Source organism: Ornithorhynchus anatinus, chromosome 2 (genome assembly GCF_004115215.2).
Source record: "Ornithorhynchus anatinus isolate Pmale09 chromosome 2, mOrnAna1.pri.v4, whole genome shotgun sequence".
Classification (NCBI taxonomy): Eukaryota; Metazoa; Chordata; class Mammalia; order Monotremata; family Ornithorhynchidae; genus Ornithorhynchus; species Ornithorhynchus anatinus.
In genome coordinates, this window is record NC_041729.1 from 6,521,923 (window position 1) to 6,586,624 (window position 64,702).

The window sequence follows — 64,702 nt, forward strand, 5'->3', positions numbered from 1 at the left end:
CGCCCATCCCGCACGCTCCGCTCCTCTGCCGCCCACCTCCTCGCCGTCCCTCAGTCTCGCCCATCCCGCCGTCGACCCCCGGGCCATGTCCTCCCGCGGTCCCGGAACGCCCTCCCTCCTCACCTCCGCCAAACTGATTCTCTTCCCCTCTTCAAAACCCTACTTAAAACTCACCTCCTCCGAGAGACCTTCCCAGACTGAGCTCCCCTTCTCCCTCTACTCCCTCTACCACGCCCCCTTCACCTCTCCGCAGCTTAACCATCTTTTCCCCCCATCTCCCTCCGCTCCTCCCCCTCTCCCTTCCCATCCCCTCAGCACTGTACTAGTCTGCTCAACTGTATATATTTTCATTACCGTATTTATTTTGTTAATGAAATGTACATCGCCTCGATTCTGTTTAGTCGCCATTGTTTTTACGAGATGTTCTTCCCCTCGACTCTATTTATCGCCATCGTTCTCGTCTGTCCATCTCCCCCCGATTAGACCGTAAGCCCATCAAACGGCAGGGACCGTCTCTATCTGTTGCCGACTTGTTCATTCCAAGCGTTTAGTACAGTGCTCTGCACATAGTAAGCACTCAATAAATACTATTGAATGAATGAATATTGCTATTACTACTGTACTACTACATTACTCCTACTTTTATTGCTACGATGAGTCTACTACTACTTTATCACTACTTCTACTGCTCCTACTACTTCTGCTACTACTAAGATGCTACTATATTACCATTACTTTTATTGCTACTACTATTTCACACTGCTACTACTACTGTACTACTACATTACTCCTGCTTTTATTGCTACGACGAGTCTACTACTACTTTATCACTACTTCTACTGCTACTACTACTTCTGCTACTACTATCTTACCATTACTTCTATTGCTTCAACTACTTCTATTACACTACTATATTACTTTACTACTACATTATTCCTACTTCTATCCCTACTACTTCTACTTCTACTACTGCTATAACACTGTACTACTACATTACTCCTACTTTTATTGCTATTTCTAGTCTACCGCGACATTGCTACTACTTCTAGTGCTACTACTAGTTTTACTTCTACTACTGCTACCAATACTATATTATTACATTACTTCTATTTCTATTGCTACTACTACTACTTCACTACTTCTACTACTACTGTACTACTACATTACTCCTACTTTTATTGCTACGAGTCTACTACTACTTTATCACTACTTCTACTGCTCCTACTACTTCTGCTACTACACTACTGCTACGACTAAGATACTATTATATTACCATTTTTTCTATTGCTACTACTACTTCTACTACACTACTACTGCATTACCACATTACTACTACTTCTATCGCTACTACTACTTCTATTACACCACTGCTATAACTATTTTACTTCTACATTATTCCTACTTTTATTGCCATTACTAGTCTACCGCTACATTGCCACTACTTCTAGAGCTACTACTAGTTCTACTTCTACTACTGTTACCAATACTATATTATTACATTACTACTATTTTTATTGCTACTACTACTACTTCACTACTGCTACTACTACTGTTCTGCTACATTACTCCTACTTTTATCGCTACGACGAGTCTACTACTACTTTATCACTACTTCTACTGCTCCTACTACTTCTGCTACTACTAAGATGCTACTATATTACCATTACTTCTATTGCTACTACTACTTCTACTACACTACTACTCATGAGGGACAACCTGATGACCCTGTATCTCCCCCAGCACTTAGAACAGTGCTCTGCACATAGTAAGCGCTTAACAAATACCAACATTATTATTAGTAGTAGTGGTAGCAGCAATAAAAGTAGGAGTAATGTAGCAGTACAGTAGTAGTAGCAGTAGTGAAGTAGTAGTAATAGCAATAGAAATAGTAGTAATGTAGTAGTGGTAGCAGTAGTAGAAGTACTAGTAGAAACCGATTAGACTGTAAGCCCGTCAAACGGCAGGGACTGTCTCTATCTGTTGCCGACTTGTTCATCCCAAGCGCTTAGTACAGTGCTCTGCACATAGTAAGCGCTCAATAAATACTATTGAATGAAAGTAGAACTAGTAGTAGCCCTAGAAGTAGTGGCAATGTAGTGGTAGACTAGTAATAGCAATAAAAGGAAGAGTAATATAGTAGTACAGTAGCTATAGCAGTAGTGTAGTAGAAGTAGTAGTAGTGATAGAAGTAGGAGTAATGTAGTAGTACAGTAGTAATAATAATAATGTTGGTATTTGTTAAGCTCTGACTATGTAAAGAGCATTGTTCTAAGCGCCGGGGTAGATACAGAGTAATCAGGTTTAGTCTGTAATCAACAGTAGTAGTAGCAGTAGTGAAGTAGTAGTAATAGCAATAGAAATAGTAGTAATGTAGTAGTGGTAGCAGTTGTAGAAGTACTAGTAGAAACCGATTAGACTGTAAGCCCGTCAAACGGCAGGGACTGTCTCTATCTGTTGCCGACTTGTTCATCCCAAGCGCTTAGTACAGTGCTCTGCACATAGTAAGCGCTCAATAAATACTATTGAATGAAAGTAGAACTAGTAGTAGCCCTAGAAGTAGTGGCAATGTAGTGGTAGACTAGTAATAGCAATAAAAGGAAGAGTAATATAGTAGTACAGTAGCTATAGCAGTAGTGTAGTAGAAGTAGTAGTAGTGATAGAAGTAGGAGTAATGTAGTAGTACAGTAGTAATAATAATAATGTTGGTATTTGTTAAGCGCTGACTATGTAAAGAGCATTGTTCTAAGCGCCGGGGTAGATACAGAGTAATCAGGTTTAGTCTGTAATCAGTAATCAGTAATCAGGGGAGATCCAGGGTCATCAGGTTGTCCCACGTGAGGCTCACAGTTTGAATCCCCATTTTCCAGATGAGGCAACTGAGGCCCAGAGAAGTGAAGTGACTTGCCCACAGTCAGCTGACAAGCGGCGGAGCCGGGATTCGAACCCATGACCTCTGACTCCCAAGCCCGGGGTCTTTCCACTGAGCCACGCTGCTTCTCTATGCCATGCTGCTTCTCCACTACTTCTACTACTACATTATCACTACTTCTAGTGCTACTACTACTACTTCCACTGCTACTACATCACTATTACTTCAATTGCTACTACTAGTCTACTAGGATACTACTACATTTCTACTATTTCAATTGTTAATACGAGTCTGCTACTAACATCACCATTATTTCTATTACTACTACTACTACTACTTCTACTACTACATTACCGCTACCGCTAGAATACTACTACATTACTACTGCTTTTATTGTTACTACTAGTCTACTACTACATTACCACTACTTCTATCACTACTACTACTTCTACTACTACACTACTGCTACTACTCCTGTACTACGACATGACTCCTACTTTTATTGCTACGACTAGTCTACTACTACTTTATTACTGCTTCTACTGCTACTACTAACTTCTAGGTGCCTCAGTTTCCTCATCTGTCAAATGGGGATTAACTGTGAGCCTCACGTGGGACAACCTGATGACCCTGGATCTCCCCCAGCGCTTAGAACAGTGCTCTGCACATAGTAAGCGCTTAACAAATACCAACATCATTATTATCATTATTACTACTTCTACTACTACACTACTGCTACTACTAGCATAGCACTACATCACTACTACTTCTACCGCTACTACGACTACTGCTACAACACTACTAAGAGAAGTGGCGTGGCTCAGTAGAAAGAGCCCGGGCTTGGGAGTCAGAGGTCATGGGTTCGAATCCCGGCTCTGCCACTTGTCCCCTGTGTGACTTGGGGCAAGTCACTTCTCTGAGCCTCAGTTCCCTCATCTGGAAAATGGGGATGAAGACTGCAAGCCCCATGTGGGACAACCTGATCACCTTGTATCCCCTGCTGGGGAAGCAGCATGGCTCGGTGGAAAAGAGCTTGGGCTTCAGAGTCAGAGGTCATGAGTTCGACTCCCGGCTCTGCCACTTGTCAGCTGTATGACTGTGGGCAAGTCATGTAACTTCTCTCTGCCTCAGTTCCCTCATCTGTAAAATGGGGATTAACTGTGAGCCTCACGTGGGACAACCTGATTACCCTGTATCTACCCCAGCGCTTAGAACAGTGCTCTGCACATAGTAAGCGCTTAACAAATACCAACATTATTAATAACAGCAGTAGTGTAGTAGTGTAATGATATTAGTAGCAGTAGACGTAGAAAAGATAAGAGTAGCAATATTAGTAGTGTAGCAGTAATGCAGTAGCATCACCATAGTAGTGATAGTGGTGTAATAGTAGTAGTGCTCACAGTAGCAGTAGTAGTGATAGTAGTGAGAAGCAGCGTGGCTCAGTGGAAAGAGCACGGGCTTTGGAGTCAGGGCTCATGAGTTCGAATCCCAGCTCTGCCACTTTGTCGGCTGTGTGACTGTGGGCAAGTCACTTAACTTCTCTGGGCCTCAGTTCCCTCATCTGTAAAATGGGGATGAAGACTGTGAGCCCCACGTGGGACAACCTGATTCCCCTATGTCTACCCCAGCGCTTAGAACAATGCTCGGAACATAGTAAGCGCTTAACAAATACCAACATTATTATTATTATTATTATTATTAGTTCATTCATTCATTCAATCGTATTTATTGAGTGCTTACTATGTGCAGAGCATTCATTCATTCAATAATATTTATTGAGCGCTTACTATGTGCAGAGCTTTCATTCATTCAATCATATTTATTGAGCACTTACTATGTGTAAAGCACCGGACTAAGCGCTTGGAATGGACAATTCAGCAACAGAGAGAGACCATCCCTGCCCCACGATGGGCTCATAGTCTAAACGGGGCAGACGGACAGCAGAGCAAAAGAGAACAAAACATAACCAAGACACTATCATCAATATAAATAGGATCAAGGAGATGTACACATCATTAACAAAATAAATAGGGTGATGAATAATGTGTACAAATGAGCACAGTGCTGAGGGGAGGGGAAGGGGGAAGAGCAGGGGGTGGAGGGGAGTAGTGAATAGTAGACCGTGAGCTCGTCAATGGGCAGGGATGGTCTCTATCTGCTGCTGAATTGTACATTCCAAGCACTTAGGAATAATAATAATAATGTTGGTATTTGTTAAGCACTTACTATGTGCAGAGCACTGTTCTAAGCACTGGGGTAGATACAGGGTAGTCAGCTTGTCCCACATAAGGCTCACAGTCTTCATCTCCATTTTACAGATGAGGGAACTGAGGCCCAGAGAAGTGAAGTGACTTGCCCACAGTCACCCAGCTGACAAGTGGCAGAGCCGGGATTCGAACCCATGACCTCTGACTCCCAAGCCCTGGTCTTTCCACTGAGCCACACTGCTCTGCACATAGTATCATAAATATGATTGAATGAATAATACTAATAATAGCAATAACTGTAGTGTGACAGTAGTAGTAGTAATATAGTAGTAATAAGAGTAGTAGATTGGTACCAACTCTGCTGTATTGTACTCTTCCAAATGCTTAGTACAGACTTGACTGTGAGCTTGTTGTGGGCAGGGAATGTGTCTGTTGTTGTTTTGTCCTCTCCCAAGCGCTTCGTATACTGCTCTGCACCCAGTAATGATAATGATAATAATTGTGGTATTTGTTAAACGCTTACTATGTGCCAGTGCCAGGCACTGTACTAAGCGCTGGGGTGGATACAAGTGAATTGGGTTGGACACAGTCCCTGTCCCCCGTGGGGCTCACACCCTCAACCCCCATTTTACAGATGAGGGAACTGAGGCGCAGAGAAGCTAAGTGACTTGCTCAAGGTCACACAGCAGACCAGTGGCAGAGCCGGGATTAGAACCCATGACTTTCTGACTCCTAGGCCTGTGCTCTACCCACTGTGTCAAGCTGCTTCTCAGTAAGCACTCAATAAATATGAATGAATGAATGATTGAATCTACTGCTCCGCACCCAGTAAGCGCTCAATAAATGTGATTTTTTAAAGGGTATTTGTTAAGCACTTACTATGTACCAGACACTGCACTAAGCACTGGGTTAGGTACAGGTCTGGACACAGTCGATGTCCCCTATGGGGCTTAGGGTCTTAATTCCCATTTTACAGATGAGGTCACTGAGGCACAGAGAAGGGAAATGACTTGGTCAAGGTCACAGAGCAGGCAAATGGTGGGGCAGGGATTAGAACCCAGGTTCTTCTGACTTCCAGGCCCGGGCTCTGTTCACTAAGCTGTGCTGGAGGAGGGATGACTGCCAACTGTGTGGGCTGCAGAAATCCTGGAAATTCATTCATTCATTCGTAGTTACTGAGCGCTGACTATTTGCAGACCACTGTACTAAGCGCTGGGAATGTACAATTCAACAACAGATAAGAGACAATCCCTGCCCAAAGACGGGCTCCCAGTCTAAACGGGATGAGAAGCAGCGTGGCCTAGGGAAGAGAGCCTGGGCCTGGGAGTCAGAAGGATCTGGGTTCTGATCCTGGTTCCTCCCGCTTAACTGCTTGGGCAAGCCATTTAACTTCTCCCAGTCTTAGTTTCCTCATCAGTAAAATGGAGGTGAAGAAAGTGAATACCATGTGGGACAGGGACTGGGTCCAACCTGATTAGCTTGTCTCTATCCCAGTGCTTAGTACAGTGCCTGGCACAGAATTAGCACTTAACAAATACCATCAAAAATTAAAAATGAGGCCCAAGCCCAGGGTGAAGGAGAGGAGAAAAGAGAAAAGATGTAGACCGTGACCCAAGGAGAAAGGAGAAGAGGGATCTAGACTGGGTTGTTTTTGTCCAACTTGTCTTGTAGGTCACGCTGGACACAGTCCCTTTCCCATGTGGGGCTCACAGTCTCAAACCCCATTTTACAGAAGAGGTCACTGAGGCCCAGAGAATAATAATAATAATCATAATCATAATAGTAATGTTGGTTTTTGTTAAGCGCTTACTATATGCTGAGCACTTTTAAGCGCTGGATAATAATGACGATGGTATTTGTTGAGCGTTTCTTGTGTGCCAAGCACTGTTCTAAGTGCTGGGGGGGTGATATGAGGTAATAATAATAATAATGTTGGTATTTGTTAAGCACTTACTATGTGCAGAGCACTGTTCTAAGTGCTGGGGGAGATACGGGGTCATCAGGTGGTCCGACGTGAGGCTCACAGTTAATCCCCATTTTACAGTTGAGGTCACTGAGGCACAGAGAAGTGAAGTGACGTGCCCACAGTCACACGGCTGCCAAGTGGCAGAGCTGGGATTCGAACCCATGACCTCTGGCTCCCAGCCCAAGTTCTTTCCACTGAGCCTCGCATGACCTCTGACTTCCAAGCCCGTGGTCTTGCCACTGTGCCACGCTGTGGGACAGGGACTGGGTCCGACCTGATTAGCTTGTCTCTGCCCCAGCGCTTAGTACAGTGCCTGGCACATAGTAAACCCTTAACAAATACCATTAAAAAAAATAATAATGTTGGTATTTGTTAAGCGCTTACTATGTGCCGAGCACCGTTCTAAGCGCTGGGGGAGATACAGGGTCATCAGGTTGTCCCACGTGGGGCTCACAGTCTTTATCCCCATTTTACAGATGAGGTCACTGAGGCACAGAGAAGAGAAGTGACTTGCCCACAGTCACACAGCTGACAAGTGGCAGAGCTGGGAGAGCTGGAAAAAAAATGAGGCCCAAGTCCAGGGAGGGAGAAGTGCGTGGCCTCAAGGAAAGAACCGGGGCCCGAGAGTCAGAAGGACCTGGGTTCTAATCTCGTCTCTGGCACTTGCCTGCTCTGTGACGCTGGGGAAGTCACTTCATTTCTCTGGGCCTCAGTTCCCACATCTGCAAAATGGGGATAAAGACTGAGAACCTTGTGTGGGACAACCTGCTTAACTTGGCTCTACCTCAGCGCTCAGTTCAGTACCTGGCACATAGTAAGCACTTAGCAAATACCAAAAGAGAGAGAGAAAAGAGCAGAGATGTTGTAGACCCTGACCCAAGGAGGAAGGACGGGGGAGGACGGATCTAGAGTGTGTCCTTCCTCTCTCTTACTGGTGTTGGGGCCCCAAGGGAGTCAGTCCTCTGTTGAAGCTCCCGAACGGGAAGGTGCCAAGAGAAAACAGCTTCGCTCCAAGATGGAGCTTGGGGTGCCGGGGCCGAGTCACTCGTCTGCTTTCTCTCCCGAGTAATTAAGAGTGAAATCCTCCTCTGGGTGACCCCGCTGCTCTGGGCCCCGGCTCATTTACACATGAAAGGACCATGGAGGGCAGAGACTTTCTCCCTTTCACATTCACAATGAGACCCGGCCTAGAAATAAAACCTTCTGAGAAACTAGAGGGCTCAAAAATGTCTTTGTGTGGGAGAGAGTGTATGTGTGTGTGTCTGCCCGAGTGAGAATGTGTGAGTGTGTGTGTGTGTCTGAGGGATTGAGACTGTGCATTTGTGAGAAGAGTGTCTGTCTGAGAGTGTGTGCGGGTGTGCAGGGGGGAGAGGGATTTGAGGGAGTTGTGTGCGAGGAGAGGTTGAGTTTGAGGGTGTATGCGAAGTCAGGGTGATGGAATGAGAGAGTGAGACGTGGAAGGGTGGATAATTGTGTCTGTTGGGTGCGTGGTGCGTGCGTGGATCCTTCTGGGTGAGCGGGAGAGGGCCGTGTGTGAGGAGAGGGCTAGTCTGAGGGTGTATGCCAAGCGAGGGTGATGGAATGAGAGCAAGACGAGGAAGGGTCGATAACCCTCTGGGGGTGTGGGTTGTTTTTGTACATGAAGCGTGGGTGAGGTCGTTGGAGAATGTGTGTAGGCATGCGTGTGTGCGCGAGCGTACGTGTGCGCTCCTAAGCGTACCGGACGACAGGAGAAACGGGAATCAGTTTGTCGGAAGGGGCAGGTGTGGTAATTTTATGGTCCTGGGAGAGAACCAAAGAGGGGTTTTGTGTGTGGACGAAGTCGGGGGGGGGACGGGAGCGGGGTGGGGGTGGCGCTCAATACACGGCCAACGAGGACAAGGAGAGCCGTCGGTCTGCCGGCCGGCCGGAGTGACCGTCACAGAGCCGACCTTGTGCGGAGGCCGATCTCCCCGGGCGCTGATAAAATGTGTGCCGAAGCCAAGGTCTGGGCAGACCGGAGGGCACAGAGGGGCGGCCAGGTGCGGGGCGGATCTCGGGCGCCCGCAGGCCGGCCGGGGGTCCGAGGGCCTGAGGGACAATATGAGGAAGGGGTCGAGGGGTGGGGGAGAGGACACAGGTCAACCTGGGAGGGAATGCTTTTCCTCACAGAAGTCTGGAAGAATCTGCTCTGTGTCTGGGAATAATAATAAAAATGATACTTGTTAAGTGGTCACTACGCGCCAAGCACTGTTCTAAGCGCTGGCGTAGATACAAATTAATCAGGTTGGACACAGTCCCCGCCCCACAGTGGGCTCACACTCATAATCCCCATTACAGAGGAGGTAATTGAGGCACAGAGAAGTGAAGTGAGTTGCCCAAGGTCACACAGCAGACAAATGGTGGATCCGGGGTTAGGACCCATGACCCTCTGATTCCCAAGCCCACGCTCTATCCACTACACCATGCTGCTTAGGAAGCAAAAAACCCAGCTCAATAAAAATCGTGGAATCTGTTGAGTGCTTCCTATGGATCAAGTACTGTACAATGTCATATATTCTAAGCGCTTACTGAAAGCCCATCTCCTCCAAGAGATCTTCCCTGACTAAGCCCTCTTTTCTTTAATTCCCTTCTGCGTCGCCCTGACTTGCTCCCTTATTTCACGCCCCCTCCCAGCCCCATATCTGTAGATTATTTATTTATAATGGTGGTATTTGTTCAGTGCTTACTATGTGCCAAGCACTGTTCTAAGCACAAGGGGAGGATACAAGGTGATCGGGTTGTCCCACGTGGGGCTCACAGTTTTTAATCCCTATTTTACAGATGAGCACACCGAGGCCCAGAGAAGTGAAGTGACTTGCCCAAAGTCACACAGCTGGCAAGCAGCGGATCCGGGATTCGAACCCATGACTTCTGACTCCCAAGCCCGGGCTCTTTCCACTGAGCAATGCTGCTTCTCTATATTGATATCTGTCTCCCCCTCTAGACTGTAAGCTCACTGTGGTAAGGGAATGTGCCTGTTCTATTGTTCTATTATACTCTCCCCAGTACTTAGTTAAGATCTGGGTAGGGATTGTTTCTATCTGTTGCCGAATTGTTCATTCCAAGCGCTTAGTACAGTGCTCTGCACATAGTAAGCGCTTCATAAATACTACTACTGATTGAATCTCTGCACACAGTGAGCGCTCAATATAAACGACTGATTGATCGATTTTAGACACAAGATAATCAGGTAGGATTCGGTCCCTATCCCACACAGGGCTCACAGTCTAAGGGGGAAGAGGGAGCAGAAATTCATTCAATTCATTCAATAGTCTTTATTGAGCGCTTACTATGTGCAGAGCACTGTGCTAAGCGCTTGAAATGAACAAGTCGGCAACAGATAGAGACAGTCCCTGCCGTTTGATGGGCTTACAGTCTAATTTCATCCCCCTTTTACAGAAGAGAAACTGAAGCCCAGAGAAGTCAAGTGACTTACCGAAGGCCATACAACAGGCAAGTGGCAGAGCTGAGATTAGAAGGCAAGTCCCCCGACTTCCAGACAGACCCGTGCTCTTTTAATAATGATGACATTTAAGTGCTTACTATGTGCCAAGCACTGCTCTAAGCATTCATTCATTCATTCAATCGTATTTATTGAGGGCTTACTGTGTGTACTTGGGTAGGTACAAGGTAATCGGGTTGTCCCACGTGGGGCTCACAGTCTCAATCCTCGTTTTACAGATGAGGTCACTGAGGCACAGAGAAGTGACGTGACTTGCTCCAAGTCACCCAGCTGACACATGGCAGAGCCGGGATTAGGGATGAGGTCAGGGCTGAACCCCCAGATAATAATAATAATGTTGATATTTGTTAAGCTCTTACTATTGTGGAGCACTGTTCTAAGCGCTGGGGTAGATACAGGGTCATCAGGTTGTCCCCCAGGCTTTGGGGGAGCCGGCCTCTATCCCTAGGGCTCCCAGGGGCTGGGGGTGGTCAGAGAGGGCTGAACTCCCAGATAAAATAATAATGTTGGTATTTGTTAAGCGCTTACTGTTGTGGAGCACTGTTCTAAGCACTGGGGTAGATACAGGGTAATCAGGTTGTCCCACGTGGGGCTCACACTTTTAATCCCCAGATGAGGCAACTGAGGCATCGAGAAGTGAAGTGACTTGCCCAAAGTCACACAGCTGACAAGTGGCGGAGCCGGGATTAGAACCCACGACCTGTGACTCCCAAGCCTGGGCTCTTTCCATTGAGCCACCCCAGATCTTTTTGGGGGTTGATCTGGTCCTCTGTAAGGGGGCAGGGGGCTGGGGATTGCGGGCTGGGAAAAGATTGTGGGGTCCTCATTCCCTTGCACACACGTACACACATGTACACACTCACACACACACACACACACACACACATATATACCCCAACACACACACACACACACACACACATATATATATATATATATATATATACCCCAAGATGGGCCCTGTTCCAGTTCACGGTTCTTCCCTTCTGTTCTTGGCTTAAAACTGCAATTCTTCCAAGTCCTCAGTGGGGAGACACAGAGATAGACTAGGAGAAAGAGAGAGATGGGGATAGAGAGAGAGATAGAGAAGGAGACAGCGACGGAGAGGGAGAAACAGGGAGCGACAGAGAGACCGAGGGAGAGACAGAGATGGCGGGAAACAAGGAGAGTGAGAGAGACCAAAGGAGAAGCAGAGAGACAAGAGATAGAGAGAAACAAGGAGGGATAGAGAGACTGGGGGGAGAGGCAGAGATAAAGAGATAAAGAGAAACAGGGAGAGATAGAGAGACAGATGGAGAGGCAGAGAGACCGAGATAGAGAGAAACAGGCAATGAAACAGAGATGAGGAGAGAGAAAGAGAGATAGAGAGACAGGGAAAGAGGGAGACACACAACAGGCACTCAATAAATATCCATTCATTCAATCAATTGTATTGATTAAACACTTACTGTGGGCAGAGCACTGTACTAGGTACTTGGGAGAGGACAATACAACACTAAACATGATTGATTGAGAGGAGGAGACAGCGAGGGACAGAGGCAGAGAGAGAGAAAAAAACAGGGAGAGGGAGATAGGGAGATAGAGAGATTGTGAGCTTGTTATGGTCAGAGTGTTGCTGTGTTGTACTCTCCCAAGCACTTAGTTGAATGCTTTGCACATATTAAGCGTTCAATAAATACAATTGAATAAATGAATGAGAGAGGGAGTGAGAGAAACAGGGGCAGAGAGAGGGAAACAGAGGAAGAGATGGAGATTGAGGGAGAGAGACAGAGGGAGAGAGGGAGATTTAGGAGAAGAGAGGGAGACTTAGAGGGAGAGGGGGACAGAGAGAGGGAAAGACAGAGGGGCGAGACACGGAGAGGAGGCCTCGACAAGGAGCATGTTTTCCCTCCCTCCCGCCCCTCTTTTGTTCCTTTTCTAGACGGGCTGGTGGGCATCCTTGACAGGGGAGAAGGCCCGTCCCCGAGCGGGAGCTCCGGCCCCCTGGCCACCCCTGGCCACCCCAGGTCCCAGACCCCCAGACCCCCAGGACCCCCAGGCCAAGGAAGACCAGGCCCCAGGCCAAGGTGGAGCAGGCCCCAAGGGCAGGTGGGCGGCGCCACCCACTGGACGAGGCTGGCGCTGATGGGCACCTTGGCCCCGATGGGCACCTTGGCCCTCCCACCCACCGCCCCCCGACTCGGACCCCGCCTTAGGCCACCCCCTGCCAGAGACGCTCCATTTCTCCCTATGGCATTCGCTAAGCACGCACTGGGTGCCGAGTGCCGCACTAAGCGCTGGGGTCCATACGAGCTCATCGGGTTATTCACTCGTTCATTCAATAGTATTTATTGAGCGCTGACTATGTGCGGAGCACGCTTGGAATGGACAGTTCGGCAACAGATAGAGACCGTCCCTGCCCAATGACGGGCTCACGGTCTAATCGGGGGAGACGGAAGGACAAACAACAAGACAACATAATCATGATAAATAGAATCAAGAGGATGTACCCTTCATTAACAAAATAAATAGGGTAATAAAAATCTATACAAATGAGCACAGTGCCTGGGGAGGGGAAGGAGCAGAGGGAAAGGGGGTTTAGCTGAGGGGAGGTGAAGGGGCAAGGGAGAGGAGCGGAGGGCGGAGGGGGAGCAGAGAGGGAGCAGAGGGAACAGAGGGCAAAGGGGAAGCTCAGTCTGGGAAGGCCGCTTGGAGGAGGTGAGCTCTCAGGGTTAGACACCGTCCGCGCCCCATGTCAGGTTCACGGCCTCATCCCGGCTCCGCCACTTATCTGCCGGGTGACCTCGGGCTGGTCACTTCACTTCTCTGGGCCCAGTTATCTCATCTGGAAAAATGGGGATTAATAATTATAATGATGGCGTTTGTTAAGTGCTTACTGTGTGCAAAGCACTGTTCTAAGCACTGGGGAAGATATAAGGTGATGAGGTTGTCCCACATGGGGCTCACAGTCTTCACCCCCATTTTACAGATGGGGTAACTGAGGCACAGAGAAGTTAAGTGACTTGCCCACAGTCACACAGCTGACAAGTGGCAGAGCGGGGATTTGAACCCATAACCTCTGACTCCCCAACGGCTCTTTCCACGGAGCCACGCTGCTTCTCTGCTTCTCTAATTAAGACAGTGAGCCCCATGAGGGACAGGGAATATGCCCAAACCTGATTAGCTTGTACATAATACAGTGCTTAGAACAGTGCTTGGCATGTAGTAAGTGCTTAACAAATACCATCATTATCATTATTACTGTTATTATGATGATTGATTACTAATCCCCATTTTACAGATGTGGAAACGTGAGGCACAGAGAAGTCAAGTAACTTGCCCAAGGTGATTTAGCAGACAAGTGGCAGACCTGGGATTGGAACCCAGGTCCTTCTAATTCTCAGGCCCGTGCTCTATCCACTAAACCACCCTGCTTAATCAATCATATTTACTGAGTACTAACTGTATGCAGAGCACTAAACTGAGCACTCGGGAGAGGAGAAGCAGCGAGGCGCAGTGGAAAGAGCCTGGGCGGGGGAGTCAGAGGTCGTGGGTTCTAATCCCGGCTCTGCCACTTGTCTGCTGGGTGACCTAGGGCAAGTCACTTCACTTCTCTGGGGCCTCAGTGACCTCATCTGGAAAATGGGGATCAAGACTGCAAGCTCCATGGGGGACAACCTGATTACCTTGTAGCTACCCCAGTGCTTAGAACAGTGCTTGGCACATAGTAAGCGCTTAAAAAATACCGTCATTAGCACTTGGAAGAGTGCTTGGCACATAGTAAGCACTTAACAAATGCAGGCATTATTATTATTATTAGAATATGAATCACTAGACATGTACCCTGCCCACCACAAGCTTACAGGCTATAGTGGGAGACGGGCATTAAAAGAATAAATAAATGAGGGATATGGACATACCTACTGTGGGGTTGAGGGAGGGGTGAATAAAAGGAAAAAAATCCAAGTGAAGGGAGTGGGAGAAAAGGAAAAGAGGGCTTAGTCAGGGAAGGCTTCTTGGCCCGGAACCTCCTCCCTCCTCACAGCCGCCGAACTCGCTCTGTTCCCCCCTTCAAAGCCCTACTGAGAGCTCACCTCCTCCAGGAGGCCTTCCTGGACTGAGCCTTCCCTTTCCCTCTGCCCCTCCTCTCCTCCCCACTGCCCCTCCCTCTGCTCTACCCCCTTCCCCGCCCCCCAGCACTTGTGTATATTTGTATATATTTATTAATCTATTTATTTTATTAATGAAGTGTATATATCTTAATTCTGTTTATATATTTGGATGCCTGTCTACTTGTTTTGTTTTGTGGTCTGTCTCCCCCTTCTAGACTGTGAGCCCGTCATTGGGTAGGGATTGTGTCTATCTGGTGCCGAATTGTACTTTCCAAGCGCTTAGTACAGTGCTTTGCACACAGTAAGCGCTCAATCAATACGCTTGAATGAATGAATGGAGGAGGTGTGCCTACAAAAAGACTTCGAAGGTGGGGAGGGCCGTTGTTGGGCAGGGATTGTTATTATCTGTTGCCGAATTGTACTTTCCAAGCGCTTACTACAGAGCTCTGCACATGGTAAGTGCTCAATAAATATGACTGAATGAATGATGGAAAGAGACAGTGGAAAGAGTCTGGGCTTGGGAGTCAGAGGTTGTGGGTTCTAATCCCGGCTCCGCCGCTTGCCAGCTGGGTGACTGTGGGCAAGTCACTTCACTTCTCTGTGCCCCAGTGACCTCATCTGTAAAATGGGGATGAAAACTGTGAACCCCACATGGAACAACCTGATCACTTTGTATCCCCCAGTGCTTACAACAGTGCTTGGCACATAGTAAGTGCTTAACAAATACCACCATTATTATTATGATGGGCTGTTGGCTATGAAGAGGGAGGGAGTTCCAGGCCAGAGACAGGATAGGGTCAAGAGGTCGGCGGCGAGAGAGACGAGATGGAGGTACAGGGGGTAGATTGGCATTAGAGAAGCAGCGTGGCTCAGTGGAAAGAGCACGGGCTTTGGAGTCAGAGGTCACGAGTTCGAATCCCAGCTCTGCTACTTGTCAGCTGTGTGACTGTGGGCGAGTCACTTAACTTCTCGGTGCCTCAGTGACCTCATCTGTAAAATGGGGATTAAGACTGTGAGCCCTATGTGGGACAACCTGATTCCCCTGTATCTCCCCCAGCGCTTAGAACAGTGCTCTGCACATAGTAAGCGCTTAATAAATACCAACATTATTAGAGGAGCTTAATACATAGTATTTGCTGATCCCCATTCTGGCGCCCGAGCTGCAGAATTCATCCAATCGTATTTATTGAGTGCTTACTGTGTGCAGAGCACTGTACTAAGGGCTAATGAGAAGATGAGCAGAGTAGAAGGCTATGCTGGGGCCGGGGGCGGGGAGGGGTCATTCAGGACCAGGTTTTTCACCCTCTTTTCCTCAAAGCTCTCTATCACCTTTCTTGTCAGTCGGTCAGCCAGTCGATAGTATTTATTGAGCACTTACTGTGTGCAGAGCATTGTACTAAGTTCTCAGGAGAGTACCATATAGGGAAGCAGCATGGTCTAGTGGATAGAGCCCGGACCTGGGAGTCAGAAGGTCCTGGGTTCTGATCCCGGCTCCGCCACTTGTCAGCTGCGTGACCTTGGGCCACTCACTTAACTTCTCTGGGCCTCAGTGACCTCATCTGGAAAATGGGGATGAAGATTGGGAGCCCCACGTGGGACGACCTGATTATCTTGTATCTGCCCTAGCGCTTAGAACAGTGCTTCGCACAGAGTAAGCGCTTAAGAAATACCACCATTATTATTATCACAATATAACAATGAACAGACACACAATGAGCTTACAATCTAGAGGGGAATTTACAGTCTAACTGTGGTATTTTTTAGGTGCTTTCTATGTGGAAGGCACTGTATTAAGCGGTGGGGTGGATGCTGCATTGTACTTTCCAAGCGCTTAGCACAGTGCACTGTACACAGTAAGCGCTCAATAAATACAATTGAATGAATGAACGCATAAATACAAGCAAATCGGGTTGGAGGCAGTCCCCGTCCCACGTGTCCCCTTCCCACGTGGGGGTCACCGTCTCCATCCCCATTTTACAGATGAGGGAACCGAGGCCCAGAGAAGTGAAGGGACTGGTCCAAGGCCACCCAGCAGATGAGTGGCGGAACTGGGATTAGAACCCGTGACCCTCCGGGCCCCGGGCCCTCTCCGTTACGCCCTGCTGCCCCCCACACGTCCAGACCCGGTTGGGGTGCCGGAGGCCACCCGGCCAGAACGAGGTCCGAGAATCCCCGGGAACGGCGAAGGGCAGCCGGCACGACCGTCCACGGGAGGCGAAGGGGTTGGAGAGGTGGGAAGGGGAGGGCGAACGCGGCCAGCTGCCAGAAATGATGGCGTCAAACCCCAGCCCTGGCTCCGCTTGGCCTTGCGGATCTCCAAGGAAGATAAGCCAACTGGCTGCCCTGGGTTTGACCGCGAGGTCAGGGGACGGGGAAGGAACCACGTGCCCTCCCAGGGACGAGGAATTTTTCCCTTTTCCCTCTGCTCCCTCTCTGCCCCCCTTCACCTCCCCTCAGCTCCCTTTCCCCCCTTTCCCTCTGCTCCTCCCCCTCTCCCTTCCCCTCCCCTCAGCACTGTGCTCATTTGTATAGATTTTTATTACCCTGTTTATTTTATTAATGAGGTGTCCTTTTTATTACCCTATTGATTTTATTCATGAGGTGTCCACCCCCTTGATTCTAGTTATCGTTACTGAGTTTTTGATTGACGGATTCCTGCTAGGCGGTAAGCTTTTTGAGGGTCGGGATCGAGTCTACCGAGTAGTTAGTACAGTGCTCTGGGCAAGGTACACACTTCTTAGTGCTATTTATTGAGCACTTACTGTGTGCAGAGCACTGTACTAACCACTTGGGAGAGTCCAATGTAAAAGACATAATCCCCACCCACGATGAGTTTACGTCAATGGGCAGGGATTGTCTCTATCTGTTGCCGAATTGTCCATTCCAAGCGCTTAGTATGGTGCTCTGCACATAGTAAGCGCTCAATAAATACTATTGAATAAATGAACCAAGGCCTTCCCAAGGACGACTCCTCAGGGAAGAGAAGGGGCAGCCAGGCACGGCAGTTTGCTCCAAGTACCATCGGCCTAACGGCAATCGGTCAATCAACCCGTGGTATTTAACGAGAAGCGGCGCGGCTTCGTGGAAAGAGCCCGGGCTTGAGAGTCGGAGGACGCGGGTTCTAATCCCGGCTCCGCCACTTGTCTGCTGGGTGGCTTTGGGCAAACTTCTCTGGGCCTCGGTTGCCTCATTTGGAAAATGATGAAGAAGACTGTGAGCCCCAAATGGGACCACCTTGTATCTACCCCAGAGCTTAGAACGGTGCTTGGCACCACTGAGCGCTTACCCAATTCCATAATTATTATTATTTATGTCCATATCCCAAATGTATTTCTATTAATGTCTGTCTCCCCCTCTAGACTGTAAACTCACTGTAGGTGGGGATTATGTCTTTTACATCGGACTCTCCCAAACGGTTAGTACAGTGCTCTGCACACAGTAAGCGCTCAATAAATAGCACTGCCCAGAGCACTGTACTAAGTACTCAGTAGACTCGATCCCGACCCTCAAAAAGCTTACAGCCTAGCAGGAATCCATCAATCAAAAAGTGTCTCTTTTCCTTCAGCTGCTCTGAACTGGGGGAATGAATCTGTGGCTCTGGAAAGCTTGGGTTTCAATCAATCATATTTATTGGATTTGTGATCTTTGGATGTTTTATAGTCACCCCAGCCCCACAGCATTTATATACATATCTTTAAATTATACTTCATAAATTATTTTAGAAATTATTTTATAATTTTATAAATTATAAATTTATTCACCTTACTGCCTCCCCATTCATTCATTCATTCAATAGTATTTATTGAGCGCTTACTATGTGCGGAGCACTGTACTAAGCGCTTGGAATGAACAAGTCGGCAACAGATAGAGACAGTCCCTGCCGTTTGACGGGCTTACGGTCTAATCGGGGGAGACAATCTAGACTGTAATAGACCCCATCTAGACTGTAATAATAATGTTGGGATTTGTTAAGCACTTACTATGTGCAGAGCACTGTTCTAAGCGCTGGGGGAGATGCAGGGGAATCAGGTTGTCTCACATGAGGCTCACAGTCTTCATCCCCATTTTCCAGAGGAGGTAACTGAGGCACAAAGAAGTGAAGTGACTTACCCACAGTCACACAGCTAAGTGGCAGAGTGGGATTTGAACCCATGACCTCTGACTCCCAAGCCCAGACTCCTTCCACTGAGCCACGCTGCTTCTCTGTACTGTATAGATATACTGTATCTATACAGATACAGATATACTGTACTCTTCTCATGGGCAGAGAAAATGTCTGCTAAAGATGATGGTGGTATTTGTTACGCGCTTACTATGCGCCAAGCACTGATCCAAGCGCTGGGGTAGGTACAAGGTTATCAGGTTGTCCCACGGGAGGCTCACAGTCTATCTCCCCAGCACTTAGTACAGTGCTCCGCACAAAGTAAGTGCTCAGTAAATACCATTGATTGAGTATTGCGTGGCTCAGTGTCAAGAGCCCAGGCTTGGGAGTCAGAGGTCATGGGTTCTAATCCCGGCTCCGCCGCTTGTCAGCTGTGTGACTTTGGGCGAGTCATTTCACTTCTCTGGGCCTCAGTGACCTCATCTATTAAATGGGGATTAAGACTGTGAGCCCCACGGGGGACAACCTCATCACCTTGTATCCCCCCAGCACTTAGAACAGTGCTTTGCACATAGGAAGCGCTTAACAAATACCGTCATTATTATTATTATTGATTGAACACTTAACCGTTGCAGAGCACTGTATGAAGCACTTGAAAGTACAGTATAACCACATACCAGAGTTAGTAAGACACGTTCTTTGCCCACAGTGAGCAAGATTAAATGGGGATTAAATCCTACTCCCCCCAATTTAGATTTTGAGCCCCTTGTGGGACAGGGACTCTGTCCAACCTGATGATCGTCTAACCCAGTGCTTGGCACACAGTAAGGGCTTAATAAAAAACAAAATTATTATGACTACAACAGAGTCAGTAGACATTTCCTCCCCACAGGGAGTTAGATCTTACTTCTGCAGCACTGTGTGCGTATCCTTAGACTCTGCCATTTCCCCCCACCTATAATTTATTTTAATGTCACCCTCCCCGACTAGACAGACTGTAAGCTCCCCTTATATGGTACTCTACCAACTCTATTGCTCTGTATTCTCCCAAAGGCTTAGCTCAGGGCTATGCACACAGCGCTCGATAAATACTACCGATCGATCGATAAAAATCCATGGGCCTGGGGCTTAATGGGGCTTCATCGACCTGCAGATCCATAACTGGAACTCACGTTGTCTTTGAAATTCAGTCTGCGCTAGTCTGGAGGGCAGAGAGCCTATTTTCAGGATGTCGCTCTTTGAACCGCCAAATCCCAAATTATACACTTGTATTGTAATAATAATAATAATGTTGGTATTTGTTAAGCGCTTACTATGTGCCGAGCACTGTTCTAAGCGCTGGGGTAGACATAGGGGAATCAGGTTGTCCCAGGTGGGGCTCACAGTCTTAATCCCCATTTTACAGATGAGGGAACTGAGGCACAGAGAAGTTAAGTGACTTGCCCACAGTCACACAGCCGACAAGTGGCAGAGCTGGGATTCGAACTCATGAGCCCTGACTCCAAAGCCCGTGCTCTTTCCACTGAGCCACGCTGCTGCTTCTCCCAAGTGCTTAGTACAGTGGAAGTGCTCAATAAATGCCATCGGATGATTGACTGATAATAGTAGTGATAATATTGAGTGGCCACTGGATGCAAAGCACTGAACTAAGCCCACCTACTTTTTTATGTTATTTCTGCTTGTCTACAATTCATTCATCCAGTTGTATTTATGGAGCACTTACTGTGTGCAGAGCACTGTATCAAGTGCTTGGGAGAGTACGATATAACAGACACATTCCCTGCCCACAACAAGTTTACAGTCTAGAGGGGGAGGCGGACATTAATAGAAATAAATGACAGATCTGTACATACGTACTGTGGGGCTGGGAAGAGGGAGATGAATAATAATAATAATAATAATAATGTTGGTATTTGTTAAGCACTGACTTTGTGCAGAGCACTGTTCTAAGCACTGGGGTAGATACAGGGTAATCAGGTTGTCCCACGTGAGGCTCACAGTTAATCCCCATTTTAGAGATGAGGAAACTGAGGCACTGAGAAGTGAAGTGACGCCCACGGTCACACAGCTGACAAGTGGCAGAGCCAGGATTTGAACCCAACACCTCGGACTCCCAAGCCCAGGCTCTTTCCACTGTAAAGGGAGCCAGTCAGGGGGACGCAGAAGGGAGTGGGGGAAGAAGAGAGGAGAGTTTAGTCAGGGAAGGCCTCTTGGAGGAGACGGGCCTTCAGTTAGGCTTTGAAGAGGGGGAGAGTCATTGTCTTCTGTGTGACCTTGGGCAAGTCACTTCAATCATCCAATCGTATTTATTAGGCACTTGTTGTGTGCAGAGCACTGTACTAAGCATTTGGGAAAGTACACTACAGGAATAGAGTGACAGTCTCTGCCCACGACGAGCTCACAGTCCACAGGAGGGAGGGGGAAGCGAGAGAGACAGACATCAATACAAATAATAGAAATAAATAAAATGACAGATATGTACGTAAGTGCTGTGGGGCGGGGAGAGGGGGGAAGAGCAAAGGGAGCGAGTCAGGGCGACGCAGAAGGGAGGGGGAGATGAGGAAAAGCGGGGCTTAGTCTGGGAAGGCCTCTTGGAGGAGATGGGCCTTAACTTCTCTGTGCTTCAATGACCTCAGAGTTAAGACCGTACTATGCACCAGGCACAACGTGTGGGAGTAGATACAGAGAAGCAGCGTGGCTCAGTGGAAAGAGCACGGGCTTTGGAGTCAGGGCTCATGAGTTCGAATCCCAGCTCTGCCACTTGTCAGCTGTGTGACTTTGGGCGAGTCACTTAACTTCTCGGTGCCTCAGTTACCTCATCTGTAAAATGGGGATTAAGACTGTGAGCCCCACGTGGGACAACCTGATTCCCCTGTGTCTACCCCAGCGCTTAGAACAGTGCTCCGCACATAGTAAACGCTTAACAAATACCAACATTATTATTATTATACAAAGTCATCAGGTTGGCCACACTCCATGTGCCACATGGGGCTCCCAGGCTTCATCCCCATTTTACAGATGAGGTCACCGAAGCACAGAGGAGTTGACTTGCCCAAGGTCACCCAGCAGACAAGTGTCGGAGCGTGGCCTAGCCGATAGAGCCTGGGCTTGGGAGTCAGAAGGTCATGGGTTCTAATTCCGGATCCACCTCTTGTCTGCTGGGTGACCTCGGGCAAGTCACTTGGCTTCTCCGGGCCTCAGATCCCTCCTCTGCAAAATGGGGATTAAGACTGGGAGCCCCGTGTGGGACAGGGAAAGGGTCCCACCCGATTTGCTTGTATCCACCCCAGCGTTTAGAACAGTCCCTGGCACATTCATTCATTCAATTGTAGGTACTGAGCACTTACTGTGTGCCGAGCACTGTACTAAGCGCTTGGAAAGTGCAATTGGGCAACAGATAGAGACTATCTCTACCCAACAACGGGCTCACAGTCTAGAAGGGGGAAACAGACAACAAAACAAAACAAGTACACAGGCATCAATAGTGTCAAAATAAATAGAACCATAGCTAAATGCACATTATTAATAAATAGAGCAATAAATATGTAAAAATATACACAAGGTGCTCTGGGGAGGGGAAAAGGGTAGAGCAGAGGGAGGGAATAGGGACAATGGAGGGGGAGGAGGAGCAGAGATGCATAACAAATACCTTTACTAGTTACTAATAGTTATTAACAACTGATTATTTTGTTATTAATAACAAATAGCACAAAAATAAAATCCTATTTATCTAATTTTGATGCTGTTGATACCTGCCTACTAGTTTTGTTGTTTGTCTCCCCCCCACTTCTAGACTGTGAGCCCATCGTTGGGTAGGGATTGTCTCTGTTGCCGAATTGGACTTTCCAAGCGTGCTTAGTCTAGTGCTCTGCACACTGTAGGAGCTCAGTAAATACGACTGAATGAAGGAATGAAAATATAAAAGTCGCTCCAGCAGGAAGCAGTCTGGGCTGGGCAGTCAGAGGTCATGCGTTCGAATCCCCGCTCTGCCGCTTGTCAGCTGGGTGACTTTGGACAAGTCACTTCTCTTCTCTGGGTCTCAGTGACCTCATCTGGAAAATGGGGATAAAGTCTGTGAGCCCCACGGGAGACAATTTGATGACCTTCTATCCCCCTTGGCGCTTAGAACAGTGCTTTGTACATAGTAAGTGCTTAATAAATACCATCGTTATTATAATTATTGAGAAGCAGCGTGGCTCAGTGGAAAAGTGCCTGGGCTTGGGAGTCAGAGGTCACGGTTTCTAATGCCAACTCCGTGTGCCTTTGGGCCAGTCGCTTCACTTCTCTGTGCCTCAGTTACCTCATCTGAAAAATGGGGATAAATAATGTTGGTATTTGTTAAACGCTTACTATGTGCAGAGGACTGTTCTAAGCGCTGGGGTAGACACAGGGTCATCAGGTGGTCCCACGTGGGGCTCCCAGTCTTCATCCCCATTTGACAGATGAGGTCACTGAGGCCCAGAGAAGTGAAGTGACTTGCCCAAGGTCACCCAGCTGACAAGTGGCAGTCAGGATTCGAACCCATGACCTCTGACTCCCCCAGCCCGGGCTCTGGCCACGGAGCCACGCTGCTTCTCTAAAGACTGTGAGCTCCACGTGGGACCACCTTGATGACCTTAGAACAGCGCTTAGTACATAGTGAGCGCTTAACAAATAGCATCATCACTATTACTATTAGAGGCCCAGAACCCGCCCCTTCACGTGAGCAGCAAGGGGAAAAGTCTGGCGCATGCGCCGTAACAGCAGAGTCGTCAGCGGCCCCCTCCCAGCCCCTGCGCATGCGCAAGTGCCCGCCGGACACCCACCCCCCCCCCCCAGAGGAGGGAAGCCAGTGCGCATGTCCCAGGGGCAGGGAAGCCAATGCGCGTGTCCCAACTCGTCAGGGGCGGCCGCGCCCCGGGGGGGGGGGGGGGGGGAAGCCCGTGCGCATGTCCCGGGGGAGGGAAGTCAGTGCGCATGCCCGGGGAACGGCCCAATCGGAAGCCTCGGCCGGCGGGGCCCCGTCTCGTCACTTCCGCTTCCGGCCGCCCTCCTTAGCAGGAAGCCAAGATGGCGGCGGCGCTGTGCGGGCGGGGGTCGGTCCTGCTGGGCCGGGCCCGGGGCCCGCTGGGCCGCACCATGGCGAGCGGGGCCCACGGCGCCGACGGCTCAGGTACGGGGGCGGGGGGCGGGGCGGCCTCGCCTTCGCGGGACGCGGACAATCACCCCGTGACCTTGCCGGGGGGGAGGGAGGGGGGCCTTCGCTAGGCGTTTACTACGCGCCCGCTACTGCACTGAGCGCCGGGGCGCCAGCACCCAGGGCGGGCTGACCATGAGGGGGGAGGGGGGCGCGTAGTAAGCGCTTCCCGTGTGCCGTGCGTCTCCCCCAGCGCTTACAGCAGTGCTCGGCGCCTAGTAAGCGCTCAGCACAGTATCATCGTAATACCTAAGCACTGTCCTAAGCGCTGGGGGCGGTGCAAGGTCATCAGGTTGCCTCCCCTCCCCCCCCGTGGGGCGCACCGTCCTCACCCCCCCCATTTCCCAGAGAAGCGCAGTGACCCGCCCCAGGTCACGCGGCCGACCCGGTGGCGGGATTCGAACCCACCACCTCCCCCCTCCCCAGGTCTTGCCACCGAGCCCTCACGGCCTCCGCCGGGGCCGCATCGCATCTTCCAAGCGCTTCGTCCAGCGCTTTGCACGTAGTGAGCGCTCGATAAATACCGTCGAGCGAATCTTACGGGGGGGGAGACGAGACGGGGAGACTGAGGCCCAGAGGAGCGCGCCTTGCGGGCGGAGGATATCCCTGTTTGTGTGCTGTCCCGAGCGCTTAGTGCAGGGCTTTGCACGCAGAGCTTCACTAGGCGCGACCGGCCCAAGGTCATAGAGCGGACAAGCTCCCGAGCGCTTAGTCCGGGGCCCTGCCCGCCGGCACAGCGCCGTCAATACGATTGAGTGAACGAGGCGACTCAGCCAAGGTCACACAGACCAGTGGCGGCGACGGGATTAGAACCCACGACCCGCCGACGCCCAGGTTCGGGCTCCAGCCACAGCGCCCTGCTGCTGGGAAGGCTCCGGGTGGTCAGCCCTCCCTTTCCTCCAAGCCCTAATATATGTGTGTAGGTGCGTATATACACATATATAATGTGTGTGTCCTTTAATTTATTTATATTAATGCCTGTCGTTCCCCCACCCCGCCCCCCAGACTGAGCTCTTGGGCAGGGATTGTCTCTCTTTATTGCTGTATTACACTTTCCCAAACACTACAGTCCCTGCACACAGTAAGCGCTCAGTAAATATGATTGAATTGGAGCCCTCACAGTGGGCTGGCATCCCTCCCTGCACTACATTGTATTTAGGGTAATACACTCAAGTGTATTACACTTTCCCCGACGCTTACTACAGTCCCTGCACACAGTAAGCGCTCCGTAAATATGATTGGATTGAATGGGAGCCCTCACAGTGGGCTGGTATCCCTCCCTGCACTACAGTGTATTTAGTGTGATACACTAAAGTGTATTACACTTTCCCCGACGCTAACTACAGTCCCCGCACACAGTAAGCGCTCAGTAAATATGACTGGATTGAATGGGAGCCCTCCGAGTGGGCTGCCATTCCTCCCTGCCCCGGGGAGGGGAGTCCAGGGCGTCGATCACCCGGCCCCGTGTAGTCTCGCGGTGCCTTTGACCTCCGGACAGCCCCCCCTTCTTTCTGCTGACCCCCAAAAGGCCCTTCCTCTCCCCACCCCGCCTCAGTCTCCGCCCCTTCTCTGCAGCTCGCATGTGGAAGCTGCTCACGTATTTCGTCGCTCTCCCCGGGGTGGGGATCAGTATGCTGAATGCCTACCTGAAGGAGCAGCAGCACAGCGGGCACGAGAGGCCAGAGTTTATCCCCTACACCCATCTCCGCATCCGATCCAAGGTAAGGACCCCTCCCTACCCCGACAGCTTTGAGGTGAGCGCGGCCAAGAGAGGAGGTGGGATTGGCCAAGGGGAAATTCAGAATCTGCCTAATGCCCATTAATAATTGTAGTATTTGCTAAGCGCTTACTACGTGCCCAGCGCTGAGGTAGATGCAAGGTAATGCAGCCCCTGTCCCAAATAGAGCTCACGGTCTTAATCTCCGTTTTACAGATGAGGGGACTGAGGCACAGAGAAGCGAAGCGACTTGCCCAAGGTCACACAGCAGAGCAGGGGCCGGGGTGGAGGGGATTAGAACCCAGGTCCTTCTGACTCGCAGGCCCGTGCTCTCTCCACTGAGCCACGCTGCTTGGGTCTGGCCCTCTTGGGGACCGAGAAACACTCTCCTAACCCCAGGATACTTGAGCGTATCTAAAATGGTGAATAAAAGTGCCATTAATGGGGGCATTGGCTGCCTTCCTACTAAATTCTTGTGATAGAGCTCCCAACTTGTCTGCCTGGCAGTGGCAATAATTTACAGTAGCCGACTGTGGGTCAGCAGACGTCAGGGGTGTAAAGGAGACCCCGGGATTATTTAGTCCATCTACTTGAAAATGAAATCGATCGGTCTAAAGCGCAAAGACTTTTGTCGTTCACACCGGGGAGAAAAGCCAGTGCTTTTCTTGGCCTAGGAAGGTGCTCCTTTGTGTAGGTGACCCTGGGGCCAGTAGTCCAAACTGAAGGTTTCTCTCCAAAATCAGAATCTAACAGGCCTGAGTGACTTTGTCCCCGCCCACCGCACCCGTCTTTTGGAAGTTGAGATTCCAGATTGTGTCTTCCCTCCACAGCCCTTCCCGTGGGGAGATGGTAACCATACCCTCTTCCACAACCCTCATGTTAATCCTCTCCCAACTGGCTACGAGGATGAATAAAAACTTGGACCATCACCACGACCCCACGGACCACAGTGGTGTCTCGGACCATCGCTCTCCACCTGGACCAGAAGACTGTACGGGACCTTTACTTGGACCTAAAATGCTGAAAAATGCTATTCTCTGTTCTCCTTTGTGTGTGTGGCCGAGGTGGCCTAAATAAATCACTCTTACCATGGTGTGTGGTACGGTGTGTTGCAATTTAGGAAGCTCTTTTGGTGCCCAGTATCTGTTAAGCGCTTGCTATGTGCCAGACACTGAAGTAGATATGAGCTCATCGGGTTGGACCCAGTCCGTGTCCCACACAGGGCTCACGGTCCTAGTGCCCATTTGACAGATGAGGTCACTGAGGCACAGAGAAGTTAAATGACTTGCCCCGGGGTCATTTATTCTGTCGTATTTCTCAAGCGCTTAGTGTGTGCAGAGCACTGTACTAAGCACTTGGGAAGATCGCCCAGCAGACGAATGGCAGAGCCGCGATCGGAACCCGGGTCCTTCGGTCTCCCTGTCCCTTGCTCTAGCCTGTCTTTAAGCAGGGAGAAACTTGGAGATATCCTCTGGTGCTTCCAAGTTCATCTTGGGCAGCACCGCGGGGATGCTCCCAACAGGAACAAGTTCCAAGAGAAGCCTTTTTCACTGACCCCGGGAAACTGCATTGCTGTTTGAGGCCATTAGCCCATCCACTATTTGGTCTCTGACCACGGTAACGGAATGCTTAACATCCTTTGTAATGGTTAATGGAAGCCCATCCGATGTCCCCAACCTTCCTCTAGTAATCCAATATAATCAGCGTGATTGCAGAATTCGGTGCTCGCTGTGTACCCTGGTCTCCGTCTCAGCAGAGACTTTCCTTTGATCAGTTGTCCTGTGAACCATCTCACCTTTTGTGTTTAATCATATTTATTGAGTGCTTACTGTGTGCAGAGCACTGTACTAAGTGCTTGGGGGAGTACAACACACACTTAGACACATTCCCTGCCCACAACGAGCTTCCAGTCCAGAGGGGAACAAAGACATTAATATAAATTCTTCCAAGTGGGAAGGAGAGGCTACTAAGATTAGAAGTCTCTCTTAAGTTTGTAAATCGCTTTTTCATCTGCAGAAGGTCTTTTAACTACTGAATTCTGTCCTCACCATCCACTTTACAGATGGGATAACTGAGGTTCAAGATGATTTAAATCTAAGGTCACCAAACTGATCGGTGGCAGAACGGGAACAAGTCGATCAATCGACTATATTTATTGAGTGCTTACTGTGGGCACTGCACTGTCCTAGGTACTTGGGAAGGTACAGTCTAACAATATAAGAGATGTGTTCCTTGCCCACAGTGAGCTTCCAGTCTCCCAACCCTGCCTTCTCCGGAAGGCCTTGCAGCACAAAATACCCAATTAACATTATGAGTGAACTGACGGAAGCCAGTGAATTTCTGGTCACGAGTTCAAATGGGTCTGATACTCTTAAAATGAGATTTTCTTTGTCCAATACGATGAGGGGCTTTAACTGTTTACTGGGTACTAGGCCCTAGAGTAGCTTCAAGATAATCAGATTGGACATCGTCCAATCATGGGACCCACGGTCTAAGACAAAGGACAAGTATTTTATTCCCCATTTAGAGAAGAGGGAACTGAGGCCCAGAGAAGTTGTGACTTGCCCAAAATACAGCAGGCAAGTAAGTGGCAAAGCTGGGACTAGAACCCAGGTCTCCTGGCTCCCACATTCTTTCCTCTGGGACAGGCTGCCTTCATTTCCCGTCCAAGTTTTCGGATTTTAGGGGTCGAGAGGGTGAATGGAGAAGCAGCCACTCGATCGACGTGAAAATAATAATAATGTTGGTATTTGTTAAGCACTTACTATGTGCCGAGCACTGTTCTAAGCGCTGGGGTAGACATAGGGGAATCAGGTTGTCCCACGTGGGGCTCACAGTCTTAATCCCCATTTTACAGATGAGGGAACTGAGGCACAGAGAAGTTAAGTGACTCGCCCACAGTCACACAGCCGACAAGTGGCAGAGCTGGGATTCGAACTCATGAGCCCTGACTCCAAAGCCCATGCTCTTTCCACTGAGCCACGCTGCTTCTCCAGCAGACAAATAAGACATGTCTGCTCTCCCTGGAGCAACAAAGGCTGGTCAGGAAGAAACGGGGGACACTTTGGAAGGAAGAAGATAAATATGGCGAATACGGGGAGGTAAAGGAATATGATGCAACAAAGTGTAAATTGATGGTAAACCTCCCTCTAACAGTTGTTTAAGGTTAAACAGCTCGAGATCCCCAAAGATCCCACACAACTTTCCAGCACTCTCCGCTCTGGGCGATATTCTGGTGTGAATTCTCACTGAATCTCAACCTCGCCTTTAGGATGAGCTTGGTCACTTGGCTTCTGAGCTACGGTGAGTGTTTTACTTCTTACCTGGTCTTTACTGGGAATTAAAACAATGCTGGCTGTAAACTGCACCTTCCCAAGTCCTTAGTACAGTCCTCTTCACGCTGTAGGAGTTCAATAAATGCCATCGGTCGATTAAAAGAGAATCTGCAAGAAACAATAAGAATTTCTGATAGGAACTGCTTTGATCAGACCGAAGAGCGTTTTCCTGCTTACGACATATTTAACCAGGTAGGAAAGAGTCAAAGCGGTGACTTCAGAGGTCCAGAAGTGAAGCTGTCAATGAGGCCGAAACATCCCAGCCGAGGCCTAGTCCTTACCCACTGAAGTTTCCATAGCACCGCTACCAGCTCTGGGGGAGGAAATGTTATTTAAAAAGGATACCACTGGGACAGTTGGGTAGGAGCTTGTTTCTAGTGTGAGAAACACCATTACCAAATATTTGCATTTATCATATTGCAGCTTTACCCACCGCCACCTGTTTCTGTCCCGGGAGGCCTCATTTCAAACCCACACTTCAGGCCGGTCCCAGTTAAATCCCGTTTATTTTTCCGATCCCAGAGAAGGTTCCCTGCCTCCAAAGTTTTCATGGGGTGCGCTGAAAACGCCAGAGAGTGCATGTGTTTTCTGCATTGAGATTTCTTGAAAAGATCCATCAATTTTTCACCTTCTCATCCAACAACGCCATCTTACATCCTCCATTTCAGTCCTCCGCACCATCTAAGCACCACAGTATTCCTAACCCGCCCTCCTACAGCGCGTCCGTAACAGAGCTTTATACACTTACATCCTCTCTGTAATTTATTTCCGTCGGTCTTGCCTGCTACAGCATAAACTTCTTGAATGCAGGGATCGTTCTTCCTAAATCTACTGTCCTCTCCCAAAAGTACCGGGCTTGATCCGATCGCTTCTACCCCGGTGTTTAGCGTAGTGTTTGGCACATAGCCATCATAATGAAGTTCCAAGCACATAGGACAGGGCTCCACCCACAAGAGCTCACTGACTGATTGAATGCAACGCTCAGTTAACGCTCGGCTGTATTCGTTCAGTCATGCAAACGTATTTTTTGCGCGCTTACTGTGTGCAGAGCACTGGACTGCGTGCTTGGGAGAGGACAAGACAACAATAAATAGACACATTCTCTGCCCCCCAACAACCTTACAGTCTAGAGGGATTCTTCTAGATCCAGAAAGAGTCAACTATTTATTTCACTCCTGAAGGGGCCTAACACACATTTGCTCAGCTTCTGGGGTGGGACAAAATAATTCAACATCATCATCATCATAATTACGGTATTTTTTTAAGCGCTGGGGTGGATACGAGCAAATTGGGTTGAACACGGTCCCTGACCCCCGAGGGGTTCACAGTCCTCACCCCTATTTTACAGATGAGGGAACTGAGGCAGAGAGAAGTGAAGTGGCTTGCCCAAGGCCTCGCAGCGGACATGGGGCAGAGCTGGAATTAGAACCCGTGACCTTCTGACTCCCGAACCCGGGCTCTTTCCACTCAGCCATGCTGCTCTTCCTGTTTGTGTCATTTCAGGGACCGTGATCAGCATGAATAGTAATCAAATACTTAATCCAATAGATGTCAGCAACATGCTGCAATTTATTAATAATAATAATCATGGTATTTGTTAAGCACATACTATGTGCCACACTGAACACAGCTATTAAACTAACCTCTTCTCTCCCATCCTGTTCCCTTGACTCCACTAATTCGATGATATCACTGATATATCATTTGCTACTTCTGGAGTTCATTCACTCAGTCGTATTACTTGAGCGCTTCCTGTGTGCACAGCGCTGTGCTAAGCGCTTGGGAGAGGACAATACACAGACACATTCCCTGCCCACAGTGAGCGTAGAGTCTAGTTGAAAAGCTGTTTGCTTTGATTACAAAGAGTTACTCGTTAAAGCTATACGCCTCATTTGAGAAGCAGCGTGGTTCAGTGGAAAGAGCCCGGGCTTGGGAGTCAGGTCGTGGGTTCTAATCCTGCCTCCGCCACTCATCAGCTGTGTGACTCTGGGCAAGTCACTTCACTTCTCTGGGCCTCAGTTCCCTCATCTGGAAAATGGGGATTAAGACTGAGCCCCACATGTGACAACCTGATCACCTTGAATTTACCCCAGTGAGTCCTCGGACATTTCCCTTCGTAAGGGGTCTAAACCAGCCAGATTCCTGAGCAATTTAGACTGGCCAGACTCCCAAGGAATTAGGCGTGGTGGGTTCTAGCCAGTGGTCAACTTGGCAACTTCCCGGCTCACCCTACGGCCCCCGACCCCACAGCACTTAAACACGGAACCTTATACCCCGCTCCTTTCCCCATCTGTAATCTATTTTACTATCTGCCTCCTCCTCTACGGCTTAACCCCCTCCCCTCAGGGCAAGGATTACATCGATATCTCAACCGCACTGTACTCTCCCAAGGGCTCAGTACAGTGCTCGTCTCCCCCCTAGACTGTAAGCCCATTACACGCAGAGAACGTGTCCGCTAATTCTGTTACACCGAACTCTCCCAAGCGCTTCCAACAGTGCTCTGCACATTGTGAGCGCTCAGTAAGTACCACCGATCGACTATCGCACACAGGGCGTGCTCGACAAATACCGCTGATTGGCCTCCAAGAACAGAGGCCCCGGGGGTTGTGGGGTATTTCCGTTCGGAGCCGCCACGGGCGTTTCTAGAGTCCAACACTGCTCCCTCTTCCCCTTCTTTCTTTCCCCCCAGCTCCTCTCATTTTTTAAGTGTTTCCCCTTTGCCGAGCAGTGATATACAAAGATATTCGGATCAGTCAGTCCCTGTTCCCCGCCCCGTCATGGGATGTGTGATCGAAAAGGGAGGGGTCGAGGGGAGGAAACTGAGGCACAGAGCAGTTAAGCGACCTGGCAGAGCTGGACCCGGAATCTCTGTCCCCGCTCTTTGCCGTAGGCCATCCTGTCTCCCGCTGTTGGCCCGATGTCACTTACCAAGAGGATTCAGCGACCCGCGCGGCAAAGTAATCGCCGACCCCCTCGACTAAAAGCCGCCCTCGGTTGTTCTTAGACAAATTCACGAGGGGATATGCTACGGGAGAGAGTAGGGGGTGGGGGGCCAGTCGGGAAACCCTGCCATGGAAATAAATACATCCACGTGCTAAACCCAGCTCTACTACTGCTCTCGGGCTAGTGGTTCTTTCATCTTTCTCTGCCTTACTTAGAAAAGGGGGCCGTAATACTCCCTCCTACGTTTCGCTCAAGGACACGGTAGGGACCGCCTCGTCCGCCGAGTGCTCTGAGATCCTCCGAAAAGTCACCGACGAGAAACCAACAGCATCACCATTTATTCCATCTCCACGATTATAGAAGCAATAGGTCGTGACGGCCTGACAGGCCAGGCCGAGCAACCATCCCACCTCTTCTCTCTAATGCAGCGATACGAGACTCGTCCCACGACGGGTAAGGAATTCAAATCTAAATCCTTCCTCCTCGACCGACTGTAGCCAAGTTTTGGGGAGGCGCACAAGGCATCTTAATTCCAGTCCTCGGAACGAGACGACGTCAACTTCGGGCGGCCAGTGATTGCTGAGATTTTCTTGCACGGCTTCCAATCCTTCCGGGTCCGCATTCGTGGACGGTTCCTGAAAAGACGGGCGGCTCTCTTCCTTGAAGGCTGGGCCCTTTTTGACCGAGGCGGATCTTCGGCAGCAATAAACGGTATTCGGATCGATCGCTACGTTAAAATAAAAGCTGCGGCGTCCGAGGGCTGACACCGGGCCGTTACCTAAGGTCTGCTACCAGCTGCGGCCCAGAAAAATGGCCCTAGTGAGCCTCCCGTGAAATCCAATACTTAGGGACTCAAAGTCAAGTATCATCATCATTTATAAATAAACCGCTTTAGAAACCGATCGTAGACCAGATACCGTCATAATCTCCGGAGGTATTCTCCCCCGAGGTGCATAATCTAACACTCATTTGGTTCATAAGCTTTTTGATAAGATGCCTAACTACCCAAAGGTGTCGTACGAAAACAGATGCTAAAACGTCCCATGACCTTTTAGCCTGCAAGAAAGAAACGGCGCGGCGGTGGAACTAAAACCCTCATTTGGCAAAATAATGTCACATCAAATCACTCGCCACCTTCATCATTCCCATCAAGAGAAACCGGCCGCCTGATTTTGAAGTCCCAGAACGTTATCGTGCAGATTCTTGTCAAGGTAAAGAGGAGCTTTCCGATTTTTCTTTACTGTGGCCCATGAACTCCAGGCCTTCAATGGGAATCTCTTTCTCCTTTATTGCTTTCTGAGGGAGGAGGAAATACATTTTAACCAAGAGGCATGATGTTGAAACCCCGTCCTCAACGTGACGACGCAAAAGCATTGTCCAAACCACGTTTCCAAATAAGCCCCTGATCCCACAAGTTTGAAATTCACCCCCCTCCCGGCCCCACAGCACCCAAGTACATATCTGTAATTTAGATTAATGTCGGTCTCGCCTTCTAGACTGTGACCTCGTTGGGGGCAGGGAATGTGATTGTTAAATTGTTCTACTGTCCTCTCCCAAGGGCTCAGTACAGTGCTCCGCCGACAGCAGCGCTCAATAAATACAATCGACTGTTAGCATCTGTCTCCTCCTCTAAGCCCGTCATTGGGCAGGGATTGTCTCTATCTGTTGCCAAATTGTATATTCCAAGCGCTTAGTACAGTGCTCTGCGCATAGTAGGCGCTTGAATGAATTGATAAACTGTAAGCTCACTGTGGGCAGGGAACACGTCTACCAATTCGGTTGTGCTGTACTCTCCCGAGCGCTCAGTACAGTGTACTCCTTAGTAAGCACTCAATAAATACCCCTGACTGACGAATAACCAGGACACCAGAGAATGAAACGCAAGCACTTGGAAACGTCAGAAAGTAGGGGAGGCGAGGGGGAGACGGGCGGGAGTCCCAGAATGAAATACATCTTCTGCACCTTCTTAAGCTCCCTGAATTCAGAACTATCTGATAAGAATAGTTCCCAAAGGACAACACGGTCCTATACAAAAGGGAGTTAATCAATTAATCGTATTTATTGGGCCCTTACTGCGTGCAGAGCACAGTCCCATATGCCCCCGCCCCCCAGCACTTAGAACAGTGCTTGGCACATAGTCAGTGCTTAACAAATACCATTATTATTATTACTGAAAATGGTTTTGATGAAACCCTGAGCTTCAGCGGTACTGAGAGGGAAGGCTGCAGCGAGAGCTCTCCCCGTCCTCCCCTGGGGTCGGGAAGAGAGGAGGAGAAAGAGAGGAAGAGAAGGATGAAGAAGGAGCACGGCGTGATGGATAAAAACCCGGGCCTGGGAGTCAGAAGGTCACGGATTCTAATCCCGGCTCCGTCCCTCGTCGGCTGCGTGACCTTGGCCAAGTCTGAAGCTCAAACCAAAAAAAAATGTTATATGGGTGAAAGTCTGATTTGGGGAAATTTATGCAGTGGAGAAAGCCCGGGCTTGGGAGTCAGAGGTCATGGGTTCGAATCCCAGCTCTGCCACTTGTCAGCTGTGTGACTGTGGGCAAGTCACGTCACTTCTCTGGGCCTCAGTTCCCTCCTCTGGAAAATGGGGATGAAGACTGGGAGCCTCACAGGGGACAACCCGATGACCCTGGATCTCCCCCAGTGCTGAGTACAGTGCTCTGCACATAGTAAGCGCTTAACAAATACCAACATTGTTATTTCACTTCTCCAGGCCTCAGTTGTATAATGGAGAGCTTAAGACTGTGAGCTCCCTGTGGGACGTCTCCACCCGGATGTCTGCCCGTCACCTAAAACTCAACATGAGCAAGACTGAGCTCCTCATCTTCCCTCCCGAGCCCGGTCCTCTCCCTGACTTCCCTATCACCGTGGACGGTACGACCGTCCTTCCCGTCTCTCGGGCCCGCGACCTCGGTGTCATCCTCGCCTCGGCTCTCTGGTTCGCCCCACACATCCGACCAAACCGTGCACCTTTGTCTCTATTATTTATTCCTCTATTTTATTAATGGGGTGTCTATATCTTCAAAGACACTTCTTGCTCTTGTTTTTTTTTTTTTTGGTCTTTAAAACATTTAAAGAGATTGTATTTTTACGTTCTGAAGCTCAAACCCCCCCAAAATGTTATATGGCTGAAGGTCCGATTTGGGGAAATTTATGCAGTGGCAAGAGGCCGGGCTGGGGCGTCAGAGGTCATGGGTTTGAATCCCGGCTCTGCCCCTTGGCAGCTGTGGGACCGTGGGCAAGTCACGTCACTTCTCGGGGCCTCAGTGACCTCGTCTGGAAAATGGGGATGAAGACTGGGAGCCTGTGGGACAACTTAATGACCCTGTATCTCCCCCAGCGCTTAAAACAGTGCTCTGCACGGGGTAAGCGCTTAACAAATACCAACATTATTATGATTAAAATGGGGATAAAGACTGTGAGGCTCACGTGATGACCCTGCGTCTCCCCCAGCGCTTAGAGCAGTGCTCTGCACCTAGTAAGCGCTTACCAAATACCAACCTTACTATTATTATTATTGAAATGGAGATGATGACCCTGGATCTCCCCCAGCGCTTAGAGCAGTGCTCTGCACAGAGTAAGCGCTTAACAAAGACCAACATGATTATTCTGTTTGTATTGATGTCGAGGGTATCGCTGGCCGTCTCCCCCCCTTGTCGACTGTGAGTTCTCTCTGCCGTCGACCGGTCCTGTCCCAAGCGTGGAGCGCAGTGCTGCGCGCAGGGTCAGGTGGGTCAGGTGGGTCAGGTGGGGGTGGGGAGGGCGGGGAGGCTGCCCCCGGGCGCACCTGCACGCACTGCTGGTAGCGCTTGAAGAGGTCGAGGCAGGGCTCGGCCGAGCCTTGGCCCTTGAGGAACTTCTCGGCGAACCAGCGGTTGAAGCACTGGTCGTACTCGCGCTTCATGTCGGTGCAGGCCTCGCCCACGCTGTTCATGGCGGCGGACGCGGGCGGAGGCGCTCCGCCGCGAGGGGGCGCTGCGGGGACGGGGTGGCCGACGGACGGCTCGTCCCCGCCGCGGCGCGCGACGATGACGTCAGAGGAGGCGCTGGGCCGAGGGGGGGGGACTGACGGCTCTCCCCGCCGCGGCGCGCGACGATGACGTCAGAGGAGGCGCTCCGCTGGCGTCGCGTAGGCAGGGAGGGTTCGTCCCCGCCGCGGCGCGCGACGATGACGTCAGAGGAGGCGCTCGGCCGAGGGGGGGACTGACGGCTCTCCCCGCCGCGGCGCGCGACGATGACGTAATAAGAGGCGCTCCGCTGGCGTCGCGTAGGCAGGGACGGTTCGTCCCCGCCGCGGCGCGCGACGATGACGTCATAGGAGGCGCTCGGCTGAGGGGGGGACTGACGGCTCTCCCCGCCGCGGCGCGCGCCGATGACGTCAGAGGAGCCGCTCGGCCGAGAGGGGGACTGACGGCTCGTCCCCGCCGCGGCGCGCGCCGATGACGTATAAGAGGCGCTCCGCCGGCGTCGCGTTGGGAGGGACGGCTGGTCCCCGCCGCGGCGCGCGATGATGACGTCAGAGGATGCGCTCGGCGGAGGGGGAGAGTGACGGGTCTCCCCGCGGCCGCGCGCCGATGACGTCAGAGGAGGCGCTCGGCTGGGCTCAACGACTCTCCCAAGAGGCCGCTTATTACTAACTATGATGGTATTGGTGAAGCGCTTACTATATGTGCCGAGCACTGTTCTAAGCGCTGGGGAGGATGCAAGGTCATCCGGTGGCCCCGCGTGGGGCTTCCAGTCTTTATCCCCATTTGACAGATGAGGGAACTGAGGCCCAGAGAAGTGAAGGGACTGGACCAAAGAGGCCGGCAGAAGCAGCGAGGCTCCGTGGAAAGAGCCCGGGTTTAGGAGTCAGAGGTCGTGGGTTCGAATCCCGGCTCTGCCACTTGTCAGCTGTGGGACCGTGGGCAAGTCACTTCACCTCTCTGGGCCTCAGTTCCCTCATCTGTAAAATGGGGACTAACTTTGAGCCTCCCGTGGGACGACCTGATGACCCTTTATCTCCCCCAGCGCTTAGAACAGTGCTCTGCACATAGTAGGTGCTTAACAAATACCAACATTATTATTATTACTTCTTGGGCCTCAGTGAGCTCATCTGGAAAATGGGGATTAAGACTGTGAGCCCCACGTGGGACAATCTGATCACCTTGTATCCCCCCCAGCGTTTAGAACAGTGCTTGGCACATGGTAAGCGCTTCACAAATACCATTATCATCATCATCGCCTGTCAGCTGGGTGGCTTTGGGCAAGTCACTTGACTTCTGGGTGCCTCAGTGACCTCATTTGTAAAATGGGGGAGAAGACCGTGAGCCTCACGTGGGACAACCTGATGACCCTGTATCTCCCCCAGTGCTTAGAACAGTGCTTGGCACCAAGTAAGCGCTTCACACATACCGACATTATGATGATGATGATGATGTCAGAGGAGACGCACCGGTGTGGTCCACGGCTCCACGAGGGGAGCCCCGCTGCGGCACTTGTCGGTGTGGGATGTTGACTCCCTCTCGATTAAAATCAGAGACCGAATCAGGAGCAGAAAGAGTCTTTATGGTTTCTCCTGAAAAAGGGCACCACCTTCGTCGTTCAAGCAGCGTCAGCCAGGAGTGCGTCTGTTGCTGTGCGAAGCAGAGTTTTGTAGCCCTAAATATCTTCCTCCCACCCACTAACCCCTTTCTCCATTGGTTGGATACTTGGGGCCTACAATCTAATCGCGGCGGCTACCACACTTATATCCATATTTGCAGATTAGAGCTATACGGTATTAAGGAGAAGGAAGTATCCGGGACCGCCTAGGCTGAGTGGATCTGGAGAGATGGGGACTTCATCTGAGGGAACTTCATTGTGTGCCATCCCTCACACGTCGATGACGTTAGGAGGAGCGCCCATTATTGGCTTTACCAGCTCTCCATCCCCTGGCCCACGTCCTGCCTCTGGCCTGGAATGCCCTCCCTCCTCACAGCCGCCAATCATTCTCCCCCCTTCCTAAATCCAAGACTCACCTCCTCCAGGAGGCCTTCCCAGACTGAGCCCCCCTTTTCCTCAGCTCCCCCTCCCTCCCTTCCGTGTCGCTTTGACTCGCTCCCTCTACTCTTCTCCCTCTACTCGCTCCCTCGAGAAGCAACGTGGCGCAGTGGAAAGAGCACGGGCTTTGGAGTCAGGGCTCATGAGTTCGAATCCCAGCTCTGCCACTTGTCAGCTGTGTGACTGTGGGCAAGTCACTTAACTTCTCTGTGCCTCAGTTCCCTCATCTGTAAAATGGGGATTAAGACTGTGAGCCCCACGTGGGACAACCTGATTCCCCTGTGTCTACCCCAGCGCTTAGAACAGTGCTCTGCACATAGTAAGCGCTTAACAAATACCAACATTATTATTATTATTATTACTCTTCTCCCCCCCTCCCTGCCCCACAGCCCCTCTATATCGATCCATATCTATATCGATAGATATAGAAGCAGCGTGGCTCAGTGGCAAGAGCCCGGGCTTGGGAGTCAAAGGTCGTGGGTTCTAATCCCGGCTCCTCCACTTACCACCTGTGTGACGTGGGGCAAGTCGATTAGACGGTGAGCCCGTCAATGGGCAGGGATGGTCTCTGTTGCCGATTTGTCCATTCCCAGCGCTTAGTACAGTGCTCTGCACATAGAAAGCGCTCAATAAATACTATTGAATGAATGAATTCCCTTCTCTGTGCCTCTATAAAGTAGGGATCGAGACTGTGAGCTCCAAGTGGGGCAACCTGATCACCTTGTACCTATCCCAGCGCTTAGAACAGTGCTTTGCACATAGTAAGCGCTTAACAAATCCCATTATTATTATATGTATGTGTATAACTATAAGTCTACTTTTTAATATTAACGCCTGTTTACTTGTTTTGATGTTTATCTCCCCCCCTCTAGACTGTAAGCCCGTTGTGGGCAGGGATGGTCCTTCTTGCTGAATAAATATCTTTATTATTATTATATTATAAATATTGAAATATCTTCAGTAAAGAAGCTTCTTTATTGTGTGCTTTCTAGGCGCTGAATCGAGGGTTCTACAGACAGTAGAACAGGTCAGGAATTGGTGAAGAGGACAGGGACCTGTCTACAGACAGGTCATGGGTTCGAATCCCGGCTCTGCCACTTGTCAGCTGGGGGACTGTGGGCAAGTCACTTCACTTCTCTGGGCCTCAGATCCCTCATCTGTAAAACGGGGTTGAAGCCTGTGAGCCTCAAGTGGGACAACTTGATGACTCTGTATCTTCCCCCGCGCTTAGTACAGTGCTTGGCACATAGTAAGCGCTTAACAAATACCAACATTATTATTACAGACGAGAAGCGCTCAGTAAATAGAACTGAATGTGGGAAGGGCGGGCGGCGGCGCGCGCCGAAGACGTAGAGGTGGCGTCCACTGGGGCGCGGGAGCTGGGGGCGGCGGCGCGCGCCGATGACGGAGGGGGGCTCGCGGAGGCGGCGGCGCGGGCCGATGACGTAGGGGTCGTGGCAGTCGGGAAGGAGGCGTCGGGCCGATGATTTAGCGGGCGTCGGGGAGGGGGCGCTGGGCTGCGGTGGCGCGGGACGATGACGTAGCTGGAGTCGGCGAGGGGAGCGGCGGCGCGGCGCGATGACGTCACGGGGGTGGAAGTCGGGGAGGAGGTGCTGGGCGGCGCCGGTCGATGACGTCGTGGGGGCGCGGTCCGATGGCGTGGCGGGTCGGGGCGATGCGGGCGGCGGCGGCGGCGGCGGCGGCGGCGTGGGGGGGGCTGCGGGGCGGCCTCCGTCCGGGGGTCTCCCCGGGGGTCTCCCCGTGGCCGTGCCCGTCCCGCGGCTTCGCGTGGGAGGCGTCCCGGGCGCGCGGGGGCGTTCCGGGGGAGGAGCGGGTCCCGCTGAGCTTGGAGGTGCGGCGGCGCGTGGAGCGCCTGGCGCTGCTGCCCCCCAGCGACGGGTTGGGGCTGCGGCGTCTGGAGGCCTCGGTCCGCGCCGCGCGCCGCCTCCGCCGCCTGCCCACCCACGGGGTGCCGCCCATGGACTCCCTGCTCGAGGACAGGTGCGCACCCGCACCCTCCGCGCCGCCTGCACCGGGACATCCCGGGCCCACAGCCTCGAGCAGCAGTTGTGCCGAGGGGGATGAGCGGGGTTGGTTAGGCGCTCACCCTCTGCAGGCACCGCTCTGAGCGCTGCGGGGAGGCAGCCCGGGGGCTCGGCTTGTGTCCTCACGGTCTTCGTCCCCATTTTGCAGATGAGGCCGCCGAGGCCCGGGGAATAATCGTAATGGTGACGGCATTAGTTAAGCGCTTACTCGGTGCGAAACACTGTTGTAAGCGCCGGGGGGGATACAAGGTCATCGGGTCGTCCCCGTTTGACAGATGAGGGAACTGAGGCCCAGAGAAGTGAAGGGACTTGCCCAAGGTCACCCAGCTGACAGGCGTGCCCTCCGACCCCGAAGCCCAGGCTCTTTCCACTGAGCCACGCTGTTTGAACTGAGGTACAGGGAAGTGAAGTGACTTGCCCGAAGTCACCCAGCCGATGAGTGCTGGAGGCAGGATTAGAACCCACGATCTCTGACTCCCAGGCCCCGGGCTCTTTCCGCTAAGCTATGCTGCTTTTTATATTAATAATCGCCATACTTGTGGTGTTAATACTCGTGGTACTTGTTAAGCGCTTACTGTGTGCCAAGCACTGCTCCAAGCGCTGAGGTCGGGACAAGTTAGGTTGAACACAGTCCCCGTCCCACATGAGGCTCACGCTCTTATCCCCATCTTCTAGATGAGGAAACTAAGGCACAGAGAGGTGAAGTGACTTGCCCAAGGTCACGTGGTGGAGTGGGGATTAGAACCCCTGACCTTCTGACGCCCAGGCCCGCGCTCTAGCCACTAAACCACGCTGCTTTTCCTTAAGGGCTTATCGTGTGTCAGGCATTCATTCAATCGTATTATTGAACGCTTACTTTGTGCAGAGCACTGGACTAAGCGCTTGGGAGAGGACAATTCAGCAACAGAGAGACAATCCCTGCCCAACAATGGGCTCACAGTCTAAATGGGGTAGGCAACAAAAAGCGCTGGGGTGGATACAAGGTAGTAGGCAAACGACATAAAAGAAAAATAAATTGTGGTATTTGTTAAGCGCTTATTATGTGCAAAGCACTTTTCTAAGTGCTGGGGAATACAAGGTGATCAGGTTGTCCCACGTGGGGCTCACAGTTTTAATCCCCATTTGACAGATGGAGGTAACTGAGGCACAGAGAAGAAGAAGAAGAAGAATAATGGTGGTATTTGTTAAGCACTTACTATGTGCACAGCACTGTTCTAAGCGCTGGGGTAGATACAGGGTAATCAGGTTGTCCCACTTGAGGCTCACAGTTAATCCCCATTTTAAAGTGAAGTGACTTGCCCAAGGTCACATAGCTGATTAGCGGCAGAGTTGGGATTAGAACCCGTGACCTCTGACTCCCAAGCCCACGCTCTTTCCACTGAGCCACGCTGCTTCTCTTAGTTGGAAGAGGAGAGGCGGGGGATGTGGGCTCTGAGCCCAGCTCTGCCACCTTCCTGCCGTGTGACCTTGGACGAGTCACTTACTGTGTGCACCAAGTGCTTGGGACAGTACAATGTAACAATCTGACACATTCTCCACCCACAACAAATTTACAGTCTAGAGGCAGGAGGAAATGGTGTTTTTTAATGTTGTATTAAGTGCTTACTGTGTACCGGGCACTGTTGTAAGCTTTGGGGTCGTTACAAGCCAGTCGGGTTGGACACAGGCGTTGTCTTAATCCCCATTTTACAGATGAGGGAAGTGAAGTGGCTTGACCTAGGTCACAAAGTCTTGGTATGGGGCCTGACACATAGTAAACGCTTAACAAATACCGAAAAAAAAAATTATACACCTCACAAGCCCCACCTACCAGCCCTTTCCCTCGCCCCCCAGCTAGCGGGAGACGTTCGGAGAAGAGGGTCGGTGATTTCTTTTTCTAAACGCGGGTCTCGAGCTGTAGAGAACCTTTCCTTCCACTCATTTTCCTAAATGGTGTTCGGTGTGCTGTCTCCGCGACTCCATTGGATGTCACCTAATGGTCCTAGTACTGTGGGGGGTTGTTTGTGGTGTTGATGATGATATTTGTTAAGCACTTACTATGTGCTAGGCACTGTATCAAGTGCTGGTTCTCGCCCAAATTCTTAGTACAGCGCTGTGCACACAGTAAGTGCTCAGTAAATACCACTGATTGATGGAATGATTGCCAAGAATTATAAGACGACTTGGGCCCAACTCGAGTTTATATGTACCTTTCGTGTACATGATGCCTATGTAAAATGGTATTCTCACATGAGGGCATCCACCCCCCACCGTGGGGGCACACTAATTAAATTCAGTTCCATTTTGTTCCCCCTGAAATGCTTACGTGCTCGAAAATTCTGGGATGTTTCAAGGTACTGATGTCTCAGATCAGATGGTCGGCTACTTAGAAAAACAAGTTCATTCAGATTTTTTGCTGACTTCGGTTGTTATAAGTGAATTTAACACCAGGAGAAAGTTCAAATTCAGTGAATTGATTTTATATACCGTCTTTGCCTTTTGGGGGATGTAAAGTAAAATCGTGTTTGTTACTTTTCTCCCTTGGAGGGTTGATGGCATCATCACCATGAAGTATTTAAAAATCAACCATTGTAGAGGTGCCAAACAGCTCTGGACAAAGTAAGAGGCCCTGGATTAAGACTAACGCTAAATTATGAAGGATTTTTCAACCACCAAGTTATGGGGAGGTCCACATGGAGTGAAAGGATTACACGGCAGCCAACAAGTTAAATCAGTGTAGGCTTACTGGAAACCTAGCGAGCAGTGTAAGGGCATATTCCTACCCTCCAACTCTTGGAACGTATCTCCTCACCTCCACACCAGGCAATAACAGTGATGAGATAAACTGGTATATAGTCAAGTCCTCAATGACTTAAACGAAGGCCTACTGCATCAGCCTCCTCACAAATCTCCCTGCCTCCAGTCTCTACCCTCTCCAATCTATATTTCCACTCTTGCTGCCCACATCATTTCTCTAAGACATCATTTTGCACACCTCTCCCCACTGCTCCAAAACTACCAGTGGTTATCCATTTCCTCCATTTATTCAATGGTATTTATTGAGCGCTTACTGTGGGCAGAGCACTGTGCTAAGCGCTTGGAAAGTCCAATTAGGCAGCAGATAGAGATGATCCCTACCCAACACTGGGCTCACAGTCTAGACAGACAACAAAACAAGTAGGCATCAATAGCATCAAAATAGATTAATAGAATTATAGATGTCTACACATATTCATTCAATAGTATTTATTGAGCACTTACTATGTGCAGAGCACTGTACTATAAGTGCTTGGAATATACTTGACTGTGGTACTTGTTGAGCATTTACAACATGCCAGGTGCTGTTCTAAGTATTGGGAAGTTAATCAGGTTGGACACGGTCCCTGTCCCATGTGGGCTCACAGTCTTTGTTTCCATTTGACAGATGAGGTAACTGAGGCCCAGAGAAGTGAAGGGACTTGCCCAAGGTCACCCAGCAGACAAGTGGCAGAGCTGGGAAGAGAAGCCAGGTCCTTCTGACACCCGGGCCCTAGCCACTAGGCCAAGCTGCCTAGTGAAACTAGTGAAGTCAGAAACTCCTGACTGCCGGCTTTAAGGCAGTCAGTCAGTCAGCAATCAGCTCTCTTCCCCTCACTTTTTCTCACTCTCCCATTACCGCGCATCTCACGCGTTTTGCTCCTCTCAAGCCACCCTACTCTCTCCCTGCCGATGTCTTACTCATTCGTGCCTTCCCACCTCCCTGAAACTCCCTTCCCCATCCCATCTGGCAGACCACTCCTCTCCCCATCCATCAAAATCCTTCTGAAACCACATCTCCGGGAGGCCTTTCCCGCTGATCTCTCTCATCTCCCCACCTCAGTCTCTCCATATCCCCCACCCCACCCAGCCATTTCAGCACTTCTCGATCCTCCCCCCACTCGTCCCCGCCACGGTAGTGCTTATGTACACAGCTTTAAATGCTGTTGCTTTCCCCTGCTGGTACTTTTAGTGACAGTCAGTCACCCCCCACTAAATTATAAACTCCTCGAGGGCCAGGACTGTCTACCGACTCTTGTACTCTCCCAAGCACTTAGCAGCGTGCTCTGCCCAGAGTCATTGCTCAGCAAACTCTGTCGATGGATGTGTTGCTTAGGAAACTCCTCAGTCTCCCAGCCGGAAACCTAGACTCATCTGGGGCATCACAGAACTAGGGGCAAGGCCGGGTCTTTCGGCTCGAGAGCCTACGTCCAAACCCCGAGTAAGGCAGGAGGAAAGCAAAGAATGAAATAGCGAGGACATTTATTGAGAGGGTAAGTTTTCCTGAGTGTCCTGCCCTTCCCCTTACCTGGACCTGTCACCAGAGTCACTTGGCCCTCCCCCTAATGCGGCCTTTGGGGGTCTTTCAGCAACCATCCTCAACTAGGGGAGGCACCGATGTCTATTTCACTGGCTGCTGCCCTGGGAGAATCAGTCCTGCCTCCTTCGTGACCCTCTTCCCTCTGCCTTCTGTTTTCCTCTCTGACACCGGCAACTGAAGTTCCCGTACTCCGCAGGTGCCTGTACCTAAGAGCCGACGAAGTGGCAGAAGGCAACTGTGCTGAAGAGCTGCTGCAAAACGCCAGCCGGACCGTCGAAGAATATTTTGTAGCCCCACCAGGTACGTTCGTGCCACGTGGGAAAACCGGAGGCGGTCGTGTTCAGCTTTTATATCGTCCGATCTCTCCGGTGCACAGAGAAAAACGAGTTACCAAGTCTCACCCCCTTCTAGAGCTAATCTGTAAACCCCGGTTGACACGGAGGCAGGAACACAAACGAGCTGGCAGCACGGCCTCGGAGAAAGCGTACGAGTCTGAGGGTCAGGAGCCCTAGGGTTCTTGTTCCAGCTCTGCGACCTGGGGGCATGTCACCAAATTTCTCGCCCTCACTTTCCCTACCTGTAAAAGGAGGACAGTACTCGCTACTTCCTACATGCTAGGAGAAATCCAGTGAGATGGTTGATATATATAAAACTGCTGGACCAACGAGGGTTATGAAATTGAAGGAACTCTGAGAAACGGTAACTTCCTGTTCTGAAATGTCTCTCCTAATGCATTCAGCTACAGTGCCCAGAAAAGAGGGCGGCCCTTCGCACAGATAGCAATCAGTAGCCCTTACTGAGCGCTAACTGTGTGCAGGACACTGTACTGAGTGCCTGGGAGAGTACGCTACGACAGAGCTTTTTGACGTTGCCCACAAGGAGCTTACAGTCTAGAGGGGAAGACACACAACCCAAGAAATGACATATGGGGACCTAAGCGCAGCGGGGCTGAGGGTGGGGGGATAGAGGGAACAAATCTAAGTGCAAGGGTGACGCAGAAGGGAGAGAGCAGGTAGGGGAAATGAGGAGCGGTCTTGGAGGAGATGAGATTTTTGCAAGGGGGCTCCCGTCTTGCTAGTCGTTTAGTAATATTTCCCAATTGTGGTGGCTTAGCATCTTTTGGGATGTGTGTGTGCTCAGACACTACGTTCCTAAGTAACAAAAGACTGTGGTGCCATCTAAAGACGGGCAGGAGGGTTTCCGTTTCAGACAATCTACTCGTTCATCAAGGTGGAAACTGCATTTTTTCCACATGAAGACCAGAAAGGTTTTGGCTTTGTTTTTGCATGACACGATTAGCTTCTGAAAACCAAAGTACACAAACAGATGAGTAGGCAAATGATACAGAGAAGCAGCGTGGCTCAGTGGAAAGAGCCCGGGCTTGGGAGTCAGAGGTCATGGGTTCAAATCGCGGCTCAGCCACTTGTCAGCCCTATGACTTTGGGCCAGTCACTTCACTTCTCTGGGCCTCAGTGACCCCATCTGTAAAATGGGGATGAAGACTCAGCCTCACGGGGGACAACCTGATGACCTTGTATCCTCCCCAGCGCTTAGAACAGTGCTTTGCACATAGTAAATGCTTAACAAATGCCATCGTTAATTAATTAATTGCTCCTTCCCTCCCCCCACCACAGGTAACATATCTATGGAAGACGAATGAGCAAGAGCCTCTGGTACGGACGTAGCGCCGACACTTTGGAAAGGACCGTAATGGAAGCGTGAAGGCCCATGGATGATGCTCTGCCCTGTGACATTAAAGGGTATTTGTGCTATTGAAGAGCGGTGTCATAGAAGCCCTGCCACCTCAGAAAATAGCAAGGAAGGGTCAACCGATCCATATTCGCAACTCCCGGCCAGGTGGAGTGGGGCTGTCTGCCTCAGAGGAAACACACACTCATCCCACGGTGCGGGAGGGGAGATGAGGCTGAAGGAGGCCATGGGGTGGGTGGGAGAGAGGCCCTCTGGGTCGGGGGCACCGGCGGCCTCGGTTTACTTCCCTGAGTCACGACAGACTTCTTGATGTCTCTGAATTTACCCCCATTCCGGATCTGTGGTATCAGGTTCAATTTGATTACCCCAGGCCTGGAAAGTCTCACATACCCACGTCCCCCTCCCTCATTGTATCTTCCTTGTTTCCCCTCCTCCTCCCTGCGCAGTGTGGTGTTTCTGCTAATCCCCCGTCTGCCAGTCTGTCTGCTTTTTGATCTTGGGCAAGTCACCTCACTTTTCTGGGCCTCAGTTCCCTCATCTGTAAAATGGGGCTGAAGAATGGGAGCCCCATGTGGGACAGGAACTCTTTCGAACCCAATTATCTTGTATCTACCCCAGCGCTTAGAACAGTGCCTGGCCCATAGTGAGCGTTTAACCGACACCACTGTAATTCTAGTTAGTGCTGTTACCACCTTGGGCAAGTCACTTAACTCCTTTGGGCATCAGTGCCCTCATTTGCAAAATGGGAGTTAACCTGTTCACCCTCTCCCTCGATTGTAATCCCCTCATGGGAAAGGGACTGTGTCCAATCTCCTGTTCTTATTCTAACCCAGGTGCTTAGTACAGCGTTTGGCATAGAGTTAGCACTTAACAAATCCCACAGCGCTGATCCTGCCGTCCCTCTCCGGGGCCACCAAACCAGATGAGAGGACCAGGAGACCAGGGCCTGGGTGGGGAAGGGCAGGGGCAGGAGTAGCCACGGCGGCCCAGGCCGCCGTCAGCCTGTGAGCCTCCTAACGCGGCAGCTTGAGGAGGGAGGGGCCCCAGAGGTCCCTCTGCTGTCCCGCTCCGGCCCTGGAGGGCACAGGTCATCGGGCTGCGGATCCGGCCGAGGGCAGAGGGCTGCCACGGACAGCTGAGGCGCCTGAGCAGGACTCCTCCGGGACCCCTCGGAATCTCACCCAATGAAGCCCACCCTTCAGCTCTCCCTCCCACCCTGCCTTTAAAAAAACAAAAAAGGTTTAAAATTTGTTTTAGACCATTTGTAGACCGAGAGTAATGCACATGCGGTAGAGTACTGTACTTTTAATTTTCTATGGTGGTCACATTGCATCTTACGATATAAACACATGAATGATCTAGGTAGTGCACCATAAATGACGATACAGTTTGTAGTGATTGAGGTAAAAACAGGGTAAGCCATCCTTGTACCGCTGTCCCATTCCTAACGCTTTTCCCCACAACAAACCATGGCTTCAGACTTTAGAGTTTTTTCGTGAGCCTGAGGATCGGTGGTAGGTACACAAGGGCGGATGCTAGACCTGGGACACGCAGTCTCGAGTGTCTGCCCTCAGTCCACCTTGGCCAGTAACAGTAACCACCACCCTGTTTGACGAAGGCCAGATGGAAGGTGATCTTCCCTTTATCTTGGGGTGAAACTGGTTTTAGATTACTTTCGTTCTCTGGCATCCCACCCTTATCCTGAAAATCGCCTCACCCTCGAGTGCTGCACTGGCCAGAGGAGCCCGGTTTTAACACGATGGAGCAGGAGCAGGTTTTTGGCCAGAGGTAGGTGAGGGCGGCGGGGGCTTCTTCACCTCTCCCTTCTACTTTTACTTAAACACACCCACACACCCCTGGGCCCAAGGACGGGTGTGGCTTTTGCTCTGCTTCCCCAGCAGCATGGCCTAGTGGCTAGAGTCCGGGCCTGGGAGTCAGAAGGTCACGGGCTCTAAACCCGGCTCTGCCACTTGCCTGCTGTGTGACCCTGGGCAAGTCACTTGACTTCTCTGGACCTCAGTTCCCTCATCTATAAAATGGGGATTGAGACTGTGAGCCCCACAAGGGACAGGGACTACATCCAACCTCCTTTGTTTGTATCCACCCCAGCGCTTCGTGCCTGGCACTTAACAGATACCATTATCATCATGATGATGGAGATTCTGCATTCTCCCTTTAAAAAAAAAAGGGATCTGCTAAGGACCTACTTTGTGCCAGGTACTGTACTAAGTGTTGGGATAGATGCAACAACCAGGTTAGACACGATCCAGGTCCCATAGAGGGTTCAATCTTTTTGCCATAAATCACCAACGAGCCCAGTCCCTTGTGCTCTTCTGATGGTGGTCCTCTGCCTCCCTGTAATGCACAGGGAACGTGGGCAGGGAATGTGTCTACCAACTCTGTTCTATTGCAGTCTCCCAAGCACTCAGTACAGTTCTCGCGCCCCATAAGCGCTCAAGAAATATGATCGATTAATCCCTATTTATAGCTGAGATACTGGGGTGGAGTGAAGTGACTTGTCCAAGGTCAGGCCGCAGACCAGTGGCAGAGCGAGGATTAGAACCCAGGTCTTCTGACTCCCAGGCCTATGCCATTTCCATCAGGCCACGCGGGTTCTCACTTCCACTGCTTTAGTCTACTTGAGTGTAATAATGGTAATTGTGCCAGCTGATATAAGTGCTTACTATGAGCCAAGCACTGTTCCAAGCACAGAGGTAGATACAAGGCATTCAGGTTGAGCTTCTGGCCAGGTAAAGTTCTTTGAATGAGGCAGTGTTGCCATTTGTTCTGATGCCCCCTCATAGGCCTTAAGCACAGAGCAGATCAAACCTTTTTTCCCTTTCCCCAGGTACAGTCTTCAGAAGGCAGTAGCAAAACCCATGTGGGCTTCTCTCTTCTACCAACTGTAGGTGTGAATGAGAAGGGCAAACGAGCCCTTTGATTTGCAGTGATTTAGACAATACCAGCTCGGACTATTTCTAAACAAAAGCAGACGGACCAGAACCGTCCCACGGCGGACCGCTCCCCAGCACTCGGGTTTAAGCTTGATTGCTCCCTCCCGAGGGACAGCGAAACACCCCCAGATGCTCACTTTGCTTTTCCAGTAGCTCCAAATGCTCACTGCTAAGACGCCCCTGCTAGGAATGGTCTTTAAAAAAAAAAATATTGAAGAAAGAGCACAGAGAGTTCCTAAGGCTCTAGATCCATTCATTTGGAATGTCGATTCTGAGCAGAAAGCAGTTGGCTTCACATTTCGAAAAACAGAAACAAAAAAAGGATTGCCTGTCAACTTTGCTCAGTACTGCCGTAACGGGGGGAGCCCCCATTTTGGAATGGAGAATCGCGGCCCCCTCGGCCCCGAACGGGAACGGGAGTAGCCGTGGCGCATGCTTCTTTCTGGACAGACTGATATAGGAAATTTCGCCCTGAAATTCAAACATAGGGGAGGGGGAGGAGAGGGAAGATTTTTACACAGCAGGACTATAACCTCAGCTGGCCCGGTGCCGAGCTGCCAGGAGCCAGAGGCGGGAAGCACGATTCCAATTCACTGGGACCCAAGCTAGGATGCATCCTCGAGGATATCTACTGCCCTGACTTAAAACTTAGAGGCTGCAGGATGGAGTTATATCAGCTGAGAGCCTTTTGTCACAAAAATTGAGAATCCGCTGCTAGGAAGAGAGATAAATGCTCTCATTTTAAGAGAAGGGAGAAAACTATGGACTCAAAGAGTGCCCAAGCATGGTTATAGGCTACACACAAGGCAGATGGCTAAAATCATCTTTTTGGCATCAACAGCTCTCAAGTCTCTACGTTTGGGATCGCAGGGGTGGAAGGTATGGAACTATCATACCCCAAAAGGTTTAGGGCAACTAAGCTCGGTTGTCAGAGGATGCGATAGCAGAGGCCTCAGTTTAGCCCCTAGAGGAAAGTAGTCCCTGCTCAGGGAGAAAAATAGAGCTCCTCTCCTCGGCTACCGAAGGGCAAAGACCATTTGATCAGACAGTGGAAGCAAAGGGACCCCGTCACCCTTCACCAGACCCAGCCTCAGTAGGCTGGGCGGAGGGAGCGGAGACTAAATCGTGCAACTTGGCTTCTGCCTAGGAGAGGGAAATGGGCCCAGAAAAATTAGTTTTAACCCGGAATGGGCTAAAACGAGACAGCCATTCCGAAGATGGCTCACGTGGGCAGGGCACACTATGCTGAGCTTCTCCCAATCGATGGTATTTAGCGAGTGCTTATTTACTGAGCCCGGAGTCTAGCAGGGGCAAGTCAAAAGATCCAAAGATCTGCCCTAAAGATCTCTCTCTGCTGGGCCCGGTAAGGACACGCTGCGGGAAAGTTGAATTTCACAGCTCGTCCCCTTAAGAGCCGTACTGTCACCGGGAGATGATCAGTGTATGTGGACTGTTATGAAGTCTGCTTTGGGTAGAGGGCTTAGCCGCGGGCCAGAATGTCCCAGAAACACATTCCTTGTCCTCCCAAGGCAGACACCCACCTCGTGAGAGCGGAATTTGGTGTCATCCAGTTTGCGGAGGGCATATTCCGTATCTTCCTTGCGGAGGAACTCAACTACCCCCACGCCATCTTTCTGTACGTCTGCATAACAGACATCCCCCGCTTCTCGCATGTGATCCTTCAGGTCCTGCCAGCTGCCTGACGGAGGGAGCCCTGGGCACGGAGAACGCAAAACCGGAGACCACATGAAAGGAAGTGTCTTCTTGGCACGCTCCGCATCTGCCAGGGCTCCTCCCCCACTCCTAGTTCAGCGACGGAGAATCGGTCAAGGTTCAGTTCCTGACCGACTCCCCACCCGCCCAGGCATAGACCGGACGACACCTCAGCTAATATCGGGCCAGACCTTCCGAAGGGGCAAGTTCCCAGTCCTGAGGGTTTCATTAATGCGCTCTCACTGCCAAGTGTCACTCGAGTCATCCCTTAGCCCTGTGATTTGGGTTTCATTTTGTCCCATTTATCACCACAAACAACCTGCGAGCCTAGGGCCTAGGGCCATCCTGCCGGCAGCACTCTGCCTCCCTCTAACACCTGTAACACTCGACTTCTAGACTGTCAGCTCTTGGGCAGGGAACCTGTCTACCAGCTCTGTTCGACTGTACTCTCCCAAGCGCTTTGATTCATTCAATAGTATTTATTGAGCATTTACTATGTACAGAGCACTGTACTAAGCGCTTGGAATGTACAATTTGGCAACAGATAGAGACAATAATAATAATGTTGGTATTTATTAAGCGCTTACTATGTGCAGAGCACTGTTCTAAGCGCTGGGGTAGACACAGGGGAATCAGGTGGTCCCACGTGGGCCTCACAGTCTTAATCCCCATTTTACAGATGAGGTAACTGAGGCGCAGACAATCCCTGGCCATTGACGGGCTTACAGTCTAATTACAGTCTAATCGGGGGAGACGGACAAAAAACAAGTCAAGCTAATCACGATAAATAGAATCAAGGGGATGGACACCTCATTAACAAAAGAAGTAGGATAATAAAATATATACAAATGAGCACAGTGCTGAGAGGAGGGGGAGGGGGGAGGAGCAAAGGGGAAGGGGGGAAAGGGGACTTAGCTGAGGGGAGGTGAAAGGGGAGCAGGGAGGGAGCAGAGGGAAAAGGGGAAGCTCAGTCTGGGAAGGCCTCTTGGAGGAGGTGGGCTCTCAGTAGGGCTCTGAAGAGGGGAAGAGAGTTAGTTGTGAGGAGGTGAGGTGCTTAGTACAGTGCTCCACACACAGCGCTCTGGAAATATGATCGGTTCATTTCACTGAAGGATAAAGGGACATTCAGGAATGGGAACGCTGGGTCTTAACTCATCTCCTCCAATAGTGACCAGTTCACTGGTGAGCAATCTGTACAGGGTTTCTGGACAGCCAGTGAAGGCCATTAGATGGTACATCCCTAACCAGACATTAGTCTGGATATCAAGGGAAGTAGCCAACTGCTAGTTCCGCCCTGTGGCCTGCTCCCACTGTCGGAGACAGAAAACTGGGCTGGGTGGCCCATCTGTCTGATTCAATAATAGCGATTGTGCTTTGTGGGCACTAGCCCTCGGGGCAGCGGGTCAAGACTGGGGGGTTCCACCAGCGTAGCCACCCAAAGGACACGGACCAGGAGGTGCTACTGGTGAGCTAACTGTAAGTGCGTGTCTAGACCGTGAGCTCGTCATGGGCAGGGAATGTGTCTGTTTATTGTTCTATTGGCTTCTCCCAAGTGCCTAGTACCACGCTTTGCACACAATAAGCCCTCAATAAATGCGACTGAAGTTAACTCTAAAGGGAAGTTCCATAGCTCACCTGCTAAAAAGGCCGGAGCTGTCGATTCTCAGAAACATGACAAAATTCTCCGGAGATACAGTCCGGTGATCAGGTAAGACTCGAATGGTCCTATTCTCACTTGCCTGAATCCATATCCCTGACCACAAATACGCCTTTCAAAGACTGTGTTTGCCTCTAGGCAGCTATCAGAGCGCCACGCAGGCAGCCAGAGATGTTCTGGAGGAGGCGAGGCAGACTGCCGAGGAATGGACGGGCTGAAGGAAAATGGGATGGACAGACAGGGAACATGCCAAGGGTCCATTTTCAGGAAGCGTTTAACTTTCTGGGAGTCCGTTTCTACAGAAACGCCACTCTTTTCCTGGAAAGGGCCAAGCTCTTCAATTCCCGTCCACTGAGGGACAAGTCGTAAGCTACCCGAGAAAGTCCCAACCGAGAAGCAAACCGGGGGTGTGAGGGTCCAGGGCTCCAGCCATCCACACCCCCCCCCCCGCCCCGCCCCCCGATACGAATGCTTCAGACTCTCTGGTGCGGAGGTCACTGAGTTTGGAATTGGGCAGGCCTGGTTTCAAGCAAAAGCTCCATCCGATTCCCCTTATAAGTCAGGATCCCATCCAGCTTGTTCCATTACAAAGGGATCTATCCCTTACGTTCCCCTGCTGCAAAGATTGACAGGTTAAATCTGGACCTCCCAAAAACATTTCACCTAGCCCTGTGTCAGTGTCAGTGGCAAGAAGATTTTAAAGACCCTTCAAGGAATTTAGCTTGAGAATCTCTGAGCCCTTCCCCCCACCGCACCCCTGACCTATACTGAGAAGAGTATCTACACTATGATACAATGATAATAATTGTGTTAAGAAGCACTTACAGTGTGCCAATCCCTATACTAAGCACTGAGATAGATTCAAGATAAGCAGGTTGCTCCCAGTTCCTGTCCCACGTGGGACTCGAAAGTCTAGGCAGGAGGGAAGACAGGTATTGACTCCCCATTTTACAGATAAGGAAACCGAGGCCCAGAGAAGTTAGGTGTCCTGCCTAAGGTCACCTAGCAGGCCAGTGATCAAGTTGGGATTGGAACTCTGGTCCCCTGACTCCCAGGCCCGAGCTCTAAGCACTAGGCACCTTGAGTCACATCAACATCATCATCAAACCATGTCTGTGATAAGGACATGCACGGCGCTGCACGGATCCGGTGCAGAACTAATCGGACAAGGTCTTTCCTGGTCATCCGTAACTCTCGGGGAAGAGAAGAGTCGATTCCTGCCTTAACTCTGTCCTCTCCTCCGCCAGGCAAAACTTCTTCTCCTCTCTCATCGACACCCATGCCCGTCACCCCCGCCGATTGTTCCGGACCTTTAACTCTCTCCTTAGGCCCCCTGTTCCTCCCCGTCCCCCATCTCTCACCCCCAATGCTCTGGCCACCTACTTCATCACAAAAATCAACACAATCAGGTCTGAGCTCCCCAAAGCCACTCCTCCGCCTCTCCCCTCCGCCCCCCACCAACCCTCTCCCCTACTTTTCCATCCTTCCCTGCAGTATCCTCAGAGGAGATCTCCTCCCTCCTCGCAAGTGCCACCCCCTCCACCTGTGCCTTGGACCCCGTTCCCTCTCACCTTATAAAAACCATCGCCCCTGCCCTCCTCCCTTCCTTAACTTCTATTTTTAGCCACTCAATCTCCAATGGCTCCTTCCCCTCTGCCTTCAAACATGCCCACGTCTCCCCCATCCTAAAAAAACCCCCTCTCAACCCCACTTCCCCTTCCAGTTACCGCCTATCTCCCTACTACCCTTCCTTTCCAAGCTCCTAGAACAAGTCTACACTCGCTGCTTAGAATTCCTTAACTCCCATTCTCTCCTGGACCCCCTCCGATCTGGCTTCCGTCCCCTCCACTCTACCGAGACTGCTCTCTCTAAGGTGACCCGTGACCTCCTTCTTGCCAAATCCAATGGCTCCTACTCCATTCTAATCCTCCTTGACCTCTCGACTGCCTTTGACACTGTCGACTATCCCCTCCTCCTCCACGCTTTATCTCACCTCAGCTTCACGGACTCCGTCCTCTCCCGGTTCTCCTCTCATCTCTCCAGCCGGTCATTCTCGGTCTCCTTCGCAGGTGCCTCCTCCCCCTCCCATCCTTTAACTGTTGGAGTTCCTCAAGGGTCAGGTCTTGGCCCACCTCTGTTCTCCATTTACACTCACTCCCTCAGTGAACTCATTCGCTCTCACGGCTTCGACTACCGTCTCTACGCAGATGACACGCAGGAAGCTGCATGGCTCAGTGGAAAGAGCCCGGGCTTTGGAGTCAGAGGTCATGGGTTCGACTCCCAGCTCTGCCACTTGTCAGCTGTGTGACTGTGGGCAAGTCACTTAACTTCTCTGGGCCTCAGTTAGCTCATCTGTAAAATGGGGATTAAGACTGTGAGCCCCACGTGGGACTACCTGATTCCCCTGTGTTTACCCCAGCGCTTAGAACAGTGCTCTGCACATAGTAAGCGCTTAACAAATACCAAATACCAACATTATTATTAACCTGATTCCCGTGTCTAACCCAGCACTTAGAACAGTGCTCTGCACATAGTAAGCGCTTAACAAATACCAACATTATTATCTACATCTCTGCCCCGTCTTCTCCCCCTCCCTACAGGCGCACATCTCCTCCCGCCTCCAGGATGTCTCCGCCTGGATGTTGGCCCGCCACCTAAAACTCAACATGAGCAAGACTGAGCTCCTCATCTTCCCTCCCAAGCCCGGTCCTCTCCCTGACTTCCCTATCACCGTGGATGGTACGATCATCCTTCCCATTTTTCGGGCCCGCGATCTGTGTCCTCTTTGACTCGTCTCTCTCGTTCACCCCACACATCCGATCCATTACCGAGACCTGCCGGTCTCACCTTTACAATATTGCCAAGATCTTCCATTTCCTCTCTACCCAAACGGCTACCTTACTGCTACGGGCTCTTGTTATATCCCAGCTAGATTATTGTGTCAGCCTGCTCTCTGATCTCCCTTCCTCCTCTCTCGCCCCGCTCCGGTCTATTCTTCACTCCGCTGCCCGGCTCATCTTCCTGCAGAAACGATCTGGGCAGGTCACTCCCCTTCTTAAACACCTCCGGTGGTTGCCTATCGACCTCCGCTCCAAACAAAAACTCCTCACTCTAGGCTTCGAGGCTCTCCATCACCTTACCCCCTCCTACCTCTCTTCCCTTATCTCTTTCCACTGCCCACCCCGCACGCTCCGCTTCTCTGCCGCCCACCTCCTCACCATCCCTCGGTCTCGCCCATCCTGCCGTCAACCCTGGGGCCACATCCTCCCACGGTCCCGGAACGCCCTCCCTCCTCACCTCAGACAATCTAATTCTCTTCCCCTCTTCAAATCCCTACTTAAAGCTCACCTCCTCCAAGAGGCCTTCCCAGACTGAGCTCACCCCTCCCTTTGTTCCCTCTGCTCCCTCTACCCCCCCTTCACCTCTCCACAGCTAAACCCTCTTCTCCCCCCTTTCCCTCTCCTCCTCCCCCTCTCCCATCCCACCCCCTCAGCACCGTAGTCGTCCGCTCGACTGTATATATCTTTATCACCCTATTTATTTTGTTTATTTTGTTTAATGAGATGTACATCTCCCTGATTCTATTTAGTTGCCATTGTTTTTATGAGATGTTCTTCCCCTCGACTCTATTTATTGCCATTGTTCTCGTCTGTCCGTCTCCCCCGATTAGACTGTAAGCCCGTCAAACGGCAGGGACTGTCTCTATCTGTTGCCGACTAGTTCATTCCAAGCGCTTAGTACAGTGCTCTTCACATAGTAAGCGCTCAATAAATACTATTGAATGAATGAATGATTTGGCACTATAACATACCTGAAACCAGGACTCGAAATTCCGCTGGTTGAGAAGGCGAGAAGGCAGCCCATTCCTCCTCCGGGGCCCCCCACCCAGGCCGCTACCCCGACCTCCGGGGGTCCTGGGTAACTCCACACGCAGCCGACACTGACCAAAATCGTAACCATTCCTCCCGTAAAGAGCATCCTCTGCATCGCCGCAAACTACAAACAAGCCCGGTGATTACGGCAGCAACAGGCCTGTGCCTCCCCACTTCACACAAATTCAACAGAGAATCGCAGGCATCGGAGGGTGGAACGGTGGGTCTCGATCCCACTCTGCTTGCGTGCGGTTTAGTGGCTGGAGCCCGGGCCTGGGAGTCAGAGGACCTGGGTTCTAATCCCGGCTCCGCCAAGTCACGTCACTTCTCCGGGCCTCAGTTCCCTCATCTGGAAAATGGTCATTAAGAGTGTGAGCCCCATAGAGGACAGGGACTGTGTCCAACCTGATTAACTTGTATATACCCCAGTGCTTAGAACAGTGCTTGCTTTGCACATAGTAAGCACTTAACGATGACCATAATTATTATTAACCTTAGGAAGCAGGGTGGCCTAGTGGAGAGAGAGCTCGGGCCTGGGAGTCAAGGGACCTGGGTTCTAGTCCCGGCTCTGTCACGTGTCTGCTGTGTGGCCTTGGGCAAGTCACTTCACTTCTCTCTGCCTCAGTTCCCCCATCTGTAAAATGAGGACTAGTACTAGGAGCCCCATGTGGGACACTGACTGTGTCCAACCTGATTAGCTTACATCTACAGTGCCTGACTCATAGTAAGCGCTTAAATACCATAAAGAAACACAGACACACACGTTACAATTGGCAATACAAAATGACACCAAAGTGGTTCTGTATTATGTCCCCATAGGGAAGTAGCATGGCTTGGTAGTCAGAGGTCATGGGTTCTAATTCCGGCTCCGCCACTTGTTCGCTGTGTGAACCTGGGTAAGCCACTTAAATTCTCTGTGCCTCAATTACTTCATCTGTAAAATGGGGATTAAGACGGCCCACGTGGGACAACCTGATCACCCTGTATCTCCCCCAGTGCTTAGAACAGTGCTTGGCACATAGTAAGCGCTCAACAAATAGCGTCATCATTATTATTATTATTAACTTGAGGCTGCTGGAGTTAAAAGGTGAGCTGGGAAAAACTGAACAGCTATCAGCCAGGACAGTCAAAAGGAAGAATAGCTAGAAAGATTTACCAACTCTGTTATAGAAGCAGTGTGGTGTAGTAGAGAAGTAGCGTGGATTAGTGGATAGAGGACAGGCCTGGGAGTCGGAAGGTCGTGGGTTCTAATCCTGCTCCGCCCCTTGTCTGCTTTGTGACCTCGGACAAGTCACTTCACTTCTCTGGGCCTCAGTTATCTCGTCTGTAAAGGGGATTAAGATGGTGAGCCCCATGTAAGACAGGGACTGTGTCCAATCTGGTTAAATTGTATCTATCCCAGCACTTAGAACAGTGCTTGATTTATAATAAGCGCGTAACAAATATTACACTGTACTTTCCCAAGCGCTTAGTACAGTGCTCTGCACACAGTAAATACTCAAATACTACTGACAAAGATCTTCAGACCCTCTGTCTCGAAAAATATTTATCCTAGCAGCCGTGGCTCTCCAGCGACGTGCAATTTACTGATTTCTTTCTTCATCCCAACTAATGCCTTCGCCTCCAGTAACTCCTCTGCGAGCCAGAACTTGGTAGGAAACATTAGTCAGTATGGCCTCTGCCCCAGAGAGACACTAGGGCTCCAGAGGCAGGCGGCTGGGCGAGGAACCTGGGTCATTTCTTCTCATCCCTAGGAACACAGTCATTAAAAACACACTGGGTTGAGCCCCATTTCCAGGCAAAGGCTGAAGAGCGATGGAAGGGGGGTGAAATCTAATTCCCCCGTTTAGACTGTAAGCCCGTCAATGGGCAGGGATCGTCTCTATCTGTTGCCGAATTGTACATTCCAAGCGCTTAGTCCAGTGCTCTGCACAGAGTAAGCGCTCAATAAATACTATTGAATGAATGAATGAATAAAAGAAATAAGTGGAGCTATAGGCCCAGCCTTCGAGGGCAGGCAGAGGGTTCGACTTGGTCTCTGAAAGGGGAAGAAGGGCTCGTCACAAATCTTCCCCCCCAAAACTACTTCCATGTGCAGAGTTAAGAGTAACGGGGAATCGGACAAATATGGGCAGCTGATGAGCGGAAGAAGGGTAGGATAACACAACAGTGGGTGGCCTGGGAATGTAAGGTAGCTTCTTTTTCTCGGGGAAGAAAAATCAAAAAGGTTGTCAATGGGAAGCTACACGGTTGTCTTTCCTGGAAGTACCGGATACCTGAAACCAGCTTGGTGACAATCACCGGTGTAGGGCCTAGCTCTCCGCAGGGGTGAACTTTTCGGGAACAAAACCTTCCCTCTCCCTAGTTATTTTGGTTTCTTTTTCTTGCCCCGTTGCACACATCAAACCCTGCCTCTGCTCTTTGACCACCCCACAGACACATCCTTTTTATCCAGCCCCTGTCCCAGAATCTGTGAGTCACACTGGATCGCTGGAGAGACAATCTTCCATAATTACCCAGAACATACAGCTATCGCTCGGGCAGCTCAGCAGCGTGGCTCAGCGGAAAGAGTCCGGGCTTGGAAGTCTGAGGTCATGGGTTCCAATCCCGCTTCTGCGTCTTGTCAGCTGTGGGACTGTGGGCGAGTCACTTTGCTTCTCTGGACTTGAGTGACCTCATCTGTAAAATGGGGATGAAGACTGTGAGCCTCCTGTGGGACAACCCAATGACCCCGTATCCACCCTAGTGCTTAGAACAGTGCTCTGCACATAGTAAGCGCTTAACAAATACCAATATTATTTTTATTATATCTCATTCCAAAAACCTGGGCGACTTCCCCTCCCAATTGGGGAATTCCAATCAGGTGCGGACTGAAAGGGACAGGGAGTGTCGCTGTCTATTGCTGTATTTCCCCAAGCGTTTAGTACAGTGCTCTGCACACAGTAAGCGTTTAATAAAGGCCGATCGAATGAATGACTACCCCTGTGGCAGTCCCAGGCCTCGGCTACTGTGAGGACGCCCACCGGGGGGCAACGGCTTCTTGGAAGCAGGGTCCAATCTGTGGAACCTCAAGTTGTGGGTGAATAACAATAATAATAAAGACAGTCACTTGACACGGTTTTATCAACGTGTCTGTCACTGAATAAGCAAGGAGAAGGCGGGGTGAGTGGAAGGCACCTCGGCCCGCCGGCTGTTCCGGGCCGCTGTTTTCTGTGGGGGGTGGGGGTGGGGAGAGGGTGGATTTCCAGCGCTTAGTGCAGGGGTCCGCCCCCGGTTGGGAGGAGGGCCGGGGCGGCGGCGGAGGCGGCCCTGGCTGAGGGGGCCCGAGGGGACGAGGCCTCTGGGCCGCAGTGCGGGACCAGCCCGGCCGCGGAGCATTGTGGGAGGGACGCGGGACGGCCTCTCCGGCGCTCGGGAGGGGGTGGGGGGTGGGGGGGTGGGGGTGTGTGTGTGTGTGTGGGTGGGTGGGGGTGTGTGTGTGTGTGTGTGTGTGTGTGTGTGTGTGTGTGTGTGTGTGTGACGACGACAACGGTCGGAGGCCCAGAAAGCGCTTTCTTAAAGGGCAAGCGGCTGGGAATGACCGTCGCGCTCCAACTGCGCCTGCGCGCCTTTCCATATCTCTCTCTCTCTCTCTCCCTCTGTCTCTCTCCCCCTCTCTCTCCCCCTCTTCCCCTCTCCCTCCCCTCTTTCTCTCTCTTTTTCCCCCTCCCTCTTTTCTCTTTATTTTCCCTTTCCCACTCTTTCTTTTCTCTCCCTCTTTTTTCTCTTTTCTCTCTCTTTTTCTCTTTATTTTCTTTCTCACTCTCTTTTCTCTTTCTCCCTCTTTTTCTCTTTCCCTCTCTTTTTCTCTTCATTTTCTCTTTCTCTCTCTTTACGCTCCCTCTTTTATCTCTTTTTCTCTCTCTCTTCTCTTTCTTTTTCTTTCTATTTTCTCTTTGTCACTCTCTCTTTTCTCTCTCTTTTTCTCTTCTCTTTCTTTTTCTGTTTTCTCTTTTTTCTCTCTCTTTTCTCTCTCTTTTTCTCTCTTTTCTCTTACTCCCACTTTTTCTCTTTCTCTCTCCCTCTCCTTTTCTCTTTATTTTCTCTCACTCTTTTCTCTCCCTCTTTTTCTCTCTTTTCTCTTTCTTTTTCTATTTTCTCTTTCTCACTCTCTCTCTTTTCCTTTCTTTTTCCTCTCTCCCTCTTTTTCTCTTTATTTTCTCTTTCTCTCTTTTCTTTCCCTCTCTTTTTTCCTCTCTTTTCTCTTTCTTTTCCTCTCTCCCTCTTTTTCTCTTTATTTTCTCTTTCTCACTCGTTTCTCTTTCCCTCTCTTTTTTCCTCTCTTTTCTCTTTCTTTTTCTCTCTCCCTCTTTTTCTCTATTTTCTTTTCTCTCTCTCTTTTCTCTCTTTTCCCTCTTTTTCTCACTCCTTCTCTTTTTCATCCTGGCTTAGTGGAAAGAGCCCGGGTTTGGGAGTCAGAGGTCGCGGATTCAAATCCTGACTCTGCCACTCGTCTGCTGTGTAACCTTGGGCAGGTCATTTCACTTCCTTGGGTCTTAGTTCCCTCATCTGTAAAATGGGAGTGAAGACTGTGAGCCTCACGTGGGACAACCTGATTCATTCAATAGTATTTATGGAGCGCTTACTATGTGCAGAGCACTGTACTAAGCGCTTGGAATGTACAAATCGGCAACAGATAGAGACGATCCCTGCCCATTGACGGACTTACAGTCTAATCACGGGTTTACAGTCTAATCAACCTGATGACCTTGTATCCTTCCCCCAGCGCTTAGAACAGTGCTTGGCACATAGTAAGCGCTTTAACAAATAACAGGATTATTATTTTTCTCTCTTTCGCACTCTCTTTTCCCCCCTCTCTCTTTTCTCTATTTTTCTCTCTCCCTCTATCTTTTTCCCTCTCTCTTTTAGTCTCTCTTTTTCTTTCTTTCTCTCTCTCTTTTTCTTTCTCTTTCCTCTCCCTCTTCTCTCTTTTTCTTTCTTTTATTCTCTCTCTTTTATTAACTCTCTTTTTCTTTCTCTCTTTTCTCTCTCTTTCCCTCTTTTTCCCTCTCATTCTCTCTTTTTCTTTCTCTCTTCTCTCTCCTTTCTTTTTCTTCCTCTCTCCTCTCTCCTCTCTTTTTCTTTCTCTCTCTTTCCTCTCCCTCTTCTCTCTTTTCTCTCTCTCTTTTATTCTCTCTTCTCTTTTTCTTTCTCTCTCTTTTATTCTCTCTCTCTCTTATTCTCTCTCTTTTATTATCTCTCTTATTCTCTTTTCTCTCTCTTTTATTTTCTTTCTCTTATTCTCTCTCTTATCCTCTCTCTTTCTTTCTCTCTTTACTCTCTTTTATTTTCTCTTTTTCTTTCTCTCCTCTCTATTTTATTCTCTCTCTTTTTCTTTCTCTTTCTCGCTCTCTTTTATTCTTTCTCTCTCTTTTTCTTTCTCTCTCATTTCTCTCCCTCTTCTCTCTTTTTCTTTCTCTCTATTTTCTCTCTCTTTTATTCTCTCTCTTTCTCTTATCTCTTTTTCTTTCTCTCTCTTTTCTCTCTCTCTCATCTCTTTCTTTCTCTCTCTTTTCTCTCTCTCTTTTATCATCTCTCTTTTTCTTTAGCTCTCTTTTATCTCTCTCTATTACCTCTTTTTCTTTCTCTCTCTTTTCTCTCTTATTCTCTCTCTTTTTCTCTCTCTCTCATTTCTTTCCCTCTTCTCTCTTTTTCTTTCTCTCTCTTTTCTCTCTCATTATCTCTTTTTCTTTCTCTCTCTTTTCTCTCTTATCATCTCCCTTTTTCTTTCTCTTTCTTTCCTCTCTCTCTTTTATTCTGTCTCTCTTTCTCATTCTCTCTCTTTTATGCTCTCTTCTCTCTTTTAATCTCTCCCCCCTCCCCACCCCCCGCCCCCTCAGGTTCTCGCCGTTCGTGGCGCCTTGGACGGGCTTCTCCTGGAGCGCCCCCTTCTGGCTGCCCGGGGGCCGGGCTGGGCCGACGGCTGCCCCCCCATTCGTTCGTTCGTTCATTCATTCATTCATTCATTCATTCATTCATTCAATCGTCTTTACTGAGCGCTTACTATGTGCAGAGCACTGGACTAACCGCTTGGAATGTACAATTCGGCAACAGATCGAGACAGTCCCTGCCCTCCGACGGGCTCACGGTCTAGAAAGGGGGAGACAGATGGCAAAACAAAACAGAACAAAACAAAACAAGTAGTCTGGCGTCAGTATCATCAAGATAAATAGAATCATAGATATGGACACATCATTAACAGAATAGAGTACTAAATAATATATACAAATATACACAAGTGCTGTGAGGAGGGGAAGGGGGGAGAGCAGAGGGCGGGATTCGGGGCGATGGGGAGGGGAGGAGGGGCAGAGGGCAAGGGAGGGCTCAGTGTGGGAAGGCCTCCTGGAGGAGGTGAGCTTTCAGTAGGGCTTTGAAGGGGGGAAGAGAGGTCGTTTGACGGATGTGAGGAGGGAGGGCGTTCCAGGTCAGCGGGAGGACGTGGGCCGGGGGTCGACGGCGGGACAGGCCGGACCCCTCTGCTTCCACCATGCTCGGGGGCCAGAGAGGCAGGGCCGCCCGGGGCCGGGGTTACGACTTGGTAGTCCGTTGGGTTTTCCTCAGGGAAACCTGGGGAGGGGGCTTGGAGGAGAAAAACCAGATTGCTATGCCCCTCAGAGAAGACAGAGGAGGGCGGAACTCGTGCCCTTTGACGTTTCACCAGCATCACTGTGAAGCCCTTGTGGGCAGGAAGTGTGCCAATCCACTCCACTCTATCTCTAGCTCCCCAACGCCTAGTACAGCACTCCACACACACAGTGAGCACTCAGTAAATGATGACGATGATGATGGTATTTGTTTGTTACGTGCTTACCGTGTGCCGGGCACTGTTCTGAGCGCTGGGGTGGACACAAAAAAATCGGGTTGGACCCAGCCCCTTGTCCCACATGGAGCTCACAGTCTCAATCCCCATTTTACAGATGAGGGAACCGAGGCACGGAGAAGTGAAGTGACTCACCCAAGGTCACACAGCAGACAAGGGGCGGAGCCAGGATTGGTCGATACCGCTGATTGATCATTGGGACCTCAAGTGTCAGGTTAGGGCTAGGGGAAAAGACTCCCCGGAAGAAACCTGGTCAAAAAAATCATTCCTTCCCTCCCTCCGACTCCACCGATCCCCTCGGAAAGGTTTCCCCGGCTGGAGAAAGCCTTCCTTTTGCTTCACCCCCTCAGGAGAGGTCTGGGGAATTCCTCCTCTGCTCAGTGGGGGCTAATCTAAGACCCACCTGGTTTGAGTGGTCTTGGGAAATGGCAGGCCAGGTGGGATCTGAGCAGCGAGAGTCAGTGACCTCCTGTTCCTACCTATGGGCCTCTTACCATGGTGGTCACGATTGTCATCAAATGCATCTTCGTCTAATAATTATAATAATAACTGAGGTCTTCGTTAAGCACTTACTATGTGCCAAGCACCCTACTAAGCGCTGGGGTGGATACAAGCATATCAGGTTGGACACAGTCCACGTCCCACGTGGGGCTCACAATCTTACTCCCCACTTTACAGATTGGGTAACTGAGGCACAGAGAAGTAAAGTGACTTGCCCAAGGTCACACGGCAGACAAGTGGCGGAGCTGGGATTAGAACCCATGACCTTCTAACTCCAAGGCCCGTGCTCTATCCACCACACCATCGAATTGCCCAAATGTGTGTGGCGCTGAGATGGATATCATAGTAAAGAGTTCCAAAAAGTCCTGGTCACTGACCTGAGCATGAGAGTGGTCAATAAATATTCTGATTTTTATTACTGTAATCTGCCTTGAGGATTTTACAGTAGATACGGGCAGCTGAAACTTGCTCACGCACCCTCAGCTCTCAACTCTCCTTGTCTTGCTTGCCTGTGCTTCCCCAAAACCAATGCCACACCTGCATGATCTCCCTTTGGGAGGACAAGCAAAATGTATCAAATGTGGATTTGTTAGTGCCAATTCGGCACTTCCTCCAGGGCAGGGAAGAGGTGGGGAAAGACAAAATGACCTCATGGAGCTGTGAGAGAGTTAAAGACACAGGGAAAGGGGAGTTCGAACGTGACACGGCAGTGGACTTCAGGGAAAGCACAGAAGCAGCCCCACACGGGGGTGTCTAGTTGAGGTCTGGCCTGGTAGTCCAGAGTCCTGGGTTCTAGTCCCAATAGGATGGCAGCCGACGGCCCTCTTCAATACCTTCAAGTAGCCACGGGCGATGTCGCGTGGATGACTCTGGGCACGCCGTACAATGTAATGACGTAAAAGCCGCCGTTTTATCCAACTCTGCTGATTTTGCGTGATCCTGAAGCATTTCTCGAAGGGGAACCCGAGTCCCAACTTGCTCCAGAGCCTTTATGCTCCCCTCCCATGTCGGTGCAAAGTCGACAGATCTTCAGGGTCACGAAACACGGCGACAAAAGCCGTGGCAGAAGGAGGCTCGGGGCCGAAAATTAAAAAAAACAACAAAAACTGGACAGCAAAGCATCTGGTACTATATCGGAACCAGATGGGGTAGACTGGCGG

General features: G+C 50.5%; 4 protein-coding genes across 4 annotated transcripts; 2 read left to right on the forward strand and 2 right to left on the reverse strand.

Moving 5' to 3' along the window:
* Positions 1-23,736: 23,736 nt before the first annotated feature.
* LOC100079440 (cytochrome c oxidase subunit 6A1, mitochondrial-like) lies at positions 23,737-26,704 on the forward strand. Its single transcript, XM_029058276.2, has 3 exons — positions 23,737-23,871; positions 25,471-25,616; positions 26,443-26,704. Exons 1-3 carry the CDS (start codon positions 23,769-23,771, stop codon positions 26,524-26,526), a joined length of 333 nt encoding a protein of 110 aa, XP_028914109.1. The 5' UTR covers positions 23,737-23,768; the 3' UTR covers positions 26,527-26,704.
* A 5,508-nt stretch (positions 26,705-32,212) lies between these two features.
* LOC100079520 (TP53-regulated inhibitor of apoptosis 1) lies at positions 32,213-35,927 on the reverse strand. The gene is made up of 2 exons (XM_001510418.5): positions 35,683-35,927; positions 32,213-33,186 (listed from the first exon to the last, which is right to left on the reverse strand). Exons 1-2 carry the CDS (start codon positions 35,827-35,829, stop codon positions 33,097-33,099), a joined length of 237 nt encoding a protein of 78 aa, XP_001510468.3. The 5' UTR covers positions 35,830-35,927; the 3' UTR covers positions 32,213-33,096.
* Positions 35,928-39,570: 3,643 nt separating this feature from the next.
* Positions 39,571-46,053, forward strand: LOC114809046 (glutamyl-tRNA(Gln) amidotransferase subunit C, mitochondrial-like). Its single transcript, XM_029057727.1, has 3 exons — positions 39,571-39,917; positions 44,473-44,576; positions 45,911-46,053. Exons 1-3 carry the CDS (start codon positions 39,571-39,573, stop codon positions 45,934-45,936), a joined length of 477 nt encoding a protein of 158 aa, XP_028913560.1. The 3' UTR covers positions 45,937-46,053.
* Positions 46,054-49,176: 3,123 nt separating this feature from the next.
* On the reverse strand, positions 49,177-57,845 carry LOC114809047 (serine/arginine-rich splicing factor 9-like). The gene is given in 7 exon segments (XM_029057736.2): positions 49,177-49,334; positions 49,336-49,393; positions 49,395-49,411; positions 50,482-50,654; positions 56,122-56,149; positions 56,152-56,306; positions 57,770-57,845. Coding segments are annotated over 7 exon segments (570 nt in total). The 3' UTR covers positions 49,177-49,271.
* Positions 57,846-64,702: the final 6,857 nt, after the last annotated feature.

Bases quoted from the DNA above. Each gene is read 5' to 3' on its own strand.
- LOC114809046 (XM_029057727.1), top strand. From the start codon at position 39,571: ATGGCGTGGCGGGTCGGGGCGATGCGGGCGGCGGCGGCGGCGGCGGCG. The intron at 39,918-44,472 runs GTGCGCACCCGC...CGTACTCCGCAG, and splicing joins GACTCCCTGCTCGAGGACAG to GTGCCTGTACCTAAGAGCCG. The intron at 44,577-45,910 runs GTACGTTCGTGC...CCCCCACCACAG, and splicing joins ATATTTTGTAGCCCCACCAG to GTAACATATCTATGGAAGAC.
- LOC100079520 (XM_001510418.5), bottom strand. From the start codon at position 35,829: ATGAACAGCGTGGGCGAGGCCTGCACCGACATGAAGCGCGAGTACGAC. The intron at 33,187-35,682 runs GTGCGCCCGGGG...CTCCTCCCTCAG, and splicing joins GCTACCAGCAGTGCGTGCAG to AAAGCAATAAAGGAGAAAGA.
- LOC100079440 (XM_029058276.2), top strand. From the start codon at position 23,769: ATGGCGGCGGCGCTGTGCGGGCGGGGGTCGGTCCTGCTGGGCCGGGCC. The intron at 23,872-25,470 runs GTACGGGGGCGG...CCTTCTCTGCAG, and splicing joins CCACGGCGCCGACGGCTCAG to CTCGCATGTGGAAGCTGCTC. The intron at 25,617-26,442 runs GTAAGGACCCCT...TTCCCTCCACAG, and splicing joins ATCTCCGCATCCGATCCAAG to CCCTTCCCGTGGGGAGATGG.